At 40.3% G+C, this 72,089-nt stretch overlaps 1 long non-coding RNA gene across 1 annotated transcript; it reads left to right on the top strand.

Moving 5' to 3' along the window:
* The first annotated feature begins 43,978 nt into the window (after nt 1–43,978).
* LOC109323746 lies at nt 43,979–69,113 on the top strand. The gene is made up of 4 exons (XR_002104738.1): nt 43,979–44,332; nt 45,022–45,080; nt 45,317–45,412; nt 68,245–69,113. It is a non-coding gene; the product is annotated as an uncharacterized LOC109323746 (long non-coding RNA).
* The last annotated feature ends 2,976 nt before the right edge of the window (nt 69,114–72,089 follow it).

Below are 72,089 nucleotides of genomic sequence, written 5' to 3'. Positions count from 1 at the left end.
ATAATGCCAGAAAAAAAGCAGGGTAGCTCACGTGGCAGCAGTTTGCATAACCTGAAACCAGAGCCTAGCTGGCCAAAGCCATGCTTCAGCTGCTGGCTAGGCGCTGCATATCTGGATCGCCACTGCAGGAGCCCTGGGAGGCTCCCATGACCCCAGGTAAGGCTGCTAGGGCCAATTCATGTGCAGGGGCTGCACTGGGGCAAAAAGCAGTAGCACAAACTTGTGCTACTGCTTTTTCCCCCACAGCAACTGCATGCCACTGCTCATGGGGACAGCTTCTAATTCCTAAATAGACCTGTCTCAGCTTGCCTGTTCTGGGACCATACCCCAATAATGCAACCTCACAAAGAAATAAAACACAAGCTAACTAAACACGTCATTCACTAAAATGCTCATCTGCAAACATGGGATCTGAAACTATATGCTATAAACCTCCTACTTGCCATTCCCAACTTCTGACATAGCTGTGGTAAAACTAGTGAGAACAAACAGTTTGCAAAGCTTATACTAGCTCCAGATGCCAAGACAAGGCAGTGAGAAAAAGAGAACTGGATGCCAAAAGGACAGCAGGAGGCTACAATGACTTCCTCTGCAATATGCAGGAAAGACATTGAAATGGGAATTGAGCAAAGCCAAATTAAAATTCTATAAAGATATAATCATAGTACCATGAGGACAAAGTACATTTCAAACAAACTACAAGGTTAAAATACACAGACTGAAATTTCAGGTAGTATAGAGAGAAAAGACGTCACTGCTTTCAGCGACAATAAAGTGACTTCATAAACCGTATGGCACTAAACCCAAGACAAAATATTCATACAATAGATGCAGAAGCAAAACCAAAGCAAGATCAGACAATACATTGTGTCATCCCTAGAGTGAAATTGCTAAAAGATTAGGAAGACATATTTGAAGGGCTGGGATATCTTCCAGGCATGTTATTCCTAGAAATAGATAAAATGTTTCAGCCAATATTGTACCTGCCTTGAAGAGTAACACTTGCACTAAAAAATAAATAACGGGAACAATAAAGCAACTGGGAAAAGAATCACTTTTAAAGGCCCAGAATTGAATAAGCACTGCAGCACTGTAGCCATTGAGAAGGCAAGTTGTGTATTTTAAGAACCATGCTGTTAAAAATACTAAAAAGACCTTGTTACCAAGTGCTTACAATTGAAGAAATAGCATCTTATTTGGCAGAAACAATATATTCTCAGCTGCAGGCAAATAATAGATTTTCAATGTGGTGTCCAACCTGAAAAAATCTATTTGATTGAATAGAAACTGAATTTTTCAGGTTTTAAGCAAAATGATAAAACCCAATTCTTCTGAATCAAACCAAAAGCACTGTAAGACCTTCCTGTTTGGTCAGACATTTAGCAACCAAGGCTAGGCTAGGATACTGTTTAGTGGTGTGTGTTTTATTTTGATATTCAACCTGCTTTCTAAGTTATTTTTTTCTCTGATTCATTCTCCTATTTTATAAGTTACTTGGTTCTCATCTCATACTTTAACTTTCCTTGAGCCTTTGTTGGGAAGGGTAGCATATAAATTGAATAATTAAATAAATAACCCTATCATTCCTATCCAAACCTATTGTCTAACTTATTAGCAAAACTACACAGTCAACTCTTACATAAGACATAACCCCCTAATGCGCCACAAGCAAAGCAGGGGGACCACAGCGGTCAATGTTCCACTGCTGCACAGGTTGTTAAAATACACTCAAGAAATCCAAGAAAACATGTGATGCCCCTGCTAGAGGAAGGCTAAATCCCCCACAGTCCATACAATCTAACCATGGGGTAAAATTCTTTCCTGACCCCAGATATGGCGATCAGTCTCAGTCTGAGGATAGGGGCAAGACCCTGGAGCCAGAAACGTCTAGGTTTAAGTCATAGCAGAGGTGCTGACATACGTCAGTGAAAATCCCCAGCCAAAATCCCCAGGTTTGGCTATAGCCAACAGACAATGTTCCTCAGGAAAGCAAAACAACCAAACAAAAACAAATCTGATATAGCAGTAGGAGGGGAAAAGAAATATCCTTCCTGGCCCCATGTGGCAACCAGTAAAGCCCAGAAGCTTGGGGAAATGCCAAGAGTAAAATATAGGCATAGCTATACCTAGATCATACTTGACGAATACTTGTCCAACCTCTTCTTGAACACCTACAATGATGGAGAGTCCACAGCTTCCCTAGACAGTTTGTTCCACTGCCTCACTGTTCTAACAATGAAGAAGTTTTGCCTGATATCCAATCCGAAACTACCTTGCTGCAACTTCAATCCACTGGTTTGCTTCCTACTCTTTGCAACAAGAGAGAAAAGGTATGGCAGCCCTTCAGGTATTTGTAGACATCTATCATGTCCATTCATGACCTGCAAACTGGCAATTGTATAACATGGTGCTAGTGAGACTGGGTTGGAGGCATCACTCTACCAAAGGGCCAAACAGTAGCTTCTGTGTGATGATGAGTTAGAATTTAAGACCCCCCCCGCCAATAATTAAATTCTATTTGTGGAACATTATGAACTTATTATAATTTTCCATGTATAGAAATTGAATTTTGGAAGGTCATCTTAAATTCATCACCCATACTGCTGCATTGAGGAAAGCAGCAGCAGGGGGGAGCAGGTGACTTGGCTCCTATTTCTTTCACTCCCAGTGCATGGCCCCTGTCACCTACTCCCCTACTGCTGCATACCATGCTGCTGGGTGCCTCTGTATCAGGTCCTTCATTGCCCTGGGTCCCACCCCACCCCATGCCTCCACACTGGGTCCCATGCTACTGGGTGCCTCTACTCCAGGTTCCTTGCTTCCCCATGCCTCCATACTGGGTCCCTTGTTGCCCCATGTTTGCCAAGTAGTTTCCTGCTGCATTTTGACTTGATAATCAATTCTAAAATGAGGCATATTACCCTGTGTTGAATGGGAAAAAACCCTCATCTTGAAATTGAGTCTATATGGTAGTTGAGAGAGACAAAGGGTCTGCAGATGGTTGCCCAGTGCTCTACAACTAAGGCTTATTGTGTAGTTCACAGATATGTATACCTTATTTATGGAGCCCAATGATCACTAAGAAAGAACTTGAAAGAATCTGAGATTCAAACAGAAATGTAAGTTGGAAACTGAGACCAAGGGCAGAACACAGCCACATGGAAAAATAAAGGGCTTTGTAAGTGATCTTCCTGTACAGCAATAGTCTAAGTAGTGGTTCTCAACCTTTTTAGAGTCAAGGCACTCCTCATTAGATTCAAGGCCTCCCTTGGAAAATACCAATTCTTAGTTTCTACTTCTTTTTTACTACAGAAAAATAAAGATTTATTGCAATTCTTCTGTTGTGAAGAACTCAGAAGGATAACAGTAGTTCAGAATATTTTTAGCTCAGTGAATTGCTCTTTGAGATCTATGGATTTATCTTATGCATCACATTTGCAAACTTAGAGCTAATGTTGTGTGGCACTCCACAGCAGCCCAGAGTGCAACAGGAACCTGGTTGAGAATCACAAGTCTAAGTAAAAGGACAATTAGTCAGGGAAGTATTGCAATCTCCACCTGCCTTCTGTTATTAGGCAATATAGCAGGGAATTGAAAGGTGTTTAAACAAAGGTTTGAATGGTACCTTCTTCCATGTTTTGGGAAAGGAAGCCCTGACTCCATATAATACCTTTATGTTTGCAGAAGGCTAAAATATGCAGTTAAGTATAATAATTTTCAATCTTGAGGAGTATTGCATGCCAAAAAAGATTGAGACACTTGAAAGACAGATTTTGTGTGTGTAAAAACACAGAGAACAAGTCTAGGTAAGTATGTTATTGAACTAAAGAGACCATATAAGAACTGTACTTTGGGAAACTTGACAGTCTCTGATTAGATATGGGATTATTTGTGGTGCTGCAGATACTGAATCACAAGAAAGGCTATAGCATGAGGGAGACATGTCCCTAGAAATGATTATCTAGATTTTCAGGACACCAGAAACTGTGAAGGCCCAAAGGACATCGAAAGGAATCATTATGCATTAGGCATGAAAGAAGTGTTCAGAAGAAGCCTCTTCACTGGGTGAAATTTTCCACTGGCAGAGACCACTAAGACAGCGAGAGCTTACAAATAGGCATGCAGCAAGTGTAGAAGGCAACTTGGCCCCAAGCATTATGCTGTGTTTTAAAAGCTCTTTTATAACTATGAGAAGAAGGGCCATTTCGCTGGGAGCCGCAGATCCCCAAAACCTCAGTGGTCTATAACTGAACTTTGTACCATGTCCAGAAGCACAGCTGCCTAACTATCAGTAAAGGGGGACTGGTTAAAAAGAAAAAAAGCAATAGTGTTCTGTGTAGTATTAAGAACAATGATATTTCTGATCTCAAACATACTGATTGAATGAGGCAGTTGGATCCAAGAATAAGGACTCAAGTCTATCAAGATTTAAAGGAAAAGCTTCACACCAGAAGTGAATAGGAAATGAAATCTGATACTTCACTGGTCTGGGAGGAAAGTGAAACATCCTGAAAGATTAATGGAGAATTGCTAAATGAGCTGAAGAAAAGGGAGAATAGGAAATTGAGTGGTAAAGACTGACTTCAGTGTGATATGCTAGCGACCTCTCCTCTGTAAACTGGTAGTCATGGATTGTTGTGTTAATTATTGTTAGAGGGAAGACATAATAATAAGGGTTATAACCTAGAGGCACTCCCCGGATTTGGTGGAGTTGGGATTTAAATGATGATCCTTCAGTTAGGGAACAGCCAAGTAGAGAGAGACAGAGAGTCTGCAGACATTTGCCTAGTGCACCACAATTAGTTTGTTCTGTAGGTTTTCTCATTCGTGTATGCCTGTGTTTATTGAACCCAATGATAACTGCAGAAATTGTACAATGAAGGAAGTGGGGTGTATCTACTTGTATCATATTATACCATACTAACGAGTCCTGCAGCGTGAAAAAATAACTGAAGACGACTATGAAATCCTCCACCTGATAGAAAGCATCAAGTAATCTGGTTGTGTGTCATTTTCAAGGTAGAAGCAGAAAAACATCTGAAAGTGCAAGACAAAGATTCACAAGTGGTCATATTTTCAGCCTATCAGAGGACTAAATCCCAGAAGAGAAGCCCCATTCACTTTCAAGAATATAGGAACTACTGAGATGGGATCAGATCAACATACAAGATGGCAAAATATATGAAGGAATTCACTAAAAATAGAATATTCTCTCAAAAATACATCAAAATTATTCTGGAATGTGAATGTGAAAGGCTATGGACACTGTATTCTGGTCAAACATGACTAAAGATATAAGAGACCTGGTAAGCAGATACAATTCATATGGGAACCAGGCACCAAAAGAGAATGAAAATATATAGCATACCTCAGCAACCCTTGCAAACCCTACACAGCAAATCACCCCAGCTCTTTCATTATCAGAAGCCATTATGGAGGCTTCTGAGAAATAGCCACTGACCATCACCAACACCACTACCATGCTGAAGCTCTTAAGCAGATTTGGCATCTAAAACTGTAGTTTCAGTTTACCTGCAGTACATTTTTGCAATTTGTCATAATACTCCACTTCATATTATGCCCATGCCACACAAGTCAAATGATACAGTGGACTTGGTAGTTAAAACTGCTAAAAATAGGAGATAAGCCATTCTTGGATTGAGAAACACCCTCCAGAGGCACTTTGTAACAACCCAGTACGGTACTTGATGACAAAATGCATACCTACCCTCAGACCAATAGCCTTAATATTGCTACAAGTGTAGTAGAAAATAGAACAAACAAAAAAGTGGAGAGATTCTCCCAGGCTTAAGCTTGTTTTCAACAAGCAAACCCAAGACCTCTTAGAACTATAGCCAGAGTGACCTTGCTGGGAGCAATGCATTTCCTCCTGGACAAATGCATATGATCTGTTCAAACTACAGGTGTTGAACAGATAAATCTTCGGTCACGCTATAACGGTAAATGTGTACATAGTGGAACAAACTCAAAATTACATTCGCCCTCTGTGAGCCCAAGAAACAAACAGGTGACATAAAATACAGCCCAGACTTGATCAGAAGCACACAAGAGCGAGCCAGAATGTCAAGCAACTGTTAGATATCAGAAATAGTCTTCAGCATGCCACATAATCAGAAGAACTGAGTTGAAGGCAGTCACCAGACATCACCAAAAACAGTTTCACTTGCCAAAACCAAATCAACTACAAAGAATATACAAGACTTTGTACAAGATTAAAGCATGAAAGAGCAACTCAGAGGAAACTGCCTGCCCAAGCAGAAGTTATTTAACAACAGCAACAAACATTGATAAGTTATACATATTATAACACAGACTTTAAGACAGAGTAGCAGAATGGCAAATAGGTAAGTAGGTTATGGAATATTAATGTTTTATTTTGCTGTCTCAAAAATGTGTCAAGAAGTTATAAATGATGATCGCTTTCCACCATGAGTTGTGAGAGAATGATATCACACTAATACATATAGACTAATGATTAGGAACTTGATAAACCCTGCTTCCAGGGCAGATTACAAGGAGGAAGAAATAAATTTTGCACTGAATACTTAACAGCATCTACAAATAGGACTCATCTGACAAAAGCCAAACTTTGTGAGAAATTGAGGGGCAATTATTGCAAGCCAGTCTGGATTTAGGTTTCCTGCCACAGTGCATTCTTATTTCTACTGATATTTTCTACAAGAATAGATGAGAATACTTTTTAAGTCATTTGTTCTGAAGTCTGGATTGTGCCACTTCTTTATATAGACTGTTCTTGCTGGCTGCAATGTAGCAAAGGTGATTAGGTAGAGTTTTCACCAACTTCAAATAGACATTTTACTCTCCTTTTCTTACTGAGGCCTTATAGTCCACTGAGACACTGGCAAATGGCTTAGAAGAATACATACTAATGTCATTCTACTTATTTGCCTAGAACGGTGATCCAACGAACATAGGATATATATACATATATGTATACTACAATCACTTCTATAATAGGCTTTTGGCCAGCATTGAGTTCTTTCTGTCTGAGCAGCTGAGTAAATAGGTAGCTAACCTGAGCTCTCTGCTGCCATGGCTATACTGCTAGGAGTATCCACTGCTAGCAGTACCAGCTAGTTAAAAGCTAGCTTGGCTTTGCTAACACCAGCAACAAGTAAGTCAGTCATGTGAGATAGCACATAGTTTTTTTTAGTGAGCCAAAGTGATGTTGGTAGTTTGTATGGCGTGAGCAGGTGTGAACAGTTGCCATAACTGGGCCACTAAATAATTAAAAAGGGGCTGGAATGAGTGGAGCTCTGACCTCACCTTCCTTCATCAGTAGTTTTCAGACTGAAGCTGCAACTGTTAGAAGAGTAAGGACACAAATCAGTGCTCTGTACAGACACCTGAGAAGCTCACGGATGGAAGCAGTATAGCTGTATTTATGCTGTGAACTAATTAATCCTGAGAAGAAGCACAATATATACCAGCCAGGCAGAAAGGCATGTTAAGCTTGCTGTACTAATGGAGCTAATTTACTCAAAGCTACCTAAAGTATCTCTGCAGATACTCTGTAAACAGCCTTTACTGTTTAGACACCCTACCACTCTCTCCTAGGATATTGGGGTGGTGGCTTCTGTATGCACTCAAAACCCAGGTGACATTTTAATTTATTCTCTGGAAACAGAACGCCTTCAATCTCTACCTCGAGTTTGTGCCCTGTGAATCTATGCCCTAAATATCTGTGGATTGTAAAATACAGCGGATGCTTCTTTCTACTGAACAAATCACTTTGAATTTTCTGGAGCTTTAAATTCTTGAATGCAGAAATTTCCTTCCATCAAAAAAAATCTAGCATTAGATAAGCAAAAACACCTATTATTAGAATATTTTGGGTTTTTTCTTTTGTTAGAAAGTTTTTTAACAAAAGCCTCACTAGGAAAATGGCTGCATTTCCTTTTACATTATAATCCCTTGAGAGAAAGTATTGTAATGAGATTTTTATTTATTGCTGCAGAAATTGCCATAAAGAAATATATTGGGCAAATGAATGTGTTGTCAGGGGTGGCAAGCGAGATACTGAAACAGTGAGAGGCTCTGCTAATTTCTTTTGTTTTAGGGGGAGGCTTCTTGGACATCCTAAGGAAGTTAAATATAGAGCGCTATACTGAATTAGGGCCAAAAGTACACTGAGTTAATGCATATCATCTGACAGGCATACAAGCCATATTATTATTTTCAAAAAAAAATACTAACACAGCAGAATCTGGTGCATCTGAGCTCCCAGAATCCACACCTCCCTGGGATAATTGTGTCTCCCAAGGTTTCACTTCTAATTATCAAAACATATTTTTTGCATTTCAGCAATTTAGGGAAACTGCTGTATTTCTTGCCTACTGCACCTGCCTTTCCCTGCAAAAACTGGCCCCTAGAATTGGGGTATGTGTTTAAAGTGAAAACAGTGCCATAGCAAGGGGGGATGAGCAAGGTGACTGCCCTTCATGCTGAAGCAAAAGGGGCGCCAACAGGCGCTGCCCGGCCAGGGCACGATGCAGCCGTGATCGGCTCAACTGGGGACTCATGGGGATGAGGAAAGGGCAGCTCCAGCTGCTGCGTGAGCTCCTGGCCAGGCCTGGGGAGGAATGTGCCCCCAGATCTATGTATGGGGCGAGGGAGGACTGCCAGTACGGGCTTTGCCCCGGGTGCCAAACTTTGCTACTATGGCATTGTAAAGAAGCTAATTTCTGGAGTGCAGGCATGTGGAGGCTGCTGAGGGCTCTGCCCCCTTCCAGGCTGCAGGCAGGAGAGGCAAAGTCCCATTGGTGGCACTTACTGATCTCTTGCTTCAGCTGTACAGCTACAAGTTTGACCCTGGCACAGCCATTGGTAAATTAGTAGGAGTTTTTGGCTCAGACAAAAGTAGTTAATTAAAGAAAAATTACTTCTTCCATAAGTAAAGCTTCCAAGACTGTGACACACATTTTCCCCTTTCTTAATTCTTCACTTCCTTCCCTAAAAATCTGCCGATGAAACAAAATGGCTGTAGCATTGCATTTCAGATGCAGTGGTAGATAACTTATTCATTTATATGCTCAAAGAATTTGTCAGATGTTCCATAAAGACAGGATAAGAAATTATTAAAATTGAGATATTTGGAGGAATTACACCTTTAGCCATTCATTTTTTTTCCTTGAAGTATTTATTAAAACTAAATATTTTTCTTCATGTTGGAACGGAAATGATATAAGGTTTCCATTCAGCAGTTGCTGGTGGCAGCTTTATGAAGCTACTTTATGAAGCTATGACATCATTAGCCTCTCTTTCTTCACTAATCCTAAAGTGCATGTGTGGAAACAGAAAAGAAAAAACAAGGATCCAAGTAAAATAATGAGATCCCTCCATAAACAGTAATGTCATGGTTTAGGTAGTGAAAATCCAAGTAGGAGAATTAAATTGAATACATGTTCTGAATGATTAATGTAAGAAAAAATAATTATATTATGTTAGCAGAAACAAGTGGGATAGAGGGACAAATGTGGTATGTGTAAGACAATGCATTCAGTGGTTCAAATGAAAGTGCTACACCATGATTTCTGATTGGTGGAGCAGAACCTTATTAGAGGTCAGTCAGGTGGCAAAGTGTTAAGGAGCTGTCAGTCAAAGAAGCTTAAAGGTGTTGCACCAGCACATATTTATTCTAGATATGGACTGATATGAGAACAACTGGCACTTTATACTCTTGGTTGAGTCACATCACACCTCATTAATGGTGTATCTATTCCCTTTCTTCTTCAGCAACACATTAAAAACTGGAGATGAAAGCATGCCTTTCTAAAACACATTTGACTCAGAGAAAAAGAAACAGATAACTCACATGACTACAAAAGGACTCTTTTAAATTAAAGTTTAATTAATCTAGGTTTAGTTTGAAGAGCATGGAAAGGATGAGGACCCAAGCGGAAAGAAATTGTTTCTGTTTACCATAAATGAAACTTATGGCTATTTTTAACATTTGTGTGCATTTGAAGAGCTTACCACTGGGGGAAGAAAAGAGCATGTTGGGATATCTGGTAGCAAAGTAACTAAACTGATTATAAACTAGATATTTATTTGGATATATAAACACTGAGATTATGAGCTTTCTCCACAGTGAAGGTGCATTAAATGTCATGTATTTTAAATATGGCTTGGAAAGATAAATGCTCTGTTTAAGCAAGCATGTAACAACATGTTAAGAGCAGATTTTTTCATGGTAATCAGATAAGATTTAGTGGCAATGGTTTTTCTTGCTATTAAAGAGATAAGTCTCCAGATCAACAGTTGAAATTTCTAGACAAGATTACAATATCCACAACGGCTACCCAGTAGCCAAATGTTGTGTCAGAATCTGGTATTAGTTACTTCTGTAACTAACAACACCTAAGAGATCCAGTACTTATCAGAATTAATTTGTATAAATAAACATCTGAGTTCAGCTGATATAATGAACCAATATTTTCTTTTTCATAAATCACCATACAATGATGATACATAATAATCTAAGATTCAGTGGTTCTTGGGATTTCAATCCAGTGGATTACCTATTCAATCCTATTAATAGGGCCTTTGGAATGATTTCTCTATTTGTAGTTAATTTATAATAGCCAACACATGAAAAAGTGAACCAAACAAAAAACAGCCTAAAATAGCAAGAAGAAATTTAAAATGTTGTATTTTCCCTTAAAATCTATCAAAGATTTCCTGTGACTTTTGAGCAGAAGAACCCTCCTTACAGGACTCTGTTTTTGCCAAAAGGCTAGCCCCACATTAGTATTCAGCAGCCTATGAGATAATGGGCCATTTCTTATGAAAATGAACTCATTGCTGGTAATTTTTTTAGCTCCTCACTGATTTATGTTGTATGAATTGGATTTTTTAAAAATGGCTTTATTTCTAAAATGAAAAAAAAAAAGAATCAGATCATAAAATGGGATGTATTCTTCAATATTTCAGGTGTAATTTTCTGTAATAAGAATAGCGTATTTCCTATAATGAGGAAATCAAATAAGCAGATTTTTGCAACACAAAAATTATCTATTAAATTGGGGGGGGTTATCTTATGAGTGTTATCTTGTATTTGGTGATTTCCAAGGAGCATCTGATGATGCTGTGATTTAACTGAACTGTAGTACACAATATTCCACTCTGCATATGTTGAATAAAATGTCTTAAATCACGTAACTCATCCTGCTCATCATCCATCCTGCTTTTTAGGCAGAAAAGCGGAGTTGAGTCCAAAACTCCATCTAAACTTCATTCATAAAATGCTAATTGGAACTATACTTTCCTAAACAGACTACTACCACAGAGTAGGAAGACGACTCAGGAAGTTTCATAGACATTAGGGCTAGAAGGAACCTCATGAGATCATCAGGTCCAGCCAAATGAAGTTGTCATTTATTAAGTCTGTTTCATGTATTTCACCCAAGGAAAGAGGTGTGGATCATTTTCTGTGGAATCAGCAGGGTATTTAGACCCCCAGGACAGCAGTTCTCACAAAGTCAGATTAGAATCCAACATCTTCATCGCGTTTTTTCTGCTATGGCTTCATCTCTTTCTGGGCTTGTTTAGATCATTAAAGATTGCATTAGAGATTCACACACACACACAAAATCAACATGTATTCAAATTTCTAATATACAAAAAAAGATTGATTCAGCTGTGTTCAGGTTCATCTCTGTTCTGCTTGCTTTCTAGGAATAGTCTAGTGAATGAATCTATTGATGGACATAATAATCTCTACAGGTAAATTTCAACATGGTTCAGAGGGTCAATGAAAAACCTATTCTTCATTCAAAGGGGAGACCCCCCAGTTAATCATCCATAAGCTAAGCTCATATATTGATCCAAATATCATAGTTAGGACCTTTGGTACAGTGGGAGAAAAACCTGACACTTGGACATAGTAGAGAAAGACATTTCCAAAAGAAAGCGTTTTGCAGCATGTGCCTCTCTTTCTAAGGAACTCACCAGAAATGCAGGGGAAACATCCACACCCACTCCTGTGAACCAAAATTGTTGATTTTTGCAGAGTTCTACATGAAGAACATTAGTGAAAATGCATCTGAACTGTAACTCAATCAAAATCAATTAAGTTGCATAGGATGAAATGGTCTATAGTTTTAAACTTACTTAAACATAGTGGTGGCATATCGTGTGAGAGAGTTAAAATTATTTGAAAGGTTGATGCTGCTTCTTCCATTTTCCTTACATTGATCTTCTTGTTTTCCTTAGCAACTCAGCCTCACTAATATTGTTAACCAGCTCCTCAGCAATCCGACTCATTGGCCACACATATCGCGCCAGGCTAAACAGTGTTTTGGCCCTGTTCCACCTACAGTGAAGATGACGGGGTTGTGACAGGTGCAGAGGCCTGGTTGGCAGGACATTTAATCCCTTTGAGATACTGGGATTTTCATCCTGACAGTTTCTACCAAGCAATGATGAATAGTAGGTGGGGAAAAGGAAAGAGAAGAGTGACAGAAACTAGCAGCGCTACACCATGGGGGTCTGTAAAATGCCCACCTAAGAAATGGTAAGAAAAGTTCACAGTCTGACAAGAGTTTAGGGAATAAAGAGTAATTTGATTATAGGTGCTCAAATAGCACTCATTTTACTCTTATTATCTGAGAAATGTCTCTTGGGATTGAACACTAACCTTCTCAAGGAGCAGATGAATGGCTCTGTTAAAAGCATTGTAGTTTGTTCATGGCTGTGTAGCATCTGACCATTTTATGAACCCAGTGGAATTGTAAATAGGAAACAGAAGAGAGGAAATGTCTTCTTCAAACCGTGTATAGATGACTATATCTGTCTTTGGTGATTTGTAATCCTGAAAGGCAGTTTACACTCAGACAAAATATTGTGGAATCATGGCAATCATTTTCTCTTTATTTTCCTTTAAAGGTTGGACATCTCAAAGAAGCTCCCTGAGTATCCAGGATTTCAAAAAAATGAAAATGTGAATCTAATGTAATTGGTTAAATTCCTGATATTGGGAAGGGATTTAAAATTTAGCTATTTTCCAGCATGCTAGTGTCTGGTCAGAACTTTTTTTTTTAATTTATAGTAAAATATTTTCTAAATGATAAGAGGTTACTTCTCTAAAATGTCTAATAAACAAAGTATCTGACAGATTTTCACAAAGATTTCAGATAACCAAACCTCGGCTTTTCAAGTTCAGCATACAAATCAGCCTTTTCATAGTGTTTTTAGTAACAATATATCAGACTGAACAATATGTAATGAAGGAAAACTGAGGAAAATTCAATATGATTATTGAGGAGGCCGCCTTGCCTGGGATTTCCTTTCATCTAAAGAAAATACATGTGTGCATACAAACAGGATGGCATTTAACGATTTGATGTGACAGTTGCAAGCAAGGCGCATGTTTGAAAAATAAATTGGGTCCATCAGAGAACCCGAGGAAAGATTTGTTGGAGTTGTGACCCTGCAGTTATGTCAACTGTAAGCTGAGTTGTGCCTAAGTCACAAAGTTTAGATCTGACTCCAAACTTCTCTGAAGTTGGAGACTTGATTAGGACGACTTCTAGAGGGAGGAGGCATATTTCTCACACTGTTTGTGGAAAGGAATGCCAACTGCCAAGACATCATCATATCAGGGACTGAATAATAATAATGCAGCTAACATTTTAATTCTTTTGTATAGTATGGCTGAAGTACAGTGATTGAAAGACTGTGCTGCTACACTACTGCATCGTGTATGTCAGTGGATGGTTGGTATTACATGTGTCAGTACAGCTGCATATTCTTTTTTTAAATACTTTCCTATCTGCTGCCAGTGACTGTAAATTTAATGAGAGCACCTGCTGCCCTCTTGCCTAGTTAATTCACAGTGATCTGCCTGAACTAAAGGAAATTTCAAAAAAAGCCTCTGTTCTTCAGTAATAAATTACCAGTCTATACCATGGCCTAAAGGGTCTTTGATTCATGTAATATTACACTTACACTAAGCACTGCTGGCAGCAGGGACATTTAGTTTCTCTAAGTAGGCTGGGGGCTGGCAGGGAGCAGGGAAGTAGCTGGTGAGATTAAATAAAATGCGAAGATCAATTGCCTGAATATTGACAGCTGAGGGAGGTCTTTGTCCTTGACCTCTTAGTCTTGAGGCATTTATTCAGTACCGGTAAGAGCCCCCAGCTAATAAAAATTTCACAATACCAATTGACAGAATATGATTTCAGGCATTTTAACATCATTTTTTAAAAGAAAACCATAATGACTTCTTTTCTTCTAGGATTCTGATTTAAGTCGCACATGTTCTCATAAGATTAATGCCATCCTAGTTAGACAGAAACAACACAAACAGCAAGCTGTATTGCCTGTGCCAATTATCTTTTTACAGATTTGTTTAAAACCAGAACAATAAATCAAGGCATTCCCAAGAAAATAGTCTTGGAATGAAAGAGAAATTTTAAAAAAAGGGTTGCAGTGAATGTAAATTAGAGAACGTTTCAAAGGAAAAAGGTCAATTAATATTCTTTTAGAAAATCCTGTTGTGCAAATGAAAAATGACAGCCAAAGAAAAAGAAAAAGCAATCTCCAAACAAGGATTTATCTAAAAACAAGACCTTTTGAACTATAATACATCATAAAGAAGACATGTCTTATATCCAATAACTATAGTTTCCAATTCCAATTGGAATTCCATGCAATTTCCATAGAAAGCTTTGTTTGGAAGCTTCTGATTGTTATAATTTGTCCTGCTTAAATAAGGCTTTAGTCCAAAATATACTGTGTAATTTGTAATTAAAAGGACCAGATTCCACTACAATGATTACACTTAACAGCACCACAGGATGAACATCTAGCATATCTTTTCCTTTAAAGTTAAACTCCTGCATGTGTGTTGCAGGATTGGAGACTTACTGTTATCTCAGTACGAAGGCTGATAACCAAAGGTTCTGCTCCAAAAAGGAAGAGTTCAAAGAAAAACAAAATCAATACAAGTAAACTACAGAACAAGTTTGTACACTGTGTCATGTAAAAACTATCAAGAGAAAATGTGCGGGATAATTTTGACCATTGAATAAACTGCCAATCCTAAATAATCATTTGGTTATATGATGCTTCTATATGCACCTAAGAACAGACAAGAAGGTTGCGTTCATATCTGAATTAGGTTCTGGTTCAGGTCTGAAGCTGAGGTTTGGCATGGGTTTGAACAGAATAGGTTGAAAACCTAGCAATGTTTAGATATATCATATCTCTTTCATATGCTTCATATCTCATTTGGCCTTAAAACACAACAAGCTTTTTAGGACCTATCAAAATACAATGCAAAGAAAAATCCGGTATCCTTTATAGTCATTTACACCTCAGCATAGTAAGTGCAAAAGTAGGTGCATCTTGGTATCTGATCAGAAAGATGGAGTTTACATCCATTATATAGTGATGCAAATAATTGTGAAGAGTAGAAAGCAAAGGACAATCACAGTTGCCAATTCTTGTGCTTCTAGCACAAAGCTTGTGCTATTTTTATTTGCTTAAGTCAAATGCTTAATTAAGTTCAGGTTTCTAATGATTTTCAAAGCTCTCCAGAGTCTGAATCTAGCACTGAAAGATCACCCAAAATTCTGAAAACAGGGCTGTTGATAACATCTCTGTTCTTTTGGTACAAGGGCACAATCTACCGTGAGAGACCAGTTTATTCAGGCAGGGGACAACTGCGGGGGCGGGGGTGCTATCCAAGACTGTGAAGTGAATTCTAACAGAAACTTTCAAACTCTTTCTACTCTAGGTGCAAAGTAGTTTTCTTTGATCTTCTCCCTTCTTATGCCAACACACAATACTAATAACATTTTAAAATAATACCAACAAGATTACACCATGCAGCATTCCATTTTTTCCCCTAGGAGAGGGGATAAAAGATGACATGAACGATATTTGGTACAAGTTAGCCATATCACTGAATGTTCTACAGAATGGCCTGGCAACCTTTTCAAGCAGTAAGCAAAAACAACCTGGCTCCAGTCCATCACAGGCTGGGTGGCTTCAGCGGTGGGTCAACAGCAAATGGGGTTTGTTGTCACCTGTGTTGGGGCCAGATATCTTGAAGCAGTGCTGTTTCAACCAACCCCCATTCCCTGCCTGTGATGCAAGTGCAGCTTTCAGCTGAAGGGGAACTGTGCCAGGACTGGGCAGCTGGAAACTAAGCTCACATTGCTGCTGCCTCCTCTCCCTAGTCCTCCACTCTCCAGATGCAGCATAGGCATAGCTTCCAGCTAGTATGGAGCTGTGCTGGGGCCTGGAAGCCGGAAACTGGTTCTGCACTGCTGCCACTTCTCCCTGCATCCCCCTCATCCCAGCTGTAGTGTGGGAACAGCTGGAAGCTACCCAGACCTGGCTCAGTTCCCCACTGGCTGGAAGCCACATCCACAATCAGTGGTGACATGTAGGGGGTGCATGGGGGTGTATGTGTAGCCCCGAGAGTGCCGGTGCACCCTCTGTCAGGCTGTGCTCCCTATTAAGCCAGCGGGCAGGGGAGCAGGCAGGAGTACCAGTGCCCCTCTCCCCCCCCCCATGAGCACCAGCCGGGGAGTGAGGCTGCTTTTTGGCAAATGCAATCAGCCACAGGGGACAACCCTTCCCTCTGGTCAGTGCGATCAGCCGCCAGGGAACCTCCCACCTATGTGCCCTCACTGACTTGAGAGGCGCCAGTCACCCATGTCCACAGTGCACCCAGGAAACAGTGATTGAGGACAAGCGGTGGCAGTGCTGAGAACACCATGGTTCCTCAGCACAGGTATTGGCTGAGGCAAATCCTTTCATTTCTATAGACTCAATCCAGGAGCTCCTCAGGCTGGATCCAGCCAGTGGGCCATATGTTGCATGTGGTGGGCCAGTAGAGGGCGCATCTGTGTTGAGCCACCCACCTCATTGCACCCAGCCACCTTCCAGGCTCTGAGTGCCTGCCTGGGGACACCTCACATCCGGCCAACCCCCTTCCTAGAGCACACCCGTTAGCCTGGGGGTAACACTGCCACCACCCAGGGATGGGCTTGATTCTGGCTCTGCACACTCTGGGAAACACAGGCCTAGTAGCCCTTGAGGGTACTTGATTCATTTCAAGAACTTGGGATGCTTCCCTCGGTTGGAAGCACAAGTAGTGGTCTTCCTTACTCAGCCGAACCAAGCGGACCCCCAAGGCATAATCTAGACCCACTCCCAAGTCTCCCACGCTAGGTACAGAGGAGAACTTTATTGGTTACAAGATGGAGCAATATCAGAGAAATCCCATAGAGCAAATTGGCATGGCTGGGTAGCCTTTGATCATGCATCTGAGTTACTGCAAGCTATATATCTAGTTAGATCTCAGGTAGCTTACTGGGAAGTATCATCCAGCAGCAGGTGGAGATTCCCTCTGGAGGCAGGCAGTTCCTTGATCATGAGTTTTGAGAGAGAGAGCAAGTTTCAGATAGTCCAGCTCTTCTCTCTCTCTGAGTCTTCCTCATGGCTGCTGCCCCCTTCTCCTGGGCAGTCCTTAACTTATATAGCCCTTATGACCTCATTTTCCTGGTCCAATGGAGGCCAGCATCAGCAACCTGTTGCCTGTCAGCTAACCAATTTGAAATGCATCACTTGTTGCTGGGCAGACTGGCAGTTCCTAGCTCTCCAGGGAGCCCAAGCCCCTCACCCAGGTATGTGATGCCAGTCACGTAGGCAGAGGGAGCAGGTTTCCCCCCTCCCTCAGGAATGTATCCAGCTCAGGTTACCTAAAGAGATAGGGTAAGGTGTGTACCCTCTGCAGGGCCCATCTTAACCAAATTGTCACAGAGTTTCTGGGGGGAAATAAAGGTGGCCTTCTGCCACATTGCTGATTGCTATTCTGCAGGAATGTGCTAGGATATATGTGCGGTGAACATGGTACAAGAACCTTCCAAGATGGAAATGAAACAGAAGTTTGCCCTTTCTATTACTGTTATCCTTGTATTATATTTTCATACTCCCATTATGTAGCAGGATTTTTCAAGGTGCTAAACTCCTGACATGTTTTATTTGAATAAGAAAACCCTGAAATAATTGTTACAAAGTCACCCACTTTGATCATAATTCACTCTCCATACATAGATGGTCCTCTCTCAGTGTTCCTATACCAGCAGATTTAATGCATTCCCTTTTTTTCTTGTATGAATAATATACCATAGACCTGATAGCCTGTGATTTTACAAACCTCAGTAATTCCCTCCTGGTAACATATTACAACATTTGTAACACCATTTTTGCATAATGAACAGTCACAGTGCATATAGAATTGGGCTGAAATCCTTGGGAGAACAAAATTTCTCATGAGACTAACAGCATGCCTTGATTCCATCAGAGAAAGATCTTTTAAATATGTAGCAAACTGATTAAGATCACACAAATAGCACCCAAACCCATTAAAATTTTACTCTGCTTGTTGAATGAAGTTTGATTTCTGCACTGGGTACTCATAGGTCTCCCTGATTTTGTAACTGGTCTCTTAAAAAGTTTCACTAGGCATCTGGCTATTATTCAATAGGCATTTTTGCAATAGCATTCAAAAGTAGTTGCAGCTGGGTTATACAACTGCTTAGATTTCCATCAAAAGGAAACACATGGGCAGGAATTAAATAAGTAAATGATGGTTGATAAGAGACCAAGCATTTGCAATTTTTAATTGCAATACTTCTACAATAAACAAATCTATTGGAGGTTAGTACAGAAGGAGATGAAAACATGGAGGACAAATGATTTGCAGACATAAGCTGTGACTGAAAAAATTGAAAGATGTGGCAACAGTTTGTATTGCCATACAAGTTTTTGTTCTGGCCACTACAGTATAAAGGCACTGCATGTGCTGCTTTTCCTGGGACAAAAGGATCAACAACCCTTTTATGGTTTTGTTCTTACAGTAGCATATGTATTTTCTGGAGACAACTTCCCAAACTGCTTCAAAAAGTAGTATTTATTTTTTCTCTTCCTGAGTGGATGAAAAGAAGCAGGTAGGCATTTTAGTTTGTTGATCTAAAACCAGGGGAAAGTATATGAAGGAATCCAACTCCAAACTATACAAACTGGGAACTCAGTAAAGTTTGGAAGACTAAGACTCACTTGCATACTTGCCATTTTTACTTAGCCTAAGTGAAATCCAAGTCACGTGTATAACAAGCTTCAATTCCTTATTAGGAGGAAGAAAGCAAAATTAAAGTTAGAATCTGTTATGGTGCATAGAGTAAAATGAAGGAATAACTATTATAATTATTGTTTGCATAATTGATTGCATAACTGAGGATTTATATATAGCAATACCAGATGTTTGCATTTCAGTTGTGCCCTGCAGCACAAATCAAGACCAAAAAAAACAGTTCAAGGTACAGTACATAAAAGAGAGTTTCTGCCCCAAAGAGCTTACAGTCTCAGCAAAACTATGTAAAATGCTCCTGCCCACTGGGTCCCTATGGGCATCTCTCTACAGCAATTCTATAGATTATACCCCTATCCAAAAATAAGAGCCTTGTTACACAGTAATTTTAAGTACCTCCTGGAGCTCTTAACACTTGGATTGTTTGCACGCTAACACCTGAATCTAGTTTTAAGCAGTCCTTATGCATCTCAAAGTTACACCACCCCAGGGCAAGTTTGTCTCCAATCCATGCTACCCAGTTAATGTTACACAAAGATATAACTACTTATGCTACACCTTACTGTGAACAGCCCATCTGCTCCCTTCTACTTCACTGGTCTGGATTGGGCCCACTGCCCCCCACCATTTACTTGCAGCTGCCTATGCTGTCTGTCACAAGACAGCAGGCAGGGAAGGGTTAACCTGCCTGCCCAGCCAATACTGCTGTTGCTCTCTGAGCTGTGCTCAGCCCAGAGAAGGGCAGTAGCCCTGCAGTGGCAATAGCAGCTGGGCAAGCAGGTTAGCCCTTTTCTGCCTACTCCCTAGGAAGGGACAGCTAAAGCAGCCACAAATAAGCAGAGGGAGATGGAAGGGGGAAACCCTGAGTGGCAATCGGGGAGCCTGGGGGAGCCCGGGGGGGACAGAGGGGAAGGAGGGAAGCCTGGAATGGGGGGAGAGGGATTCTTACCTTTCAGTCTTCAAGGTCCTCACTGGCCTGAAGTGTGACTGCTCCAAACCCAGGCTAGCACCAACACTGATCAATATTTGTGCAGCTCACAGTGTAAGGTGTAACAAGGCTTTAATGCAACTAACATTGTAAACTGCATTATAAATTGTGGCTGTTTACAGGCAATCAGAACTAATCTTTTACTAGACCAACAAGATTTTTGCAAAAAAAAAACTAATTGCAAGCTTTTGGACACAAACACCCTTCATCAGACATTGGAAAAAAGATTGTAAACGTTTTCCTAGGTAGAAATGAAAGTTCATATTTCATAGGATTTCACAGAGGTATCAATAGATGGAACGCTCCTCTGGGCAGCCAGCTCATAGCTGGTATGGAGCCACTCACCTCCTGTGAGGATCTGTGATGACGCAGATTACCTTGAAACAAAGGCAGGAGCAGGATCTCAGGTTTCAGGTGGTCATAGCTGCCACTTCCTGCTTGGGAAAATATGAAAATTTCATTTTTTTTTAAATCAGCTACATTTACATCCTACCTTGGTGGCTCGTTTCTTTCAAAATAACAAGCAACACCGATTTAAGCTGGAGAAGTCAAGGGTAGAACTGCTGCTATTCAGTGCATCGCTAGAGCACACCAAATGGATTTCTTAATTTGGAGAAAAAAATTAGAGAAAAAAATTCCCACAGATCCTTTAAACTGTATTGTTAAAAATTACTTCATATTTCTTCAACTCTTTTGCTAACCCCTTTACCAAAGTTGAAAATAAATTAATATATCGCTTGGCTTGACTGAATTTTTTAGAGCACTTTTTCTCCTTCCAATTTTTAAAATATTTTCCAAGATTGTATTGCCTTTATGTAGAAGTTGTCAAGGGATCTGGTCAATAATATTTTTTTCTTTTATATTTTTCATTCTTTAAATTGTTCATCCAATAATTTTGCACATTATCTGACATACTCCAGTCATTCCTCAAACGGAATTCCTTTATAAAAATATGTTGACTTTTTTCTATTAATGCGTAAACATTTTGGCCCTCTAGTTGGCAGTGAATACCTTTGGTGGTAACTCTTTGCACATGGGAGGTAAGAGTTTAACTAATTTTAGCTAATGATTGTGATGAAATTGGGTCCATCTAATGGGGGCTGATTTAAAAAGTGCTGAGCACTCACACTATAAAAGACAGGCTCCTTAACACATCTAAAAAGTAGGCACATAAAAAAGACTATTCCCTTGTAAAAATATGGCTAGTGATGCCAGGAAAATACAGAGTCAAACAAAGAGTTGATATATTTTTTTTCCCTCTTGCAGAAGATGGAAAAATATCAGGATCTGTGACCTTGAAGTGCAACTACAGCTTCAGTTTACATTTTATCAGATGCTTAAAAAAGCCAGTTTTGACAGAAAATCCTATGGTAATGATAATTTAAAACTACACTACTATAAAGAATACTCCTTATATAAACCATGGTGGTACCACATATAAGAATTGGAACCCAAAGCATGTTTTCACAGTGTATAAACTGAATAACAACATTTGGTTTGTGTAATGAACTACAATAGCAGTAGCAATCAAAGAAAATCATGATTGTCAACAATGAGAAATAATGTCTCTTAGCAACCAAGTTTCAATTACTCTTGTTTGCTAACAAGCACCAAGATATTTAATGCTGGTAGCTTTATTTCAGTAAGTAATGCATTATCAAAGACCATGATAAAGAGCTCCTGTTTTAACTGGCTCTGGTTTCCAATCAAACATCTTGCAATTAATTTTATTAGTGTTTTAGAACTAATTTACTTTGAATAAGCCATAACTATGATTTGTTATTGTCACGCAGTAAATGGAATTGTAATGTGTAATAATTATTTGTTTAAATAATAAAATCATTGGCATACAGATGATAATCCAAGCAAGTAAAAATTTATCATCATTAATAATAAGATTAAACAAAATTGTACCAAAGAATAGATCCCAGGAGAACCCTTCAGCTATTTAGGTGAACTGGAAATAATATTACTAATTAAGACAGAATACTGGCTGTCATAAAGATAGCTCCAAACACTGCTTAATGGTGAAACAATATGAATCCTGTATTGATAAAATAGAACTGACTTGAAACCAGGTGTGCCCTTGGCTGTTAGCAAGAGAATTCAAATAGCTCAGCTGTAATTACATGCCCTGCTTTGTTAAACCTCTTATTCTTAGCAAGAACTTGAAATTATACCCTTTGGATGCACTATTTCTCTCTCATGATGGAGTTTTTAAATGAAAGTTTAAGCAGGTGGTGTTCCTAATGGAGGGGGCAGAGCAAAACATAGCTGCTGCCCCTTCAGTAAATTTTAATTCCTCTGGATAGGTTTGTGGGGTTTTTTTGAAATATCACAGCACCTTGCTCATGCTTCTGATGTTAGACAATAGATTTTTATTTAAACAGAAATCACATATTGACCTGTGCTGTATAAAGAGCCGTTGAAGCTGAAAAATTAGGGTGGGCAATACATATCTGGCACTCAGTCTAATCTATGTACTGAACAGAGACAGATTAAAGCATTAACTATCAGCATTGAGAGGACAAAAAGCTTTTAAGATAGAATTTAAATAGTTTATTAAAAAGATTATATGATGTGCTTGCCTGTGATTGCTGGGGACTGAACTTATTAGCAGAGGAAGTCCCTTCTACTCCTATGTGCCTATAAGTCTAAAGAAACCTGTGGCTACACATGGCTCCATGGTGGCTCTACATGCTTAGGACAGGAATAGCATGGGGCTTTTCAGGCCTTGTGTATATCATTATACTGTCAGGTGCAAGCAAAATGGGACCTGCCCAGCAGAGTCTGCAGTCATGCTCTACAGCCAGAAATTCACCAGTCTGAAGACTCAGATGAGCAGGACCTGGACAAGATACAGTGGACAACTGCAATGAAGAATGAAGAAAAATTGTCACAAAGAGCTGTCTGCTGATGCGTGTAGGAGTTTACCAGTCCTCTACAAAGAGGCTGGCGCCTCAGAGAAGACTGGCTGAAAAATCACAAGCTAGTTGGGTTAATTTTCTTTGCTTTGGGATTCAAACTTTTTAGGGTACATTAAAGTCATGTTTTCAAACTTTTCTGTGCAGTCAGAAGAGCTAAAACTTACTTTGTTTACGACAAGCAATAGCTGAGCTTTTCACATAATCACAGGCTTCAGATGAAACATCAAATTACAAGACATGACAAAATCACAAGAACTGGCAACACCATAATTAAGGTTCCATCTTTGTCCATTGATATGCTAACAGAAAAGAGGAATAAACTAACAAACTGGCTTGATGTTCTTCAACCATTGAATAAATTATAATTTGAGGTGGCCTCTGCCATCTTCTTCCTTTGGATTTTGAACTATTTCTGCTTCTAAAGTAGAAAGACATGTTTTGTTAACGACTTTATGAGAGAGCCCATTGTGAAGGGGCATCCCAGTCAGGCACCCTTCTCTTCCAGTCTGGTTCTGGTCCTCCTCATCACTCACCTACCATGCTTTGTTGGTAAGGAAATGAGAGAGATCAATAATCAGATGTTATGCAACTGGAATATACATGTTCTGGCCTTTGCCACAGGGCAAGTTCTGGCTTAAATTGTTCCCCTTTCCTATTATTCCCAACTCAGACCCACTTCCCTCTTCTTTCTGATATAAGCACCCCTTGTGGCTCAGCCCCTGCCAGCCAGTCTTCACAAAGACTCACCGAATGATCCTTTCCCAGCTGTAAGGTGCCTCTGCGTGCAGGCTTTTTGACCCCTCAGCTCCACTCCATGCCTCCACATGGATCTTGCTTCAGTCCTGTGTGACTCTGAGTCCTTCTCCCCCTCTCTGGAGGAAGCGTGTCCATGCCAGTCTACCCATCCTTCTGGGCATCCAGCCAATCCACATCGGCTCCCAGGATGAACCTCCTGGTGGGCCAGGAAAACACATTCACTTTCCCAGCAGCATCTCCTTTGCTACACGGGAGGAGCACAGCTGACCAAGTCAGCATCCTGGTAAGTATTTTTCTTTTTATTCTTGGTTTTCTCCCCTTTGGAACTGGAGCTGTAGGCAGCCCCCCTGTTACACCCATCTTTAATAAAAAGAAATAAGAGCTAAAGGCTCACAATTCCTGGGCAGTATTGATCTAGGCATGACATAATGAATAGGGGAAATGTCATAAGATCAGTACTTCTTGTGAGCTGTTTGTTGTCCTCAGCCAAAATATTGTGACAATATAGTTTTCAAGACATTTAGCTGACCTCAGCTTAGAACAAACACTAGGGATCTGTTCAATATATATACCCCGAAAGCATAATTTCATAGACCGACATTCAAATCCAGGTTCCTTGAATGCCCAGTCTGGCATTCAAACCCAAACTCCTCAAATCTTAAGCAGTTCAACTTTGAAATCACAGTTTTATATATTTCAGGCTGCTGTTCCCCCTTTCCCATCCCACCAAAAAAAACCCCAAACCCCTGCCACATAACTGTTTATGTGGGGGAAGGACATCATGTCCCCTAAAATTATACTGACCTAAGATTCAGTATTAAGGATTCCCAGTTCTGAATGAAACACATCCAGTGCATATGTGTAAGATTTGAAAACTCATAATGCTTCTGGTGTTATATTTTGGGAGGCCGGCCAATGTTTAATGAAATAAATGGAAAGACTGTCTTGAATTCAATAGGTTCTGGATCAGGCCTTTATGGAACTAGGACTCCCAGCTAAACCAATTACATTGCAGATTCTCTTCTCTTATTTGTGCTGTTTCTTTTTCTTTTGACCCACCTTCAATGTCTTTCAGCTGTACTATCAATGCTTCAGAGCAGACAGGGGGTCTTGAACTCCTGACAATGAATGAGATATGCCATGCTAAGAGTAATTACTTTATTGACGTCACTTCAGCTTTCAACCCACATTTAACTGAGCTTCTATTGCTTGAAACAGTAGGTCATTTGTAGCACATTATGCAAATGTTAAAACTAATCTTTTGCATAATACATAAGAGCACAGTTTGTGCATTAACTAATTTATCTGACTACACAGGAGCTATGAAAGCTGATTTTTTTAAGCTCTTCATTAAGTCAAAATGTAGTTGAAGCAAATATGTGCATGTGTGCCTGTGTGTGTGCACATGTGTGTGCGTATATGTCTCAAAATGAAATTACTTTTGAGGTGGCAACAATCAACTGATACATTTTTTTCAATCCCATTAGTAAATGAGGGCACCCTTCATCAGAAATCAGCACAATCAAATGGAAACCAGTTCTTTCTTTCTTAAAACCATCCTGCTCATCTTTTCAAAATGATTCTGAAATTATGCTTCCACCAGAAACAAACAATATGGGTAGCCTGAAAACTGTAGCTCAAAATTCTTCTCTTGGGATAAATTTGGGCATTCAAGAAGCCCAAGGCAGAAACGCTCTAACTTTCAAGTTTTACTCTAAGCACCCAAGGTTAGATTGGGAGCAAACCCAGAATGCACTTGGGGCTCAGAGGCTGCCTGCATGGGATGAGCCCAGCAGGTGGAGGGAGTGGCCTTCACATGCCTCCCAGTTGCCCCATGGGCTCTGCAGACTGCCAAAGACTCCTGAACAATGCTGAACAGCCAAGCCACCCCAATTGGCTGCTGGGCATGGACCACCACACCCCCAACCCCCATGCCATTGTTACTTACATGTGCCTTTGTTTCCCGGCCAAGAAAACAGGGAGACCCAGGAGCTGTGGCAGGTCCTGCTGGTTGTCCTACATGAGTCTTGCTGGAGACTACAGGATATCACAACCACTCACCTGGACCTGATGTGGCAGTGGTTCATCATAACATGTGCCCTCATGGCTATGAGCTACCAGCTGGCTGTCCTGCACATCGTGTGTGTGTGTGTGTGCGCACGCACATCCCAGATGCCTGAATTTTATGTGTGTGTGTTCACGTGTGTGTCTGCATATCTGTCTGTCTGTCCCGGACTTCTGGGTTGTGTGTGTGTGTGTATGTGTGAGTGTGTGCGAGTGTGTACGGGTGTGCATCTCTGTGTTTCCTGGACTCCTCAGTTCTGTGTGGATGGATGGGTTTGCATCCTAGATGCCAGGAGGGGGGGGTGTCTACCTGCCTGCCTGCCTCCCTGCCCCTCCCCAGATTTGTGCTCTGTGTTTGTATGTGTGTCCTGGATGTAGGGGATGTGTGTGTGTGTGTGTGTGTGCGCGTGTATGTGTGTTTGTCCATATCTCAGATGCCTGTATTCCTCCCCCAGCTGATGTTAGGTGGCTCTGGTCCCTCACAGAGGCAGGCTGCCTGGATCCAGGAAGCCCTGGGAGAGTAGCTCCTCACATGTGTGTACCAGGAGCCCTCCCTGAATGAGTGGGGCTAGAGAGCTTCAAGTGCAACCTCCCTGGCATTGGGCCATGGATCTCAGTTAACACTAAGAGAGTGGGGAAAGACCTTAGCTGCACCAGGTGCCTATGCCATTGAGGGGGAGGGGAAAGGGCGTGGGAAGTCATGGGGGCATAACTTAACAAGCACAAAACCTTTGAGTGGCAGGGAGAATGCCATGCACAAAACTGATGCCCCTCAGTTTAATTAAATGTTGCAGCTGCCAAACATTTTTTGTACATAATAAAGAAAATTGTTTTCTTTGCCTGTTCTGGAACTTGGACCTGAGCCCAAGGAGCTGCTTATCCTTGCAGAGGCTGCGCTGTTTCCCTGAAGTGGAAGCCAGGCCTGGAGTGGCCTGGCCTGGCAGGCTGGTGGACCCTGCCCCCATTCTGAGTGCTCCCATGCTCTTCCGGGACTGGCCTGGAAACTCTTCGAGGCTCGGCACCTATGCTGGCAACTGCCAGAAGCCAGGGGTAGTACATTGGTCTGGGAAGGCAAGCGGAATCATTGCCAGCCCTGACATTGGGTCTCAGACACCCTGGTCCCTTGCTCTCCCACTGCTGCTCCCTTCAGTAGGCCCCACCAGACCCCTTCCTGGCTCTTTGGACCATGGGTCAGCATCTCCCATGTGCCACATCTCCTGTTCTAGGACTCCTTCCCCACCAGCATGTCCCAATCAATGCACAGTCCTGTTGCCCCAAAGAAGAGTCTCAGGCTTGTCATGTCATGGGGAACTGTGCAACAGCCTGTCTCACCACTCCTACCTGAGAGGGCTACAGTGTCTCCATATCAGGTGGTGCTGATGCCACTCAGGAGTGTCATATCTGGATTTCAAGCAGTCTTTGACCCTGTACATAAACTCTTTATCTTGGTGCCACAACTCTCTCCACCAAGGCTGTCCCTCGGGGTGGGGAGGACAAATCAGGGCGACCACCCCAGGCCCTGCACTTTGAGGGGCCCTGCAGAGCCAGGCAGAGTGACCATAACGACTCTGCACCACCAGCGGCTTCATGTCTGGCCGCTCATAGCCTCCCCCTCCCCCCCACTGCCAGCACCACCACCGATGGCAGTGGTGGCTTCTTCACATCCAGGGCGTGCGGGATGGGGGTGGGGCCCTGCAGTCTGCTCGGCTCGGCTCTGCTGTCTGCTCTGCAGCAACTTAGGTGGCCTCCCTCAGAAAGCAGCTGGCCATCTGTAGACCTCATTCTTGGACCTTTGTAGCACATTCCTAGGCCTGGATGGCTTATTCAAATGGTGAGGCAGTGTGCATGCAAGCAGGTGCTAATCTGTTCATTCCCACCCTGGACACTGAGGGTCCCATTTGGTCCTCATTTCATCAGTACTCTCTACAAATATGTCTCCAGTGCTCTCCAGGTGTCCGATTGACCATCCCATATCCAGCATATTGGGTTTTACAACAGGCCTCCCACGCACAAATGCAGAGTCTGCAGACGAGGGAGATTCCTCAAGACCTCTGGTGAGTCTCCTGTCCAGATCCTTTCCCCTAGCCAAGAAACCAAGATACCTGGGTTACATCTCCCTGTGGGAGCTGGGATGGCTGGGAACCCAAACATCCAGGCCTGGAGGGATGATCCATATTTGGTTCTTTGGGACAATAGAGAGGGAGTGCAGGGTTTTGCTAAGGGGAATTTTTCCCATTCCCATTGTTGCAGCTGTTGATTATACCTCAGCTGTGGGGCTTGGAAAATGTTTTCAGTCCCTTTCGGTGTTTGTTTCAGTTCTGGTTTGCATTAAGTGATTTGCTTAATGAGGTTTGCATTAAGTGGCTCTATCCTCTCTCAGGACAGCTACACAACCCTGAGGAAGGGGGTGACCTGTTGTCAATTAACCAGATTTATGGTCTCATTCAATGTAATGCCATCTGATAAGTCCCCAAAAAGAGTACTGAAATTGGCACCTCAGTTTTGCTCTAGGCCAGTGGTGTGAGGATTGGTGGGGGGGAGGTGTTTGAAAGGCAGTGGGTCAGTGGGGAGCATCAATAAATCAGTATCATCAGTCTTTCATGTGGACAGCCATCAAGCCAAAAGGACACTGAATATCAGAGTAGACAGCCACATCCTTCCCCATGTATATACCGCAAGCTACCAAGGAGTCACATTAGACCATTCCCTCACCTATAAACATCACATTCAGAAGGTCAGCTGTAAAGTCTCTACACAGCTAGCTGTATTAAGACATTTAGCCAGCACAACATGGGGTGCCAACTTCAAAGTGCTCAGAACCACCACACTTGCAATGGTATATGCTCCAGCAGAATACTGTGCTCCTGTATGTACTTAACAGTGCACAGAGACTTATAATAGGCTGCACAACTTACACACAGATGTACTGCCTGCACAGGACATTAGACCAAGTATGATGAAGAAGGCAGACCCTAACCTGCCGCCAGGTTTCTGGGCCTATGGAGAACCTGGCAGTTTGGGTAATGTAGCCCTGTGTGTTGCACTAAATTTAGATAAGGGGTAGGATAATGGAAATAAAAAGATCATTCTGACTTATCTGGTCTTAAATCTATTCCTACAACATTTTATACCAACACCAAGTGAGTCCCCCACTGGGCACAACCTCGACAGAGAAGCATGTGTCAAGCTGAACAGATCTGGATATGGATGCTTCAAAGCAACACTTCACAAGGCAAACATCATGGACAGCCCCCTGGTGTGAATGTGGTGTCCAACAAACAGCACAGTATTTCATTGAAAACTACAGTCTTTACAAATGTCCAGCACTAATACGAGTAGCTCATACCTGGCTGGAGGGAACAAGTGAGGGGAGGGGTTAGCGACAAGGGCTTTTCCATCATGGGTCAGTGATAGTCCAGGGGTGGGGCTGGCCCAGCACTTGGGCAAAGAAGACAAGCTCTAGCCTAGGCCCCACTGCCCCACATGTGCAGGTGAGTGGGGTGCTGCAGTCTGACACGGGATGCCAGCAAAATGCAACCAACCATGAGTCACAATGGTATCTGGTACAGGTGTTCATTACAGTGCTCTAACCTACAGTGGTGAAGTCTGATACCATGTCCATCCAGAATGATCTTAGAGATAGATCTGCCATTTTTTATGTGCCCTGACACTCTGTTTAGTTATGGCTGTAGAGTGCTTTCCATGCCCCTACCATGCAATAAGTGTAACTTCTGTACCTGGCCTCAGTTACACTGGGGCAAATCCATAGTAACTACTGCGAAGAGTAGAATTTGGACTAACAGACTAGAGCTCATCAAACAGTGTTTATTTTCTTTTTTGGCATAAGGGAGTCAAAGGAAATTGTTTTAATTAAAAATACTATTCACTTCGTTTTTCAGACAGCAGATTTCTAATTTTATCTAAACATCATACTAAAACAAAAATAACCAGTGAAAATAATATATAACTTCATATATACCATTTTATTACAGTATATGCATATAACACTGCACATTATAGCTAGTAGCTAGTGATAAAAAGATATATTAAATCATCAAATCTACTCCTCAGTAATGGCTGGATATAGTCCACTAACAGAGTACATGTAAAAAAATAAAACATAAATGATGCTACACTTGAACAAAACTAAGCACCACTCAAAAGGATAGTCAGAACATATCAAAGGAAACATTGGAAACATCTGGAACAGTTGCTCTTTCTCTTCTCTCTACCTCCTTTCATTTCTGAGGCACAAAATCCATTACCTAAGCTTTGAAAAATCTGCATTTGTACACTTCTGTACAAGTTGAGAAGGAAAACAATGGCCTTCCTCCTTCCTATCTTATGGGTCTCTTTTTAGGTAAATAGCCTAAAAAATCAGCATGTTGGGGAGAGGTTATAAGCAGCACTCCCCTCTACACTTAGCAGTATCTAACCACCTGCAAAGATGGGGAAGGAGGAGGGAGACTTGAGATACCTTTCTGACTTCCATGAGTTCCTAGTTGCAGTTCATTAAAATTAATGGTAGATCACCACGTATTATACATGAGAACAGTTCATTCTTGCATTAGCCAGGTAAACTAAAAACAGTGCATTACTGTTACAATACACTATACACAAACAGGTCTGGGTTTTGGCCACATGCCCAACTTTACAGCAGAATGTTTATTAAATTATTAAAATTTATGGCTTGATAGCACTCTCAAACAATTTATTACAGCTGTAAAGCATTTTTAAGTTTGAAAACACAATAAAGTTGATTTAATAATCTCCTAATCTTATACACAACTTCCTCTAGAATTTTCTTCAATTACGCCTCATAAATTACAATTTATTGTATATTAGAGAAACCCTAAAAAATAAACACTTCATGAGAATTTCATCAGATTCATTTATTTTGTTGAGTTAACCAGGAAGCATAACAAATTTGCACACAACCTTTGCACTATAAGCACTGGGCCTCAAATGCAGTCAACAGTCAAGAAAATCCATCTGCCAATGATAACAACTGAAATTTTCACTAAACTTGAGCCAAGAACTATGCCCTAATGACTACAATAGAGGGAAAAGATTCTAGTATAATTCTTTCAACTGTTTAAAATTATGATTGAATCCCAGAAAGAAGTCAATACTGTCTCTCTGACTTGTCTGGTAAGGATGAGTATTTGGAAGCAAATGGCTGAAATTAAAATTGAAATACATATCATTTCCTTTCCATGTATGAAGAAAATCTTTTTGCTGTCAGAAAAGGCAACTTTCTCTTCAGTTAACATACTGAAAATATTTCCCTGATTTTCTACTTAATATTGCATATGTAGATGATTCAACATGTTCCAATATATGCTTTTGGCTCTGGATTTAGGATCCAGATACCTTGTTTGGGGTAGGGGGACCCACCCTCAGACCAACCACGACCTTTCCATTCAATAATAGGCAAATTTATTGATAAACAGTGATAACTGAAAAGAAGCAATACTGTGAAGAGGAACTGGCTATAAATCAGATACTTACCGCAGGGAGCAAGACCGTGCAGAGGGGAGAAGAGAAGATGGAGGGAAAGTGCCACTTCCAGAGTAGCTGTTCCATGAAGATAGAGCAGCCCCAGGAGGGGAGGGACGGCACACCACAAGAGTCTGGAGAGAGAGACATCTCAGCAGAGGAAATCCTGAGAAGGCTGTTGTGGAAGAGAGAAACCTGAGGACCGGTTCTGACTGGAGGAGAGAGCTTGACCGAATCTTGTTAAGCTGGGAGTCACCGGCAAAGAGAGTTCGTCTTCAAAAAAAAATTTTTTTTAAACTCCAAATAGTGAAAAAATGTCAGCTGAAACAGTGGTGAAGAGAGTAGAACGGCTGCCTTTCAAGTGATAGTGAAAGCTGGGTTTTTTGTTTTCTTTTATTGTGTTTGGATATCTAGTGGATCCAATTGGGCTCTAGAGAGTTTAATGAGAGAAAGAGCCCGAGTGATAGCTACTCCATCACCCTTAAAGAAGCAGGAGTGCACAGAGAGATCTGGTGAGATAATATCTCACCCAGACACACAGCAACCTATACAATAAAGACAAAAATGGTGGGGAAAAAGTATAAAATCCTTGTTTAGTTTGAACTGTTATGTTACAATTATCCTAAACTATATATTACATGAGAGTGGAACCAGCTGAATGTGTTCAAAGTTAAAATTAAGATTTACCTGACCGGGGTTAAATAACCAGTCTGTCTAATTGTGGGTTGGTTCTAGATGTAAAAATAAATCCCAGAAAAAATAAAGAAAATAGTTTAACCCAAATAAGATTGTGATTCAATCGATGACATAAATTTTGGGTGGTGTCTAGATGAGCCACAGGAGAGGTCGTGACCCAAGTAAATCCCCACGTAGATTGCCAGGGTCTGACTGCAGTAGAAAATAAGTAACGACTCCTGACTAATAACATCAGAAAATAATTAAGACGTGGCAGGCAAGAGTCAGACTACAACACAGGGGGCCCAAGACTGGGCAATCACAAACAGAAGGGGCTAGAGCTCCAACATAAGTGGTACCATCATAAATACAAACAATCAAACAATTCTATATATCTACCAAATCCTAGGGCTGTTTTCACAGACAAAGTCAGGATGCAGTCTTCACTCTGAGACTCGTTCTCTTAGGTGTCAGATGCCAGCAGTCTGGAGGTGGGATGCCAAGGCCCAAAGACCCCTTCCAGTGGGATGCATGTGACAGGCTGGTTGTATGCCCTCAGTCCATGGTGGCTTCAGGGACCTGTCCCAGAAATGGGAATCAAGACAGGGATGGGGACCCCTCTCAGGGATAAGGAGGAACCCAAGTGGGGGACAGGGAGGGACAGAAAGGAAGACAAAGATGGACCCCTAGCTACTCTCAAGTCTCTGCTTCTGTATTCTCCTTCCCTCTTGATGACTCCTAACAACTCTTCATCCATGGCTGTCTCTGGTTGGTTGTCTCTCTGTGGTCACACATCCACATAGTCTTCCGGGCCTTCTCCTAATTTGGTCTGTTCCCCCAAAACCAGGACTTAGCCCCCCTGGTGCTCTGGGGCCTTGTAGCTGACGTCACTTATTTCATGTTATGGGACAGTATTGTAGATACTTCCTTGATTCCCAGGCTGTTTTCTAGGCTATGTGTCCTAGTTGTGTTAGACAGCCTGTCTGCTTCCAAGGCTGGGTGAAACTTTGTATACAAGACCCAAGCTCCTTAGAAATCAGTTAACCCCTGCTGCCCATCTTAAACCCTTTTAATTCATATATCTATACCTATCTATTCCCAAAAAATCATACCTTTAAATACCATTTCTAAGCCAACACATGCCACATTGCAAAAACATAAAATTTGGGGTCTTTATTCCAGAAACCAATTTTTACTGGAGCCTATTTGGAAAATGTGTTTAAATTAGGCATCTCCAGAAAACCTCTTTAAACTAAATGATTCTTGAAGGGCAATGGCTACTGCTTAGTGGTGAACAGGCAACCTGATTAGCTTGGATGCCTTTTGATGATTTAGTTATTCTTAGGCCATTGTATAATTCTCAGTTGCAAACAAGTTCTGTCTGATTGTTCCATTAAGAAGTTTTTTCTGTCCCTACTTAGTTGTAATACATGCAAATATAGAAAGTGATTATCTTAGGCCTGTTCTTTGCAATTAATTTGGTTGCTGAGATAACAGACGCATACTAATTTTACCTTTATTATTTCTGTCTACTTAGTGTGGTGAGAGTGTTTCCATGTTTTGGGCTATTTACTCTGTGTGCACAAGAGACATTCATAACTTTAGAGCAATTTGTCTTATTGGCTTTATCACGCTGGCAATTTTCAGGAAAACTCCAACTGGCACAGCTCCCCAAATACACACAGTAGGACTGCAACTATAAACTTGTGTTCACCTCAAGCTGTTCCCATAAGGATTAGTTTGCAAAGTGGCAAAACCAAGAGGTTTTACTAAATGGTAATAAAATAAAATGAACCCTATGAAAAGTAGCCATTTCACTGCTGCTACAACCTGTGACACTCCACTCCTGAACAGTGAAATTAAGACTGTTCATCATAATAAATGGACATGTCTGAAAAAACCTTATACCAGTAACATCATCACCCCTATGGACCACAGCAAGCTGGACCTCAGTTCTGTGGCTGGCTGTCTTGGGACGAGTCTGCACCAAGTCTGTGGTTTTATGAACACCCTATTTGCTCCCCCATCCATAGTGCCAAATCCTGGAAATGAGGCAGAGGAAGCCTTAAAGTGGCACTAAGTGCACATCTACTTCTACTCCTAGGCTTTCCACCTTTGATAAATGCCCAGCTGAGCTGTAAAGGAATGTTCATATACAGAATGAAAATAAGTGGGTGATGCGTTCATCACAGAAGTCCTCCTGGGCACAGAAAGGAGAAGTGTGTCACTTCTGTGACACACTGCAGCACCCAAGTGGGAATTCTGTGGCAGCATCAAAAAAAAAAGAAAAGAAAAATATCTGGATTTTAATGCAATGAAATATGAAAAAAGTAATCAGTTCTATATCCTTGAGCTGTTTTTTGTGCGTTTTTTTTTTTTTGTTGTTCTTTTTTGACTATATACACCCTATTTTACTATGGGCTCTGGGCTTCACTGGGGCTAAGACTTCACTTTGTATCTGAATGGCATGGAACATTTTTCTTCCAGTGCAAACCTTGTTGTGTGTGCAGTTATATAAAGTAGTAAAATGACTGAACATAAAGCTACTTCTTATCTGCAATATTTTTGCATTTACAAATGTTCCTCACTTTCTATTGTCACTATTAAAGACAGATGTCTTTTGTTAAAGTTTACAGCACCCATTTCTCTTATTTATTGCTGACATTTTACCCACTGTGCCCTGAGCTTCCTCAGAAGATAGAAACAAACAGCCGGTCTCCTTTAAGAGCAACTTGAGAATTAAATATGTTCCAAAGTAGTACTATGCCGTTTTTTTCTTGATTACATAGGAAGACTTTTCTTAAGAGTTTGCTTTTTTCCCCTGCAGTTCAAGTAATTCTGTTATTCCATGCTGAGTACAGGCCCAATCCATACATCAATTAAATCAATAGCAGCCTTTCCATTTACTTTTATAGATTTGGATCAGTCCCTCAAGTACTGATTACAATATCCCCAACTCAAGAAGAAAAGTACAACTTTTTCCATACCTTTAGAAGCACAAGTATATACACATTCTCTCCTCCCAGGCAAGTAGAGTTCCTTTTTGTTTATGTCTAGCAGGCAGCCAGCTCATGCCCATGTTAACAACCAGATACTTATACTCTTTTGGCTTAAACTAAAGAAGTTTTTTTTGGCCACTTTACAAAATGAGGCAACATTAAATTAGAAACAAAACATATACAAAGCAACCTCACTGTCAGCAGTTGCTCAATACTAGGATGACAGTCTTCCGATAAATAGGGAGATAACTGAAGAAGCAAATCTGAGATCCACGTTTGACTGCAGATGTGGCAAATAGACGAAAGGAATAGATAATGGTGATGTTGGGTCACAACTCTTCCCTTCTGTCTCTCTCATCTATCCACCTCATAGTGATGAGACTTTTTTCAAGTGATAGATGCCTTGCTGTACATTGGAGCACCATTGGAGATTATTCAGTGCTTGAATCTCCCAGGTATTGATGTTAATATCACATTGCCGCAGATTAGCTTTCAAGGTATCCTTGAACCTCTCCTTTTGCCCACCTCTAGAGTGGTGACCATCAGTAATCTTGGGAGTACTGGACCTGTTTTGGGCACCAGTTGTCAGGCATCCATATAACATGTCCTATCTAATGGAGCTGGTGCTGTATATATATGGCTTCAATGCTGATAGTGTTTGCTTGAGCCAGAACTCTGGCACTCGTTCTTCTGTTTTTCAAATTGATATGGAGGATTTTTTCAAAGACATCACTAATGATAACATTCCAAAGCTTTCAGGTGTTTCTAATGTATTTCACACCCCTACAACAATTAGGAATGGCTACAGCCTGGTAGATGAGAAGTTTGGTTTCAGTCCTGATGTCATGATCAAAGACAAGATTTTGAAGACATCCAGGCTACAGACAGAAGTTACACATAAACTGGTTAAAGTCAACAGAAACTGGTTTAAACCTGTAACAGAAGAGAAGCGCAGTGCACACAAGCCAGTTTCAAAATGGCTGAAACTGTTCTAAGATAAACCTGGTTGAATGTAGTATCATTAACTGATTTGGGTCAAAATGGTTTATGAAACTTCTGTCCCAGACCCCTTCCTGATTCAAGTTAAATCACAGTTCCCCAGAATGCTTTCTAGCCCTGGGCTGGGCTATCTGCTCCAGTAGAGGAGGGTTGGGAGGGCGGAGGAGAGGGACTGCCCCCCCAGGCAAACCTTGAGCCAGATCTGGGGCTAGGAAGGGGAATTAAACTACCTTCCCCCAAGTTGTGCTGTCCTGCCCTGCTAAAAACTTACCGCTGATTGCAACTGTGGACTAAAAATCCCAGAGGCACCTAGAACTAGAGAGAGGAAGTGATAAGCAACCTTACAGAGTCCTGTCATTGTAATTCTGGACTGCAAATCCCAGAGACCTTGGGGGGAACAGGAAGAAGAAGTGAACACAAAGCCCATGCTGGGTATGCATCAGAAAGCCATGCTCTAGCACCGCCCCCAGCTTCTGGCCTGAGCCACTGCAGGTGTGTGGCTGCACTTCCTTAATCAAAAGTGTATGTCTGTCCAGTTGTTTCTCAGCTTAATCTCTGCAGTTTAGACTAATCTACAAAGACTGAATTGATTCAGCATCAGGGTTTTTGATCATCTATACTTAGCCTCAAAGGCAGTAATGGCAGATTTTATCCACTGTTGAATATGGTCATCCATGTTTACTTTTTTGGGAAAGGCCTTTACTAGGTAGGGGAAATGCTCAACATTCAGGAATGTATAATCTACACAGACTGAGATTGGAGCCTAGTAAGAAAAGTATGTAGGACTGGAAGGTAGAATAGGCTAGGTTTCTATTTAAGTGACTTGCGCAGCATTCCATAGGAACTATTTGAACAGAATCCAGTTCCTCATGGTATAGTTCATGCATCATATGCATGGCATATTGTTTTTCTTGCTATTCTCTTATTATACTTCATTCAGGATACACTTCCCAACTTCTGAACAAAAGAAGCAGAAGTCCTAATAATTCCCTTCACTATGTAACCCTTTACAGCCTCAGAAAATGTCTCTCTTATATTGTTCAATAATTACTCAGAGCCAAAATCTGACAGAGGTCTGCGTCATTCACTGGGTTAGCTTTACCCAATCCGCTTTGCCTTTTCACAGCTCAGTAACTGATTCTAATTAGCTCATTCCAGAGGCTCTTAAAAATAACATTCTCCACATCTTTCAGCAAAACATAATCTTAACTGTATTGCATATTTTTAGGTCCTTTTCTTGCTTTTACTCAATCATTCATTGTTTTACGTTTGTGTATTCTACAAAATCTTTTGACAAACATTTGTTAAGTTTTGACTTATGTACCTGAAACTAAATATAGCCTGCTTTACAGTTTCATACTGGAACAATTACCACAGCTACTCTTTCAAAGTTTTCACCCATGTTTCAGAGAGGTTAGAGGAAATCACTATACTACTCAAGATCGAGGGCCATGTCATAAATATCATGAAGGGGGTAGAAAGTATTTTTTTTTGGCAATTACCTCTTTTAAAAGAAGAATGTTTTTAAAAAATCTTCGAGTAACTAGGCTCTATACAGGGATTATATGGCTTGTGCCATAAATGAATGGCCAGAGTATATAATTTAATGCCATATTCTAGCCTTAAAATCTGTGAACCATCAAAAGTCTTTGAATATGAAAAAAATATGTTTCAGGGGTTGATAATACTTTATGGTAATAATAATGCAAGAGCTAATCCATTTTTTGTGTGTCAGAATAGTATGTTTCAAATTTTTATGAGGTCCATCTCGAGTTCCAAATAGGGTCACTCCCATATGTTCAAGGCCCCAGTCAAGAAAAAAAGCCAACACAAAACACAGAACCAACTGTGGTGACTTCTTTCCTTGGCTTATTCACAGGTACATAGAAACAAGGGAATGGGAGAGGAGAATAACTACCCTTCCCCCTCTTTTTGTTGAGGGGAAGCAGGCTTGTGGTATACAAACATTGCTTCACTGCATTATTACGCTAGCTATCATTTTCCATGCTCATGCTGGGTGATGTGTCTCCACATTGTCCTCAATAAGGTCAAGTATATACATTATACAAACCAGTCTTGATGAATTCTATGCTTTGATTGGGTAAGAAGCTCATAAAAGGTGATTTAATCATTTAATCACCTTTTCATAAAACTTTAATCATGGCCAAATCACTTCTCAAATAGGTCTCATATAATACCATGTTTTTAAATAAGCTTTAATAACAATTGTATAACCAAACTGAAGAACACATAATTTTGCAGGAAAACAGACCAGAACAAAACAAAACAAAATCTTATTCAAAAGCAAAGACAATAAGCAAAGCTTAAACCTTGGATTCTCAACACCTGGCCCATAAGCCAGATCCATCTTCCAGTACCATGTCATCCAGCCCACAAAACTCCCCCAGGTCTATGTGGAGCCTTGAGGGCTTTGGCCCTGTGCACCAGATCTGGCACACAGGGCAGCATGGAGCCTGATGCTATCTCACAGACTGGCCCAATGCCATTCATCTGGCCCACAGGGCTAAAATCCCGAGTGCCATTGGCTTAGACTGCTACATTAACCCATAGCAAACATTAGGGACCATGCTTGGATCAGTTTACAGGTAATAGTCCTTGTACATTTAGTGATCCAATCCTGATTACTTACTAAATGTTTCTTTTCCTCCCTCAATCAGAATTTAACATGTATTTCTAAATTCAAGGTGTTTGTCTTAATTGAAATGAGAAAATGAAAGCGTTTTAAAAGTCCAATTTAAATTCCTGTGTCCTGCTTATCAGCCACTAACATTATTACATTAGAGTGAGGCATTCATATGTCATAACAATGAGTGAAGTATAAGACCTTGAGTAGAATAGAGTTCATTTCCCCCTCTACCCTGAGAAAATTAAAATATCTGTTCCACTACAGAGATTAGGCCATCAAATCTAGTGACAAAAAATACCAGGTTTCTTATGTGGCTAATTACACAGCCTAAATATTAAATCATTCATAATACAGGTTCAGATCAATACACACACAAATGCCTAGTTGAACAATTACAAATAGCAAGCAAATAAGAAAGATGCTTGTAAATAGATTCTTGTAAAGAAAAAAAATTGTAAATAGGAAAAGGAACTAATTTCTTGAGATTTATTTGCCTCTCTCTACAAGTTTAATCATAAAGATATTAGGAATGTACAAACTACAGCAGTTTCACCTAAAAGGAACACATTTAGAAAAGAGTTCAATTTTTTCTAACACAACAATGGAAAAGCTCACTTGCAGTATTCCTTTAGCTTTTCAGACTTGCATAGTTGAATTTACTAGTACTCATAAATTAACCAGTAATCAGTTTTGTTCTCCTTTTCCTTCATGGTCATTTCCACAGTTTATCTCCCCTGTATACCTAGGATAACATATACAAATGGATTCAGAGATCAGTGGGGCGGAATATCTGCTACGTTGATCCTAACTGCAGATTGCTGCCATGTGTCTGATCTATTAGGCAGAACCCTCAACTCATTTTATACCCAGACAAGGTTCTTTGGGTAAATGTCATATGTTTTATTAGACCAACTAAATAGTTGGAAAAATTGTTGTTTGCAAGCTTTAAGGCACAAACACCCTTCTTCAGACTTAGAGAGACTCTGCTGGTGTTACATGTTCTACATGGTGGAATAGAAACCAATATACAAAATGCAGGTCTGTGAAAATGCAAATGCATGGCAGTGAGGATAAGAGGGAATGGGAGAAAATAAGTGTGAGACACGTAGGTGGGGGGGGGGGGGGGAGAAGGAGGAATGTAAAACTAGAATGTAGCTGGTAAAATGTAGAGAGGTTACCGGGGGTTATCAAATGGCAGGCGGGTTATAATGTGCTATAAATCCAATGTCTATATTTAGTCCACAATTTTTTTGTATCCAGTAGATTTATGAAGTGAAGTTTATAGGCTTGTCCACAAAAGGTGTTTTGTAAATTCCCTTTGAGGACTGGAACTGAGAGATTGGAGAGAGAGTGGTTGTCCTATAAGAAGTGTGCACCCACAGGTAACTGGGTATTTTTGTCTTTGATAGAGTTTCAGTATGTGCTCATTCTGGTGTGCAGTTGTTGTTTGGTTTCTCCTTCACATTTTCCATTGGGGCATTTAGTGCACTGGATGAGACATTACCTTTCTGGAAATGCAGGTGTAAGATACAGGAAAGGTAATGGTTTTCTTGCAGGATGTAGTTATTGTGGGAGTGTTGGAAGGTTTTACATTTCTTGTCCTAGCATGGTCCGGATGCATTCAATGTGCTTTGGGCCACAAAGTTTGCTTCTGCTGACAAGGTTGGTGAGGTTCAGTGCTTGTTTAAAAGCTAGGATGGGTGGTTTTATTGCCAGATGCATTTGGTGTTTCTAGGCAAACTTACAAACAACCTGAAAATTAACTGACTTCAGTCCTTCACATACAGATCTTACAAGCAGATGTAGTTATGTTAACCTCAGATCAGGCAGATGGCAATGCAGAGTGGCACTAACTAATTTACAGAGTTTATGAAAGGTTATGCCCCTCTGAATTAGTTAGTCAAAAAGATCTTAGGAAGTTTACAGGAGGAGAGAGAGAAATCAAGACAGTCTTGCAAAGTTCATAAACTACCATGGTGAGGTTTGGGGAAAGTTTAGAATTGGTGGATACCCCCTTTTTTTATTTGTTTTTAAAATTATTAAAATACAGTATTCCAATACTGGTTACTTTTACAAACCTCCCTCTTTTTCTAACACTATTCCTACTTTCTTATATCTGTTTAGCATGTAACTTCTTTTTACAAAATTGTATTTAGCATAAAATATTGAACTCTGTTGTTCACATTTTATTAGAGACATTTATAGTTTTATAAATTTAAGTTTATATTTATAGCGTTAGCAGGCATTTCATTATAAGACACAGTCTACCAGGTTACAGTTACCACTCTGTAAAAGAACATGATTGACAAGTATATCTTTAGCTAATTCAAGACATTATGTAGAAGAGTTTCAGTTATTAAGAAATCCCTGGCAAATCCCTTACTTAATACTCGTATTTCACATAGCACACACCATCAGAAGACTGTTGGCATAAACAGGTGTAGGGGGTGGAGTGGCTTAGATATCTCTGGAAAAAACAGAAGGATCAGAGTTTCTGTTAGCCCCGAACAAAGGCACTCCTGTGATTTATTCTCATAGCACTGATCATATGCAAAAGGAAATATATCCATTTAGCAGACAGAATCTAAAGTACTAAAGCAGTAGCATTTTCTCCCTCTATCATCCTACATGAGTAGCAGATTCTTACATCTTGGAATCCTCATCACTTGCTTCTCATAACCTGCATTATTTCCACATTGATGCATGCAAGCTAAAGGAGTTTACTCTTGCCAACTCCTGGAAAAAGTCAAGAGCTTTTACTGGAACCAAGGGCTCTGGGTTTACTGGAAACTGTGAATTGTTTTTGGCCACATCTTCCAAACAAGTGTTTAAACCTGAACAGAGCTTTTAGTCCAGTAATGGGTTAAAAACAATAGAAATTGGTTTCGAGACAAAGTAATAATCTCAGCCATGAGAAGCCAGGAGGAGCAAGCATAGCCTCCTGTTTCAGCTTTGTAATTTATTGCTGTTAAGATGGACCTACAGTCTTGGACAAGAGGAAAAAATCAATATTAATCCACTCATACTTGTAATGGAAGGATGTGGTCACATAAAGTATTACTGGATAGTGCAGGACTGCAGTCTGAGTTTGAAGACAGATGCTGTATGTTTGCTATGGAAACAATAGACCATAACATTGTATCTGATATGGAAAAATCAATCACACTGTTACTAGCTAGAAACTGCTACACTCTGAGGCAAGAATATAAAGTACCACAAGCAGTTGTTAAACAGAAGAGGTTTCATGATTATTTAATCACTTTAGAGGTCAAACCAATTAAAATATCATTTGTCAATATTTCCTCTAAGACTTGTTTTCAGAGGGGATAAATGTTTTCTCGACATCCATTGTCTCGACTGAAACGATGACATACAAAAATCATAACAAAAAGCAACACCGCTATAGATGTACTACGTTTTTCAGCTGGAAGCCGAGAGTGTGTGTGGGGGGGGAGGGGGGGGGTATTTTATTTTTATTTTGAGGTCTTAAAAGAACCATGACTCAAAATCATCTCCTTCCATTTTCTTGTAACACGTCTACTCCATTCTTCTCTGTGGGCTCAGGAAGGGTTATCATTATGGATACAAATCAAACAATACAGAGCACATATAACATTTATGGGTTCAGAAGTATAAATTGGACTAATAACATAATGCCTCCCTAGCTGTATTAATCCTATTTGTTACTAGTGTTTCTATTGTTAAATCACTTACCTTTCCATTATAAAAAAACCCCAACAACAACAAAAATCCTTGTTCTAGAGGTTTATATCTAAACCATTTTAATGACATTAAGGTAAATATTAGTGGGAAGTTACCATGGAGATGGGGAAATTATTGTAACAAAACTCTAATTGAATCAGCTATTTTTAAAATATCTTCAAGGCACATTAATGGAAAACAGATGTTTGATACCTGTTCGCTGAACTTTTAAAAATAAACCAGGTGTCTTAATCTACTTTCTAGAAGTGAACAGGTGACTTCATTCCAAGGTATATCAGCAACTTTGGTATTAAATGGAGCCACGTGAAAAAAAAAAACCAATAGAAACATAAGCCTTAATAGGCATGTACCCCTGGCTATGTACCCATTCCCCCTTATATCTGGTTCTTCCAGTGTTGAGGAAGATAAGTAAATTAACACAGAAAAGCTGCACTCTGACGCGAGATTTTTCATGTAGTGTGCTATGCAAACATTTGCCTACATTTGGTGAAAATAAGTAGCCATCAGTATTTCACTTTGAGAAGCTTTGGATTTATGGTTTTTATGTGAAGTGGATTGAAAAAATGTAGTGCGCTGCATGGAGGCCAGCCCCTGTTGTCTTATAAAGGTGTCACTCCCACTGAAGTCAACAAGCAATGCTCATGCTGCTTTTCCAAGGACAGAACTTGGAAGTGTGCATATGTGAACATTTCAAACCTATGAAAGTCTGAGGCTGGCGTTCCTTAAATTGCAGTGGGAGGATCACTCTTACTTTTGAATATATCAACTCCTTAACTGGCGATGAAGGTTAGGGTTTCACATTCCAAGAAGAATATTGGGAAAAGACTTACATTTGAAAAAAAGACAATAATGACATGGTAGTGGGAAGCAGGAGGCAATAAGGAAAACATAGGACACTATGTATAAAGCTCAAATATGATGTGTTCAAATATGATTAAACTATATGCTCTTTTTTGTTTGGAACCAAAAGTGCAGCAGGCATACTCTCCTACAACTGGCTACAGAGCCCATTGACTTCAGCTGACATTGGATCAGCTTCTTAAAGCTCATAAACGCTGCATCATCTTAATTTTTTTATTACATTTACATTTTCGTTTATTTATTTATCTATTTACTGCTGGCAAGGCAGATTTTTCCTCAAGCTCTCACCAGTTCCATTTATTATTCATTTTCAGCCTAGGAATGGAAACTTGAAATATTTATCCACAGGATATTATTTTTTTAAAACACTTTCCGGAAGTGCCAGGTATGACTACAATCTCTCGGCAACATGATTATAGTCCCTGAAATCTGACTTTAAAAATAGCTTAGTAATTAAATTTTTTACTCTAAGCCCAGGCAAACAGTTAATGGGATGAAATGGTGACTTGGAGAGAATGCGTGGGCCATGTTTGCTTTCATTTCAGTCGGCTTTTATTTTAGTGCAGTTTAGTTTTTGCTCTAAGTCGAACAAAATTAATCATTTCTGGGAAATGCTAACCACAATGACAGACCTTGCTATGCTGAATGTTTTACAACGAAGCTGTTTCTAGCCATAAGCTGCCACCAGGAGCAAACAACTGACGGCCAGCAGTGTTTTTGTCAGATTCTGACAAGTGAATCAATAAAAAGACACAGCAAAGGTTCAATCAGAACAGACACCACTAATATGACTGGCCTTTTGGGACCCACGAAAGCGTGGAACTGCTTTTCCATGTTAATTTCTCTTCGCTACCCTTGGGGTTATCACCTTCTTTGGCCTCCGTTAATTAAAAACTGCCTCCTGTTAAAGTTCCTTGGCAGACATTTTCCTCATGTCAACCCATTTTGCTGGCTGCTGAGAAAGGAAACGAGAGGAATGAGAATTCTGACCCAGAGACGTGAAGCGCTGCCAAAACCCCGTCTCGTCACCTCCAATCTCCGCTCAGCGTAAGTGTGCACACTTCTTTTCTATCGCTTCAGATGCTCGGAGGAACTTGCCGAGTACGTACAAAAAGCAGGAATTTAAGGTAGCCATTCTGCATATTTTTATAAGGATCTGGATATAAAAGGAAACCTGAGTAGGGCAACACAAATAACTGATTTTTCAGGTTGGCAGCCAAATGGAAAAGCCGGGGTTTGGGGGAAATCAATTTGATCTTTGGATCAAAACGCCTTTTTTTTTTTTAGTTAAAAATAAAAGGGAAAATAATAACCCTCCGAATGTTGTTTCAAATCAAACAGCACATTCCACTTGACCCCAAACAAAACATTTCCTTGCACCAAGTGGTTGGAAGAAAAGCAGAATTAGAAGAAAAGCAGAACCCTCTCATTTCTTTTCTCAGCAGCCGGTGCTAAAGTCACAAACGCAGAAAAGGAAAAATGACCAGCAATAGTTCTTCAGGGACCGCTGACAAGAAAAGTGAGGAAAATATTTCTAAAACAACAGTAGTGTAGCCCTTGTGGATAAGAGAAGGAAAAAGGGGCTGCCTCTAACTTCTGCTGTAAGCTCCAGCCTGGGGTCTCGTAAGGCCAGGTACAACAACCAGATTTCAGGCCCACACTATCATGTTTATGCCAAGCCTTCACTTGCTTTAACCATTCCCACGTTTCCTCTCTCTTCTGTTATTTATCTCTAGTCATCTTTTCCTGAGAAATTTGCCAAGCTCTTTCAGTGGTGAGGACTGCATAAGCTCAGGTTGGTTTTCAGCCTCACTGGTGGGCTTTCTATCAGTCTGTAACACTGAGGATCCCTCTGGGCACTAGCTCTCGTGGGATTTTCTTGTTTTGTCCTGACTTGGAGTCTGGTCATGTTGAACATCTGGGCCTTCGTACGGAGCCAATATACATTCTATTTTACAACTTTGATAGAGATTTATAATTCTCTTACTTCTCCACTGCTATTAACAGGCATTTGTCTGTCCTTATTTACAGCATCTGAGAGACCGGAGAGTTGAACATAATTTGGCTTTTGGTATTGACACTGGTGCTTGGTTTCTACATGCTGCAGAGATTAAACAGACAGTTATGGTAAGAATTATTAACTCAAACATTTACTGTGGCAAAAGCTATTTAAATAGGATTTTATCTTTGATTTCAACGCATGGACAGTACCACTTATTGGTAGCTGATGAGGTGGGTTCTGTGTATGCTGATGCAAAGGCAACTAGACTGACCAAAATTCAGAGGTTATTACGTTTGGTTATTTTATACTTGCCTTTTTATCATGATGCAAAAGGCACTTTTAACTCATTATGCATGAAGTAATTTAGACAAATGAAGCACCTTCCTAAATCATTGTTCATTCTGCAGACCAAACATTTTTTTCAAATGTCTACAATATTTAGCCCTCCTCCAGTCCACCACAGCTTCTGATGCCTAAGTAAATACATTGATATTAAAAACATCTTGATATTCATCATAGTATTGATTTGACTTGTTCAAAAGTAAGTACTTAAAAAGAAACTCTACAATATTTACAAGCTCAATCAGGTAAACATTACAGATAAAATATAATGTTCTCATGGCAGTATGGATGATTTCATACCATAAATAGATTTTTTGTGCACAATTTGTTTTTCCAGCTCCTCCTTTTGAACATCTTTTTGGCCTGCCTTTAAGAATGTAATCCTAAAAAATATCCATTAGTAGGTAGAAAGGGAGACCGGTAGACTAAATTTATGAAAGGAAGATCTGGTTGAGGTCTGAGTTCTTCTTGTCTGGGCCAGTTTTTTCCCCCTTGCCCTACTCGGATAAACAATGCTTCTCTTTTAATCATTTTGGCAGAAAAAACAATTTTCTTTCCAGTACCATTGAACATTATACTATGTTTTGTCACATACAACACACCCCAGAATAAAATTCTCACCTTGTTCTAAAAGACAGAATGAAGAAATAAGGATCTTTCCGTGAAGTAAGTAACTGAGTAGCAGCAGCCAGGGATCTGAACCTGTTCACTGTTCTGTTCCCTGCGAGTCCCGGAAGATTTTACTTTCATCTTTGTCCAGTAAGTGACAGAAACTACTCTCACTTGCTTATCATGCCCACTACTATTTCCAGCAGCTGTTCTTTGGGAAAAAAGTGTATATAACATAGGCAAGATAGTGAGGCATGGGAGCTCAACCACCAGCTTGCAAGCCAAATCTGGTTCACAGTGCTGCATCCTCCAACCTGTGGGGCTCCCCACATGTCCAGAAATGTGTTAGAGGGAACAGTGGCTCCATTCCCCTACTGCCACATTTCCAGACCCATGGAGACCCCCAGGTCCCACACACTGGATCAAGCAGCTGATCCCAGGGGTCAGGGCTCGGCAAGGTCCACGGGGTCCAATCTCAGTGGCTGGGGCCCCAGGGCCCATTCCCAGTGGGAGAGGTTGATGCAGACCACAATCTCAGGATGTGAGAATGGGAGGGGGTGATACTGGAACCCCAGGGCCCCATCGCAGCAGGACGGGGTTCCAGGCCCCAAAACCTGATCCTGGATTTCCTGGCCCACAGACCTGCCCCAAGCCACTCATCTGGCCTTCAATCCCAAAAGGTTGAGCACCTCTGAAATAAAATATGTCCAGTGATAGCTGCCGCATGATCAATAATATCCGATTTAGAATACAGTCATGTAGTAGCAGGTACAATTTAATTTGACTAAATAACCTATTGAAGTGGAACTGCTGGAGTTGGGCAGGAATTTCAAGAGCCTTTATAAAACAGCTATAGCAAGTGCATGTTGCGTCAGTCAACTACTAACTGTTCCTGGAAGCAAGGCTCCAGGAGCCTGGCATTTTCAAGTTAAGATGGGAACCCCTGTTGTGTTGGAATCTCACATTAATGAAAAATGTGTTATAGGAGCCATATACAGAAGTAGAGAAGGATAAATGCTTTAAGTAGATGGCACTCCTCTTCTGTCAGTTACAGATAAAGGATGGCTTCTAGTAGAGTTGTTAAAAAATGCTTAAATAATTTAAATGAGTATTGCTATTCCATAGCAAAATGTTTATTACAAATTTGGGAGGGATGACAGGAAAAGAGGGGAAGGAGAGGAAATGCATGGTTCCTGCACTTGCTGTATTACTACTAAAGCATACAATTCTGTTTGCAATATTGCAGCTGTACAGCCCCTTTTGATTCTGTTCAAAACATAGCAAAAGTAATACAACACAATGCTATGGACAACCCATAGATAGCTTTCTATTTCATCTCTCTGCCTTCCAGTTCCTGAGGTCAGAGAAAAGTGCACAAACACTATAGAAAAAGCAGGTTGCAGATTTCGTAAGAATACACTTTCAGCAGAAAAATCTCATTCTTCTTCATCTGGGCCAGAACTAAGGATGTGCAGGGGTGCAGAGAGTAACAAATCAACCATAAAAGCCAAGCAAAGATTTTCAAAATCGTAATAAACGTTGGACTTAGTTTGAAAGACTGGCAAAAGTCAAAATCAATTTTGTACGATCCACACTGGTTCATTCACCCCTAAAATTGAAGCCTGGAGATAATGATACAGAAATAAATAAAAATAACTAAATATAACTAAATATATAAAATACTCCAAACACGTGATTTATTTTAATCATGAGAAATACATGGTGCAGATCTGAGGGCAGAACTGGAGGTCTGTAGGTGTGGGCATGCCTGTTTCTCTTTGGGTAAATGTGTGCATTTGTTAGTTAATTATGCACATTTATTTAATAGACATACATCTATGCATAATATAAAAGACGACCTCACTTTAGGGATCAAAATCCAAGATACAGTCCCAGACACCATACAGAACTTCAGAATCTAATGTAGTCAACACCACTTCCAGTTTTTTGTGGTACAACATTAACATAGCACCATGGATGAACTGGCTTCAGTGACAAGTGAAGCTGGCTACACTGCTCCAGCTTCAGGAGGTAGCCCAAAATTGGAAGCAGTTAAATCATACTCCCATGGTGCCAAGCAGCATTGTGCTGTATGCAGTGAAACAGTAGGACACTTTGCACAACAGGACTGTTCAAGACCAATTTTCCAAACTCAGGACCAAAGCCTATTTCAGAGTTTTTTTGTGAACACCGGGACACAGGTCTGACATTCAGGACAATTCCTGAAAATGCAAGACCAATGGTAACGTTATCTATGTACCAGTATATTTACTATATGCTTAATGTAACACATCTGCATGTTACTATTAACCTGCAATCCTGAATTATACAGAATCCCAGCTTTATGTCCAGTTAAAGAAATACCCAGGTTTGAAATTCCCTGTTAGGTGCCCCTTCCATAAATGAATTAGCTAGTGACATTTGAACATTGTTTTATGTTTTATAAGACATAAATATTCTCATATCCCTAGTTTCAAAGCTGCAACATTGCATCAAGAATCATGTATTATTTTAAATCCTTGTCTGTGGGCTCCTGTACATTTAAATGAATGTTCCTAACCACAGCTCACAAAAGCAGGCAATATGCATCATCTACAATCACATATCAAACCAAGTTAAATGTTTGACATTGCATTGCTCTGCAATTCATGACAAGAAAGGTAAATCATTTTGATGTTAACCAATGTAAACAAAACCTTTATGAATACCAGAAGGTAAATCAGACTACAATGTCTCCAAATATCTGGCAATAATATAAAGCAAGAGAGAGAACCATCTTTTTTCCTTAAATTTTAATATCTTAATATAGTGAAAAAGGGGATAGTGCAGGTAGCTCATCCTCTGATGACAACTCGCTTTTTTGTCTAATTTCCATTTGTTTCTTTGGCAGCTAAAACACCTTGAAATTACCTTCTCCAGCATGGAAGAATGATTTTTTTTCCTAGTGCTAGCTGTCAGAGTGATTAGAATTTTAATTAGTAAAGGCGAGAGGAGGGAGGAAAATCACTGAGAAAAGCGCATGAAAGATTCACAATTGCAGAGAAGACAAAGAGGCATCTGAAGCAGTCTCACAGCTTGATTGTTACATCAGTAATTCTAGGGCAATGCTGAATTCTATATGACTAACACCGTACTGCCCTTTAACCCTCTGACAGCACTAGGGTACTGGGGCACTAGGAAACATTTTTATCAGTTGTCACTCAGAGTAAGGCAAGGCTTTTAAAGCACTCAGACTATGAACAGCTTCATCCCAACGCCTATTTTGGCCCTTTGATCTGCTCTCAGAGACCCAGAGCTCAGAATTCAAGCTACAAAGAAAAAGACTGTCAATTATATAGACAGTCATCACCAGACTGTTACCCCACAATAAATACAGCAATTTTCCTTTTAATTTCTATGTTTGCAACAGAAAAAAGTCCCATTTGTTTTTGTTCAATAGGTAACGCTGTGTATTTCCATAGGTAATTTATTTATTAAAATGCATTCTAATGTCAGAAGAAGGGTGAATCTGTTAGATCAGTTATGTTTTTGTTTAGCATATTTCTCCTACTGAAAGTACAGAACTAGAGATTGTGGCTTTAATGTCACAGCCCAGTGTAGGAGGCAGTATGGGGTCACATTGCACCAGAAGGAATACTAGATAGACAGTTACTCAAAAAGGATGAATGTATCACAATTTACTGTGAGATAAAGGAGGACAAGAGTTCACTGCTCTTCAGTAACTGCCTGTGTGCACTCTTATCGTGCAATAAATGGAAGCTAAACTGTGGCCCTGCACTAGATCAAGTAAACATAGCAATGTGAGGCCCAGTCTTGGTGCATGGGGCCAGGTAGGGGCAGCAGAGGGTCCCAGGACCCAATTTCAGCATGCAGGTCTAGGCAGAGGGTGTGCAGGACCCTAGAGCCTGATGCCAGAATACAGGGCTGGGCAGAAGCAGTGTGGGGCCCCAGAACCCCATCCTCATGTGTGGAGGTCAGCTTGAGGACACGAGGGGTCCCAATCCAGGTATGAAGGCCTGATCCTGGCACACAGGATCTAATCTGGCCCGCAGACCTCTCTTAGTGATCTAACTTGGCCCATGGGGCCAAAAGGTTGAGTGCCACTGGTATAGCAGTGTGCCGCATCACTCTTGGATGCCAAGAGTTCCTTCTAATAGTGCTGCAGGGTGCTGTGATGGGTTAGCACTATTAGGTGGGGAAACATCTACACATGATTCATGAAATAAACCCAGAGATTTCATATAGGAATCCATAGCATCAGAACCATTCTGACCTGTTCTGGTCTTTTTGAGTTTTTTGCATAAAACAATTGCTCTATTATTTTTCCATAGTCAAAAAAACTCAAAAAGCTAAGAGCTGGCATTTTCTGAGTAGCGCCTTGATTCTAATGTGGGGTGCCTTGAGTCTAAAAAGGTTGAGGAACCACTGGTGTAGCTATGTCCTTTGAGGTCAGTCCTGAAATCATCACGTGCATGTATGATTCCATTCATTTCAATGGAACCAAGTTTTCTGGGATATCAGCACTGGGATAATAAGTATAATAGATTCAACATATTACCAACACATGCTGTTGTACAGCTCTAAACACATACACACACACACACACACCCTGCTGCTGTACATCTCTCTCTCTCTCTATATATATATATATATATATATGTGTGTGTGTGTGTATGTGTATGAATGTATGAGTGTATGAGTGTATGTGTATTTTATATAAATACACACACACACATACACACACACACATATATGTATAGAGGGACAGAGATGTACAGCAGATGTATATATATACATACATTTCTCTCTCTATATATATATAGATATGGATACAGATATAGATATATCTATACAGATAGATATACAGAAATATATAGAAAGACTGATGTAATAATATTTTGGTAGTAATAATTTAATTCAGCAATTACAAGCAGTGGAGTTGCTCAGATATTTTGACCATCTAAAGTTTTACAGAACGTTGAATTCTACTCCATGACCAGCTTTAACTATGATTCTAGCTAGAGGGAAAGGTAAGAATTACAACAGCCAGCTTCTTACAAAGGATCATTGTCCAATCTCTGGCAAATAGTCTAGCAGGGTAACAAATTGACTTGCTGACCTTTTTGTCTAGTACAATAACACATGCCACATTTGTAATTTATGGAAATCAATCCATAGAGAATTTTTAGTTTCAAGTTGTTATAGCCCAGTGCAAGATCTAAATAAAAGTGAAGAAAAGGTCTCTAGGAAATAATGGTACAATACAGATAGAACTAAAAAGTAAAGTTCAAAGCACTGATCTCTACAATACATCTCTAAATACTGGTGAGAAGCTAATAATTACAGCTAAAGTCAATTGTCAGCTGTTTTAATGTGCAGAGATGAAGACAGCTTTGAAATTTCTATCCTCCTTTCCTGGTCCTTGGAAAATCAGATGGGAAATGGAAGGTTAAATTCTAGACCTTCACAAACATTTTAGTTTTTGTTGTTGTTGTTGTTGTTAATACACTAACCAGTCTTTTTTTCCAAAAAGCCATTGTTTTCAACCTCTGAAATCAATAACATCCCTACAACATGATTATGGATAGAAAGTATTTTCTGTACCCTTTCAACTAGTATAATCATTCCAGTCCAAAAGCTCACAAGCATAATAATCATCTTCCATACAAGCCAAGTCTGAGCTGAATAAAGCACATATGCCCACCCCCAGCCTGAGTTTCATGACAGCTGAGAGCTCCCAGTGGGAAAAAAAGACACCTCTTTTCTCCCATATGTTTGGGTGGTGGCTAGCAAATACACAGAAGGAGGCAAGAGTTTCTGGGGATAGAAGTTGTGTAGAAATACTGAGGACACATGGAGCTCCTAACAGGTAATAAAACTGATAAAACCTCTCCAGGTTTAATTACAGTTTTGAAAATGCCACCTCCTGTCTACTTGGGCCTGAAGCCCTTGTGCGAAACAGCAATCCATCATCAGCAATCCCCCAATTCAAGGATGATCTCTACCATGGCTCACTGACGGGTCTTGAGGTGACTTAAGAGTCCAATCATTGAGCCACAGACATGTCTGCAGAAGTTGCAGGTTTTTCAGCAGGGGAGACTAGGCTGTAAGCTGGGATTCCTCTTGTTTCCCTTCCTCTGTTCCTTTATGCTTCAAGGGCAAGACATTTTACCTCAAAGCAGACTGTCACCTATCACTTGGTTGAGCTTATGGTGCCATTAGAGTCAGTTAGTAACCAACTAAATCTAATTAACTAAAGAACGTACAGCTTATGCCATTAGAGGTGGATCTGGCTGTATGCTATCACAAATGATCAGGCTATTCACCAGGCATTATTTTAAGGTAAAAAAAAATATGGTAGATACATAAATTGGAATGTCTCTCGCTCTCTCTCTCTCACACACATACACACACACACACACACACACACAGAGTAATTTGAATTGTGTATGAGTTTAGGAAATCACTGCATACAGCTTTGCTTCAGATGAGGTAGTCCCTGTAAATTACCAAAAATTATGGTGTGTAGGTCGACACAGTGTAGAGGTTGATCCCTGGCTTTCCGATCTGAAAGGTAAGGATTTTCATAGGCATGTGGCTTTCCGATCTGAAAGGTAAGGATTTTCATAGGCATGGTGTATAAGTGGGGGCAGGCTCAGCACTTGGCTGGCATGGCCCCATCCCCTGCGAGCGGCACTGTCGGTGCCACTTGCAGCGTACGGGGCTGCACCAGCTGAGCACTGAGCCCATCGCCATTCCTGTCCCCTGCAGGCAGTGCCAAGTCCAGTACTGCTCTAAGGGGACAGGGAAGGGGATGGGGATGGGGATGGAGACAGGGACAGGGATGGGGCTGGGCTTGGCTGGTCTCAGCATTTGGCTGGCGTGGCCCCATCCCCTCTGAGAGGTGCTGCTGGTGCTGCTCGCAGGGGATGGGGCCACACCAGATAAGCGCCAAAGCCAGCCTAGTCCAGCCCCATCCCCATCCCCTGCGAGTGGCACTGAGCTTGCAGGGGATGGGTAAACTGTGAACAGTGCTGCCAAATGCTGAGCCCAGTGCTGCTCACAGAGATGAGGCTGCACCAGCCAAGCACAGAGCCCCATCCCCTGAGAGCCCAGAGCTGATTGCAAGGGACAGGAACAGGGCTGGGCTCAGTGCATGGCTGGTACAGCCTCATCCTCTACAAGCAGTGCCAGCAGCACCACTCACAGGGGCTGAGGCCTCACCAGCCAAGCGCTGAGCCTGGTCAAGCCCAGCGCAGCCCAGCCCAGCCCCAGCCCCTGAGAACAGCACCAGGCTTGCAGAGGATGGGTCTGCTGTGTGAGATGCTGCCAAATGCTGAGCGCAGTGCTGCTCACAGGGGATGAGGCTGTGCTAGCTGAGCACCAAGCCAAGCCCCATCCCCTGTGACTAGAATCAGGCTCCACATTCAACAACACCGCTCACAGCAGAGAGGACCAGGCTCAGCACTGGGCTGGTGCAACTCCATCCCCTGCGAGCCCAGAGCTGCTCACGAGAGGTGGGGATAGGTCTTGCTCAGAGTTTGCCTGCTGCAGCCTCATCCCCTGCATTCACTGCCAGCAGGGGATGGGACCACACCAGTTGAGCACTGATCACACCCAAGCCCAGCCCCATCTCTGATTTTTGATATGGCACAGTGTATAAGTCAAGTTTGATTATTAAGACACAAAAATTGGGCTTCAAAACTTGAGTGTTATACCATGAAATACGGTATTCCTTATTTCATACTTAAAATGCACCAGTGAACTGCAATATCAACTTTGGTGATTTAACAACCACTAGAGCTAATAAGTGATCACAAACATTTTTTATAAAAATGTCCATATTCAGTGACTTAAATGAAGGCCTCCTCCAGTTCTTCACTCATCCAGTTATGTTGCAGAAATGATACCACCATAGCACCAACAACTATTAGTACAGGTAATAGTAAATTAATACAACTAATAGTAAATTATAAATAGCTACTAGAGAAGAAATAATGGCAGTAAATAGTTCAGCAGCAAGGCCTAGTGCGATTACATATCCCCAGAGCATGTTCATCAAGTAATTTAAAAAACAAAGACTAAATAAGTAGAAAAAACATCAGAAAAAGTGAACTGACAATGTGAAAAGAGGAGACATTGTTAAATATAGTGCAAAGACACATGGACCAACCAACTATTCCCAGGTCTCCAGCCACACGACATGATAGCATGCAGAAAAGGTGCTTTAAAAATGGCTCCAGAACTTCTGTCCTAAAATCTAACAGAACTCTGCTATTTGCATGGAAGAATCCATGTTGTTACTGGTTTCTATTGCCCGATTAAAGAACAGGGCTTGCAAGGATCTTGATGAAAACCCTATATTTTGCCTCACAGGCAGACAAGGAGTGAAGAGGTGGAGAATATCTACTGAAGAGATGCAGCTCAATGAATAAAAAGACCTCCTCTTAAAGCCCTCAATGCCAGTAATCCATCATCAGAACAGTCACTGAATTCATAATAAAAATACAGTTTTACAACTGTTGGCATGTAAAACATATAAATAGGCTGGAGTGCTTGCATTGTCCTCATTCAGACAGAGCGCCCCATGTAAGGCCAAAGTAAAAACTGAGTGAGGATGTCACACTTTGTCCTGGTGTTATAATGCATGTGGTATTATTATAATGTATTACTTCAACTGCAGTAGCACTTCTACAACCCCAAAAATGGAATTAGCTCCTAGTACACTTGGTACTGTATACATAAAACAATAGAAAGACAGTTCCCACTCCAGAATGCTCTACTTGTTCCAACTTTCATGGTACAATATTTTATATTCCTTTGCAAGCCCCAGCTCCTGGTGGCAAGAGATTTTTATCAGAATTTAAGCTCCCCTTTTTGTCTTTTAATAAAAATATATTTCTAGCCCCCTGGGTTGTGAAGGGAAAAATTCTGGGAAAGTTTTTCAATATAAACTGAAAGCTCAGACCCCAAAAGACATGTAAAAGAAGCCCAAATTTACTAGTTTCATATCTCAGGATTTCTAAGCCAAAATAATCATATTTTGAGGCCTTTTTCACATTTTTTGAACATTTTGGTTTAGGACAACTGACCTCATAGTTTTGAATTTACACAATAACCAATAGGTGGATAAACAGACAACACTGAGGGTGAGGATAAGGAAAAACAGAATGTTACACAGTGTCTCTATATAAATATTTCATGAAAATAGTCATAAATATTTTCTCAGATATATGTCTGAGAAAAAACAATTTCTTTCAAAATGAGAAATTCTGCTGTTTTTCCAATGAGGCCTCTATGGGTTTTCCTTGATTTCACCTATATAAAAGGGTTTTTTTTCCAACTCCAGTTTCTGTATTCCCTCCATTCACATAAATCCCTAATCCTTCCTTTCTCTGCAGTGACTCATTTCAACATGGTGGGAAAGAGCACTGATGTCAGTACATAGAGCAAGGCTCTTAAAAGCTAACTGAAAACACAAAGATTGCTTAAAAAGAAAATTACTCATGTCTCAGACTTATACCTCCCTGCACACACATAAGCAGCATGAACTAGCTCAAGTTGAGATCATGAGTTTTGCAACCCACTCTGTTGAAACAATCTTTACACAGCCTGTCAGAAAGATTGGAGACAGATGTTCTATGTTTTGCACACTAATCTTCAAATAAGTACCACAAGTTTTATGAGTGTTTCACAGTGGGAAAGAAAATGGCCTAGCCAACCAAACTGAGCAATATGATTTTGGCTCTGAAGCTAGAAGGAGATTGCCCATTTCTCCCATCAGTTGAAAAATCTTGTCTGAAGATCCTCTGTCAGATAGTTCTCTTTGCTGCACTTTCTCCCCTGCTGTTTCTGTCTCACATGAGATTGCCTGCAAATACAGAGCCTGAGGGATACATATAGCTATATATATATACACATATATATATATATACACACACACACACACACACACACACACACATACATATACACACACACACACACACACACACACACACACTCAGTTTCCTAATGCAAACATAGCACAAGTGCCATTTGTAGGTTACACACACAACAGCTGTCATACAAGATGTGTAGGAACAGTCCCCAATAGCATTCAAATCATGTTCTTGCAGTTTTCACGTGTCAGGCATTTTTCACTCTGTAGCTTGAAAAAGAAATATTCTCATGTTATTATTTTGTAAGTTGAATGGCTATGTAAATTTTGCTGCATGAAGGGATTCAGTGTTTCTGTCCTTCTATCATGGCAGACAAATTCTTGGCCTAGGATGCACTGGAAAAATATAAGATACTACTCTGTGGGCCAAATATTGAATGCCTTACTCAGAGAAAATGTCCAGTCAATAAACATTCACAACTGTTCACAGAGTTTAGGCCAGAAGGGACCTTTAGATCATCTGTTCTGGCTTCCTGTATACCACTAACCCTTAAATTTCACCCAATTACCTCTGGACTGAAACCAATAAAGCTTGTTTGGGTAAAGAAGAATTTGTCTTTATATCTTCTTGAAATATGCAATCTTTAACCTGTCTGAAGATGGTATGTCTGAAGATAGATGAAGAATCAACTACGTCCCTTGAGAGTTTGTTCCAATGGTTAATCACCATCTCTGTTAAAAAAAAAAAAAATCTCTGCCTTATTTCTAAATTGAATTACTCTGGCTTTGGCTTCCAGCCATTCTTGCTATTCCTTTCCTTGCTAAATTAAAGAGCCCATTAGTATCCAGTATTTTCTTCCTGCTAAGGTGCTTCTATCTTGTAATCAAGGCACCTGTAAATCTTTCTTTTGATATACTGGACAGATTGAGCTCTTAAAGTTTGTCAACACAGGATTTTTTTTTCCTGTTATCAAGTAATTTTTGTTGCTCTTTTCTAAATCCTCTCCAGCTTCTTAACATCCTTTTCAAATGCGGACACCAGAACTGTAGTAGTATCACCAGTGCCACATACAAAAGTAAAATCACTTCACTCCTCCCCCCTGTTAATGCACAAAAAGATGTATTAACCCCCTTTTCAGCAGAGCATCACACTAATCTTATGTTCCATTATTTGTCCATTATGATCCCTAGATTCGTCTTCAGAGTTACTGCATTCAAAGATACAGATCCCCATTTTTCATCACTGGAAATATTAAAGAACAGAATAGACAAAAGTTTGGCTGAAATGATTCTACCTTGACCAGAAGGTTTTAGTAGATAAACTTTTGACCTTCAGCCCTATCTATATCTAATTCTTTAGCTATAGTCTCCATTTATATTGCATATGTAATTTTGCATTTGATTGTATTAAAACCCATTTTGCTCACATGGACCAGTGATTCTCGACCATGGTGCCATGGTACTCTGACAGCGTGAAATCTTTTTATGGGTGCTGCAGGACGCTGCTCAGTGTAATTATTGTTAGGTGTGCAAACACCTATAAACGATTTATAAGATAAATCCAGAGATTTCAAAGGAATTTATTCAAATAGGAAACATTCTGCCCTACTGCGGTCTTTCCCGGTTCTTTGCCAGAGAAGAATTGCTCTATTATTTTTCTGCAGTCAAAAAATGACTAAAAGCTTAGAGCTGGCATTTTTGGAGGGGCACCCTGCCTTGCGTCTAAAAAGGTTGAGAACCACGAATGTGGACCCAGTCTGATAGGTGATCCAGATCATTCTTCAGGGCTGCCCTTTCTGAAACATTATTTGCTATTTTTCCATTCTTTGTTATGTTCAGAAATTGTATGAATGATCTGTATTTAATTCTAGATCATTGATGAAAATTTTGGACAACATCATCTTTATGCCAATTACCACAGAGGCAAACTAAAATACACCCAATACCATGATGATTGTCCCCAAGAAGACTACTTTTTGAGTTGTGGCTGTTGGCCAGTTTTTAATCTATTTAATGTGCACTTTATTTTTTTTTATATAGAATTTCCTGTACAGGTGATATTTTACATTCTGTACTCTATTTACCACTATTTATATAGTCTGTTTCTTCAAAAATATTTTTTCTCACATGCCCATAGCTGTAACACCCTCTCACCAGAATTGGCCCATCCTTATCACTTATTTTCTCATTCCATACTTGATCCTAGTCCCATCAAGAAGTACACAGTTTTCTTCAGTTTCAAGTTGTTTTTCAAGTTAGAGCTAATTCATTTGCTGTTCATGTTGACGTCCCCATCATATTGTTTCCTGACAATACAGAGGAGTTGGTAAACTGTCCCACATAAGAGCAGCATTATGATACAACTGTACTTCTGAGATGGATGAAGATGCAGTTAGGCTTAGGGACAGATGAACTGAAAGCAAAGTGCTTCCTGAAGATGCTGAAGGAAGGCAAGAGAGAGGGAATAAAGGGAAATTCCTTCCAATCTCTTTTCAAGACCCATTTCTGCCACGACTGCTATACAAAATTGACCAACTAAGACACCCATTCTGAAAGAGAGATGTAGAACATTTGTATTTATATCTCTCTAAAACACCAAAAGAAAAAATCAAAAAATTCAAGAAAGAGAGAGTTTTCAAAACCAAGTATCATTTGCTTGGTGCCTTTTGAATGATGAATTATGGACTCCTGATCAGAGCTTCAAGTGTGCCTGTGGTTTTCTTGGGGTTGGGAGGACACATGAAGGTTGGCTGGAAGGAAAGAGTAGAGGATTAAAAAATGAAGAGAACTGCCTTAGGAGACATATAGAATATCAAGTCAAATGCACAATTCCCAATGGCATAGATGGCCTAACACATTAGAGAATGATGCAGTGTTACTCCTAACAAGTGTTACAGTTTTGACAGCTGCAGTTGGACTACAGAAATATCTCCTCTGAGCAAGGGCATTCATTTAATATTAGGACACGTCTAAGGAAGGTGAGGACAGGCAGGAGGTGGAAGGATAATGAAATGCAAAGATGATCATCTGTCTGTACAGAAAATGCTGCTTGACTGCTGAAGACGATACTGATATTTCCTTTTAGAAACACACAGGCAGGTCTGCTGGACTGAAGCCCAGGATCCTCTCTCTTAAACACCAGAGTTACCCTTCATTCACTCAATGCCTCATTATGAAAGGGAAGGATGGTTTGGATTTAGATGTCCATACATTAGGTCCTCAAAGAGAGAAATAGATATTCATGGAACTGAAATACTTGTTTCCCAGGTTCTTGGGAATGTTTTCAGAGCAACAATTTGAAATCAAACTTCCCATGTCATCAAACTTATCTTGGGGTACAAATAACATTCTGCTTCCTTGTGTAGCAAGCTGTTTGCTGCATTGACTATTTTTATGAGGACAGGTAGCTGATCTACAACCTCATCTGAAAACTAGAGGACCAGTGGACTGCTTTTCATCAACACCCTGCCCCAACCCTTTCACTTATTTAAGTTGGGTAGTCCTACCAGGAGCAAACAAAAATGTGTTAGCACAGTTCTCAGGGTCATTGGAACATATGACTACCTTCCTGCAGTGTCAGGGTATATTTCCCAGAGAAATCACAGTAGTGATGGTGTTTGTCCGATATAACCAAGAAAAGCGACCTGGGTGCTGAATCTACTCAGTATATTGAAGGTGACATTTAAAATGTTTTGTTTCCTTTGGCTGCTGTGGAAGAAATGAGGATTAAAGTTATTCATTGTCCTGGAGTTAAAGCGTAAAAACACACAAAACTTTATTTTAAAAGATGCACCAAAATCTGCAGTCTATGGAATCACCATTTCTACATCAGATAGTAAGTACTTTGTGTTTACTTGTTGCTGTACTTTGCCTTCATTCCCCTTTCAAGGAGAAAAAAAGCCCTGAAAAGAAATTATGAAGTAAAAAAAATGAGTTTTTGCTTTCATAATGGTTCTTGTTTAAGATCTAAATCATTTCAAAGGTTGTACACTAAGCTATAGTTAAGTCTTGATGTTTATAACATCCAAAAAAGGAAAAAGGTCATGGCTCTAACATTGGAAGAACACAAATGTTGTTATTCCCTTGAAGGTCCAACTTTGCAAAAGTTCATAGTGCAGTTTTGCTCAGCTGGAAGTGAAAAAGTGGATACCTATGAAACAGGCTAAAAGTCCTAAAAGTCCCAATTGTGGATACAACGTATCTTGAGAAATGTACAGCCATTGCATCAGCAAACAACTTTATTTTAATAGTTGTTCTAGAGAGGAAAGATATTAAGTAGATTAGCTGTTCTAAAATTTTAACCATTTGAACAAAGTTCTGCTTTCCATTCCAATATGAAATGCCCACCACATCACCAATTTAAAAGCGCAAATCAGTGTTCAAGCCATGCCATAATGAAGCATAATGGGATATCTGGGCTTACACAAATTGTACTGACATCATCTTTTGATATGTAACTATTTTAAGAGTAGGGTGTGAAATTGCAATAATAAATACCTGACAAAATGTAGAAATAGCATCTATTTTACAACACGGAATAAGAAGTTTAAACATGATGTTTGCAGTTTCCTGGGACACCACAAAGCACAAACACAAAATATTTTGCCTTTTTTTTGCATATGCAAAAGACCAAAATTACAAATGAGAAATGGTTCAATTAATCAGGGTTACCATATTTCTAGGTTCAAAAAGAGGACACTTGAGGTATGGGGGGGGGGGGGTGTAATACGATTAGAGGAGCAGTGATATGCCCATGCCCTGCCCTGCCCCTCACTCCCAAGCCACAACCCCCTCTCCCCCAGCCCTGCTGCTGCCCATCAATCCCAACCCACAGTACCCTGCCCCACAAACCATGCTGGTGCTTCTTACTCCCAACCCATAGCTCCCCATCCCTGCTGATACACTTCACTCCCAACCTGCAGCCCCCGGCCCTGCCTGTGCCCTGTACTCCCAACCCACAGTCCCCCATCCCGCTGGTGCCCCTCACTCCCAAGCTATAGCCCTCCCTCCAGCCCTGTTAGTGCTCCACACTCCCAACCCACAGCCCCCTGGCCCGCCCCCAGCCCTGCTGTCCACACAGCAGCTTGCTGCCCCTGAAAAATGCCCCCACCCCCTCCCCTGCTGGAGTGGCTGGTACATCCCCCACTACCTGCCCTCTGCTGCAGCCCGGGCACTGACAAGTGCCTGCCACACACACACACTCCCCAAGCCCTGGCCTTACCTACCTGCAGCTGCCAGGACTTGTGAGCAGATGCCCTCACTCCCCCAGCCCTAAGCAGCTTGTTGCTGGGGTAAGCCAGGAAGTGCCAGGAAAGCAGAGACATAGTAAAATCCTGGACATTTACTGATATTTTAAAAAACTGCCCGGACAGAGATGGGAGGACTCAAAAAGAGGACATGTCCAGGAAAACCCAGATGTATAATAAGCCTAAGTTAACAGAACAGCTTAGCAATGCTTTACTTGAACCACATCAGTTAGCCATTGCTGGTTCTTCTGAGTAAGGGTTAACTAGCTATAGCTGCCTCCTTTGAGCTGAACTTGATGTTACCATATTAACTTTCTTTCTATGTAGTCCAACTCCAAAAGGGGCAATTGGGTGTCTTTATAACAGATTCATTTGTGAACATGTAATTTTCCCAATCTTTGTGGCTGTAGCTGTAGCTGTAGCTTACATGCTAAAGAAGCAGGCAATGCAGTAATGGCAAGAAAAGTAACCAGCAGGTAGAAGGTATAAGATAGAAGAAGCCACTGCTATTGGTCACTATTGCAAACATAATCATGCCCTTTACCACCCCCACCTTTGCCCCCAGCATCTCTCTCACACCCACATACTAAAGTGTAAATTGCATTTATCTCACACTTCTGAATCTTTGGCACAGGATGACCAACATCAGCGAGAAATGAAAAAAATAAAGTCAACAAAAAGCTGCCTAACTGCATCCTTAGGACAATGGAGTGTGAACAGGTGTGATGATGTGTTAAACAGCGTGTGGTAAAAATGCCTATGCTTCCTAATGAGATGACAGTTGCTTGTTATGCAAACTGTTCTAGTAAAATCATCTTTGCCTGGCACCTATGCCCTTGGGCACACGTCCAATCAGCTTGAGAGTCAGCCAAAATGATATTCATCAGTATAGACAATTATCTGAGACCTGTATGCATAAAATTCCCAAATACTGCCTACAGTTAAGGTAAATGCTGTTCTTCAAAATAAGCTTCCCAGGCAAAAAAAACAGGGTCATTTTGAATTACAGGCAGTATTGGTGGGGGATATAGACAGTAATTCAAATTGAATCTCCACCCCATGGATTTTTATAGTTTGAAATAATGCTGATCTTTTCTAATGAGCTGAGTGCTAAGAATGTATGAAATCTTACTGAGTTCAAAGGAAAAAAAGACAGAGACCATACTGTGGTTTGTGTCCATCATTTTTCTTCAAGAATTCAATCTCATTTGGAATAGTGACAGTGACCAATCACACAAAAATTATTCATTAGTTTTGCTTGCCAAACAAAGTAGTGCCTACTGCTTGTTAAAGAAATGAAAACTAATTTGAAATCTACTTATCTAGTTTGATAATACTTTTTCTTTTATACATATCAACAACTGAAACCATTCAGTTCAATGAAGGAAGACAATACATTCACCTTTAGAGAACCAGAGTGCAAACTAAGGATTGATGGAGTGATTTGGCATTTGATCAGCTCACTTAAGCCACTATGGAATGTTAGTTAATTGGCTGTTTCAAAGCAATGCAAAGACAGTTTCATGGTTTAAAGCATCTATTGCCATCATTATCACTGCAGCACATTTAAAGCCTCTTACATTGTTTCTACACCCTCTTATTGTGAATCATTGTACAGCAGGCGGATTGTACTGCAATACATGACAGAAATGAGAATCGTTCTTAGGCTCATTTTCCATTTTTTTTTTCACCTATCACTATTTTTTACTTTTTCAATAATAATAATAATAATAAATTATTTGGATGAATGTATATGTGTGAAAACTGGAAATTTCCAAGAAAAAGTATCCAAGTTCCAAGTATCACACCTTAGAATATGCAGGGCAAAATTAAACACACGCATTCAATAACAATGTGCATGCACCCTGGAAACTTGTCTGCACATCATGGAAGCAAGACAATTTATATTCAATACCAGTGGCAATTATATGCACAAATATCACATCCATTGAATTAAAGATGGACCCTCTTATCTTTTAGCCAACAGGCAGATTATTCATGGCGTATTTTGAAAGGAAGTGCAACTATCATATTCATTACAAAAGTAACTAGACAAGTCTACATACAGTAAAAAAAAGACATTTTCTCCTGCACAATTTCAGAAAGACTGCAGCTTTCCTAAGAACTGTTTTATGTCTTCACCATACATTTACCACCAATATTAATAAGTTGAGGTAACTCAAAATTTCAAATACATTTAATTACTCAAATAGTGCAGTGATTTCATTTTAACTATGCTAATCCCTGTGTTGGAATCATCAAATTTGTTCAGCATTGCATCAGCACTTTCTGTGGCAACTCTGTTTTCTAAACCAGAAGGATGACAAGCATATTCTCATTTCATTGAACAGGGATTATTTACTGTATACATGTGACTAGTGTTAGTTTTAGAGGCAGTGAAGCATTTAAACGGCATGCACACACTGAGAAGAAAATATAATCCTATCTTTCTGAACTTAAGTTGACCTATATGTGTGTGCTGACACAACATAATTATGATGAACAACATCATTATAGCATAAGGAAAGCTTCCTGTGGCTGTGCTGTTTTAGCAAATATCTGTACAATATCAATTGGGAAAATGCCCTGCCTCAACTAAAAATTAATGTTGTAATAATCTGTCATTAGGATCAATAAGTGTTTTATTATTCATAATGCATGTAGTGCTAAGATGAACCCATTGTGCAATAAATTTAGTGGTTTGTCACTTAATACAATATGATTTTACAATATTGCTAATGTGCACAAAGCATTCAAATATAGAATATTGGCACATCTAAGATTTATGACAAATATAAGGTAAAGATGAATCTAAGCTAAGCCTTCATGTTGCTTGACTGAGGTCAGAAAAATCAATATTGTTCATAATGTATCTGTGACACAGAAGCTTAAATGAAAAACCTTCGTGAGAGGCACTTCTTTATTTTTGAAGACAGGGTCTGAAAAAGAACAGAAAGGAAAGGAAGGTATTTTAAATTTGTTAAATGAAATGGGAGATTTGCAAGAAAGAAGATAAACAAAAATTTTGGTGGTTTCACCTCCAATGTATTTCTGTATTTTCTCTTACTCCTTCAAGAGACTTAATAGTAAAGTCATTTCAGGCCTCCCACCAACCATTAGTATACTTCCAAATGTCAGCCAAGAGGGAAACTGAATAAAATTCAATTCTCTTGTCACCCCTAAAACATCCATTCCATGAGGTATGTTCAGGTCCTCTGTGACCAGAACCATCAGGGGAAGCTTCTAGGGGAGACCTGACATTAGTGACTGTGGTCTCCATTAGAGAAATACTGTTTCCACTGAAGTAAATAGGACTCCTTCCATTAATTTCATTCTGTGACTTACTGCAAGCCTTCCTTGTTCCAAGGGGGTAAAAAAATAGTTTGAAGTATCTAGAAGGTATGTATCATCTGTCTTTAGAAGTAGATATATGTTCTGTTAGGAAATGTATTTAATAGATTACATACAGAATATCTTTGAAATTATCATGAATTATTTTGGAATTACATATTTCACCTTAGATTTTAAAACTCTCCCCTTCCCTCCAGTTCTTAGCAGAGGCATAAACATGGCAGGTAATAAATTTAAAGTTCTAACAGAGGCCTCATTTAGACCTTATATGTAAGATTATTTCTTCTGTAATTCCCTGTGCCTCTTCCACCTCCAGATGCAATCAATACAAATGATCTTATTATTAAAACAAACATGTTAATTACTACACCTAGTCTGATCATTTCCTTTGGAACCATTTTCAACGGAAAGTTCAGTTTCTGGAAAACTGAAATGTTTGACTATGAAAACAAAAATTTAAATTAAATATTTAATGGCAGGTCCAGTTAAATTGAATTTGACTTTTATTTGTTGGGACACACCTGAAACATTAAATTGTATTTCCCTAGAATCGGGGTTCTCAATCCCTGGGCCACGGCCCGCTGCCAGACTGCAGCTGGTTGGCTACCAGACCACAGCACAGTCGGCTGCCAGACCAGAAGTGGCCATGGACCAGCAAACTGCGGCCCCCCCGAGCCCAGGCATGGGGGTATCCTTACCTGTCTCCTGGCCAGAAATTCTAGCCATGGTCAGCTATGACTGCTGGGCCATGTTTGGCAGGCCATGGCCACTTCTGGGCTGCGACATAAAAACTTTGGGAACCCCTGTCCTAGAGCATAATGCATCATGAGAATATCATCTGGCCACTTTCTCTCCTGTGACCAAGTTCTTCAGAGGACTACACTTCCCAGAAGAGAACAAGCTGATTTCCTTCTGACTAATCTATGTGGTACATCAAAAAATCACATAACTTTGGATGCAGTATGGATAATAGTCTGATAAAGAAACCTGGCCAATGGATGAAGACTGGGGCTAGAAATAAAGCATCCTGGGTAATTTCAGTAAACCAAAATGTGTAAACTTCTTTTCATTTTAGAAATTTTAAAATATTTCATTTTGATGAAAACCCCTTAAACAAAATAATATGTCACTTCAGATTAAAATGATTTCCACTTACACTTTAGTACATTTCCTCTTATTTTGAGATGCAAGCACATATTGATATGTCAGAAGTTCCCATGGCATGGCAATTCCTTATTTCATTTAGTTGTACAAATTTACCAAATTTTCTGATATATAACACCCCCACACAAACATCCCAAATATGATATGCACCTTGTTTTTGAAAAATCCTTGAAAATACTAGTAAGTAGCAGCAAGTAATTGAATAGCAGCTACTAGGGAGGCCAATACATTCATTGTGCTGCTCCCTATGGAGCATGTGCAGCCTTATTTTCACTTTCCCCCAGGCAATCTTAAGTAACACAAACTTATTACCATATTTTCTCAATTATAGTGTACACCCCAATTTCCAGCAGCTGATTTTTGAGGGAAAAACGTTTAAGTTGTATGCAAGAAAATACAGTAACTCAACCTTACATGGAAGTTAAATGACAGTACAGTAGAATTTTTGGGGGGTGGGGATATATGTATTGATTGTAGCCCTCCAATCTGTATAAAACACAACAAAGTAGGTAGCCATCATACAGAATTATGAAACATAATGAAAGTCTTCATTGTGACCAGGAGTCGCCAGGAATACTGAGATTTATTAAAGGAATCCTTAACTTAAAATTATTTTACTTTTGTAGGTTTATACCTTATTCTTATCAGATAATTTCTCCATGCCACCAATTCCAGCTCACCACTCTGCTTCCACTTTTTGTATTTAAATCCTTCCCAAAGACACAGTTATCTTGTAATGCACAAAAGAGCCTTCAAGAAGAACAAACAAAGAAATGTATCGACCCCTTGAAACATTTAAAGGCATATGGAAAACTTTGTAGTCTTCTTATGCCCTTACTCTCCTTTCTCCTTCCAATCCCCTTTATTTTTAGTTTTTATGGTTGTTTCTATTTAAGATGTAACCTCTTCAGGGCATAGATCAATCATTTTATTAGTCTGTAATAGAGTCAAGTTGGATGCCATACAATTTTTATTAATAACATAGCTCATTTTGCTTAATTAAAACAAAGGGTAAATTAAGTAGGTAAGAATTTTTCATGTTATTTGTAGGGGGTTCTTTTACCCCTTCTGGTAAATGCATTTAAATAAGTCACGATGAAATTCAGAGACATGGAGAGGTCTCAGATCCATTTATTGAAAATCTATTTTTCATGCGTGCAGTGTATTCCCCTGACTAGTAATTATAATTTAGGAAGTTCAAGTAGAACCCAGTATATCATTCCTTCTGCCAAAAGCACTCTGGTAAATCTTTGTTCTTTTGACCTGAAACCCTGATTCAATCCTTGGAAGTCAACTGTAGTCTTTTCAGTTAAGAAGCATACTGTAAAGCTCTCATCTGCTTTTATACAGTACTGTATGTCTGTCTTGGGTTTTTGATATAAATATATTTTGTTACATATCTTGGCTTTGCTTGATGTTGAGTATACCATACTATGTAGCTCTATACTTATAGTACAAGAGGTAAGGCCATGCAGCAAAATCATATAAAAATGAATCTGACAGAATCTTTCTCTAAAAAGGAATTTTGCCTTGTACAAAAGTTTGTTACAGGATAATCATTTGGCTTATAAGGCAACAGATTTTAAGTTGATAAGAAAACATTTTCCTGGTCTTTCTTCTTTGCACACTTGCAAGTACACCAGACCAGGCTCCTACTGTGTCTTCTACCCTTCATTTGTGTTATATTATAACTGGCAACAAAATAATAGAAAACTAATGTTCATAAAGCAAGAAATTAATATTTCTATGTGCAACAAGGAGGCATCAGTGTAATGTGGTTGATGTTTTGAGAAACATCTGTACTGTATGTATTGTTATAATCTGGTTCAAATGTCAGTTCGTAGAGGGACATTACTAACTTTTCAATGGATACACAATAAAAACTGATACTATGACCTTGGATCCATCCAAAGATAGAAAACACAACACTAAAATGGCTAGATGTCAACAGACATTGAAAGAACATATGTAACAACTCAAAACGTTAAAAACATAGGAAATGCAAGAAATTGAGGATGTCTGAGAAATTATATTCTGGTCTCCTTAGGTTCATATATACTGATTAGAGGTGGATGGAACTTTTCAGATGAATAATTTGGTGACAGAGTTTCTGGTGCAGAGTTGTGTCACTTTCTGCACATAATTTGAATCAAAAGACCAAAAAAAATTGAAAAAGGCAAAACATTTCATTTGGACTGTGTAAATAAAACACATTTTTCTGCTTTGAAAAGATGTTTTATTTAGAAATGTATCTAGATTGAAGGATTATAAAAAGAGTTTAAAAATCTGAATGAAAAATAAATGTTTCAATTTGGGTTGCTCTCAGTATCATAGATTAAAAGATCATACCCTATGTTTTTTCCAGAACCATTGCCTTATTCCATGCAGAGGATAGACCTACTTTGAGGAGAAACGAGGGCTGTGTTGTGAAAGTAGTTCCTGTCTGGAAGACCCCTGCCTCTTTAGTTGCACAAGCTGAAAAGTGCACAGTGAACAAAACAGACTATTGCAGGAGCAGATATGGTTTTCATGGTTAAGACAAATGAATGCTGCCCTAGAGAATTGGTTTGCATTCATGCCTTTACCCGTAGACTTCTGAGGTGATGCTAAGCAAACTACTTAATCTAAACTTTCTGCAGGCAGTCAGTAATTATGTGCTCCGTGTTTTCTGCCTGACTGCCTGCCTTGTGACCCTAGAATCTGATTTGCAGGAGTGCTGAGAACTCATGGCTGTGGCTGAAGTCAATGGCAACTGTGCTTTGAACACACGGACAGCTATATAATGCTAAGCGTTCTGGAAAAATCAGGAGGGATTGGGCCCACAAATTAGTAGATATTCCTGATCATATTTGCTCTGTGCCTCGGATTCCCTCTCCGTAGGATTAAAATACCCCCAGTCCTCTTACAGGGATGTTGTGACTATAAATTTATTAATGTCTGTGAAGCATTCAGATACTTTAGTGACGAGTGCCATACAAAAGCCCAGGAGAAAACTGACAATTCTGTCTTTGGAGAGGAATTTGAATAGTGTGCATTAAAGACAGCCCAAGGCCTGATTGAACAAGGAGAAAATGAAGTATTGAATAGTTGTGTATTAAGTGAGGATGGCCTGTGATTGTAGGAGGCAACATTCCTAGGTTAAAAAAATACTATATGATGACGTAATTAAAATGATATCTTTGTGAATACACCCAACATAATTAAAGATGTACAGGCAACCTTAATTCTGGCAAATCCTAGCTTTTGTGTGCTCCTCTTTGCTGACTTCGTAACATTCTTTTGAAAGCAGCATTTTTGTTGGTGGTCATACATCCCCCTCCTCATATGTGCATATGTAGTTCTTATCCCTAATAATATGTTGTGACAGGCAGTTATTCTGCGATTTATTTTCTTAATTACACAAGAATTTCAACATCCAGGAATGAAAACTGCCATGGAAATGGGGTACCCGAGGAATGTACTTTTATGAGTCGGGTTACATGTTGGTAGAGGAAACACCAACAGTGGTGATTCATTCAAGATACATGTAAGAAGCACTAGAACTCCTTTATTTCCAGATAACTGAAACAATATGGCTATCTGCTTAAACCAAAGCCACATGCAAGACTGGATTTGGAGTTAGCAGGAAAGCAGGGGATGGGGGAGGAGGCGGCTCATTCTGATTGATAAAACTGGACAATACAGTAGCTTGAATAGTGAATCTGGGCGTAGGCAAGAGAAGCAAGGAGAAATGCCACAAAACCTTTACAGGAAAGAAGCAAACACTCAAGGAGACAGACTGAGAACTAAAGTAAGCACCTAGGAAGAATGCTTTTAGGGCTGAAGAGGTTTGGAACTGTGAACAAAGAAACTCTCTCTTGTTGTATTCTTCCTGAGTTCAAGAAAACAGGACCTTGTAAATGTAATATTTTCCGAGAATTCCTCACTCCACTGTCAAGCTTCCTCTTAATCAACAGAAGCAAACAAACAAGAAAGCTAAATGCGCAATTCAGAAAGCAATACTTTTACAGTATAGCCACACCTAGTGGTGGTGAGAGTCACACCACCCCAAAAGAGCTGAAGGATGAATTATGCTAAGAGGTCCAGGATGCATGGGCACCAAATCATCACTGAAGAGGATTCAGTAATCCCCCTGATACAGAAAGGGGCAAAGTGTAGAAGCCTCTCCTTTCCCTGGCAGTTTCAGAAGGGAGTTTTCTTGTGCTTTTTGCTCCCTTTGTTTCCATGGAGGGTGAAATACAACCTGATCCAAAAGTTTTTATAGAGTTTTTTTTCTATTTTTCATAATAAAGACTTCCTTTTTAAAAACTAATGAACACAAACAGGGGCAACAAGCAGACCTGCAAATATATTTATGTTGGAAGATGAATTATTCTCATGGTTGGGAAAATATTTAAAGTTGTTGATTTAAAAACAAAAAAATATTTTGGGTAAATTTAAGGGGGAAAACGTGCCTTTGTGTTGATCATAGAATCATAGCAAATCAGAGAAGTACGGCTCCAGATATCATCTAATCCAACCCCCTACCTGAGACAGGATCATACCTATTCAAAACATGTTATACAAATCCATTGTCTAACAAATTAGAAAAACTACAGTCAACCCTGATAAAACCACAAGACTTAACACCCTAGCCTGCCACAGGTAAGGCAGGGGGACTATAGTGGCTAACATCCCGCTGCTGCAAGGTTGTTAAAATATGTTTGAGAAATACAAGGACCTCCAGCTCCCACTATAGAGGAAGGCAAAAACCCCCACAGTTTATACCAATTTGACCAGGCAGTATCAAGTCTGATACCTGTCTTCTCTGTAAGTGTTTCACCCACATTTGCCAACATGATGAAGAAATGTATGATGAAGAAATACCAGAATTGCTTTGTTTCTGTCTTTTGCCAAAAGAGTAGTTTCTATAGCATAGTACAGAACAAGGCCAGACTGGGCATGACCTAGAACTATATATTGATCAAATACACAAAACATTCCTATGTCCTGAGCCACAGCCCAGAGCTCTACAGCACATTCTCCTAGGGGATGTCTGTATGACCATGAGAAAATGGCAGATAAAGATGACCTTTGCAACAAATGGCTGGTTTTGCAGAATCTCGTAATGGGGCCCACCATTCCTACCAAGGCAACTTATGAGGGAATAAGAATTTACCAACACCAGACACATTCCTGCCAGCATGACTAACCCCTAGACAGACGACTTTTTTTTCAAATTCCAGAAAGTAATGGAAAATACATGGACATTTTCCCCTACTGAATAGAGAGCCTCTCTCAGAAGGGGAAAACAAAGGGGAGATAAATAAAATGGTTGTCTAAATACAGATAACTGTATTTAAAAATAGGTCTCTTCTCACTAGGTGAGACTGGTTGGAAACTGTAGCTGATGTACTGTCTCTGTCCACAGATATGGCCAGCTCTATACGTGCTTTCCAAAGGAAATTGTTGTCTGTCCAGCATTCAAAGCTTCTTCCAGGCCACATTGGACTCATTGGGACTCACATGTGCTCGCAGCAGCTCAAATAAAAGTAGTGCAAATTTGAGCTGGGGCTTTTTGCCCCAGCACACGTGCTTGGACATGGACTTTGTTGAGGAGAAAATTGTGCACCTGGGGCAAAATAACCCGCCCGGGCTTCTCCCAGATCTGCAGCCAGGGGAAGCTAGAGCCCAGAGCCAGCACCTATGCTGTCCCCAGCAATATAAAAAGCTGTACTGCTGGGGCCAGGACAGGGCAAAAAGCCGCCCTGCCAAATAGCTCAGGGCTACTCACTCTCAGGAGCTTCTGGGGCCCATGCAATTGGTGCCTGAATACACTACCCCTTGTGCCAGCTGGACTGCTGAAGCAGCCCAGAGAGTTCCCTGCACTCTTTACCCACTGCAGCAGTCTGGCAATGGGGGGCTGCTGCCTGGATGTGACCGGCTGCATGCCTGCCAGACCAGAATGAGGCATCTGTCCCTCTGGGCCAGTTGCCAGTAGGTTCTGGCTGCAGGGTTGGCCTCTGTGTGGCAATACTGCCACATCTGCCCCCTGCCCAGCCATCTGGGCAGCTATCATCCAAAAGATGTTCTGGGTGTGGTGGCGTGCTTTGAACTGTCAAAGCATGTCCTCCTGGCCCCATTTGGCCAGCAGGTCAGCCACAGCCAGCTGCCAGTTCTGAGCAGGCAGGGTCCTGCCACTGGCCTCCCTAGCAGGAATTTTGGTGTTCC

Source organism: Crocodylus porosus, unplaced genomic scaffold (assembly GCF_001723895.1).
Source record: "Crocodylus porosus isolate Cpor-Errol unplaced genomic scaffold, CroPor_comp1, whole genome shotgun sequence".
NCBI lineage: Eukaryota > Metazoa > Chordata > Crocodylia > Crocodylidae > Crocodylus > Crocodylus porosus.
Note: the sequence above shows the minus strand (reverse complement) of the source record. Positions and strands in the feature narration are given on the sequence as shown.